Below are 50,900 nucleotides of genomic sequence, written 5' to 3' on the forward strand. Positions count from 1 at the left end.
AACGCTGCAGAAAGAAGAAGGCAAGCGTTGGAGACGATAAAAGAAAAGAGATAAAAAAAAAAGAAATGATGGAGCTCAGTCAACTTATATTGCTCCGGATCAGTTTGCCTCAACAGAGGAACGAAATGAATCCTCTCAGACGTAATATTCAATTTCTTATACCAAGTTCTTTTCGTTTTTTGCTTACTTTTGCTAGAACCTTTTGTAATTGCTCTAGATTCAATTAATAATATTTATTTATCTTGGTTAGACTACCAACTGTAAATCTGGGAAGTGAACCACTCTTGCAGACTCAAGGAAGCTGTGCACCGTCTGTAATTGCCCAAGACAATACCAGGTTCGTTGCACTCTTTACTTTCGATTCGATGGTTTCTAAAAATGAATTTGATGTGTTTCTAGACCTCTGCTTTTAATCTTGGTTTCTAATTTTAATTTGTATCTTTTTTTTAGGAAAAATACCTCAGAATCCACGGTAAAATATTTTAGAAAAAAGAAAATTCATCCAAGAAAGACTTTAAAAAGTCTAGCAGTGTAAGTTAAAAATATTTATGTTACTCTATCATATTTAGGTAATTAAATTTTGTTTAATTAATCTCACAGAAAATGTGTTTAAATGTCATTAGCGCTACACCCAATTCTGAGCTACAAATCATTCCGGTTCAACAAGAAACTCATTCTGAACCTTTGAAAATGTGAGCTTTTCAATGTGCGGATTCCTGTTTCTTAGAACAAATTCTAATTATTCAACATTAACTTCTTCCTTGTTTACATTCATTAGAAAAAATCCTCTTGTATTGTCTCTTCCAAGTTCTTTCCAGGAAGAGTTGATCAATGATGAATTTATCTATGTCACTCCCGAAAGTCAAACACAACAAACCTCTGATAAACAGTAAGTTTATAAATATTTATTCACCACATGAATCTTGTTCAGTTCTATGGGCTTGGTAATTTTAAATCATTACTGAAATATTTGCTGTTTAATGCAACAGTCCTACAAAAGAAGAAGAAGAAGAAGAAGAAGAAGAAGAAGAAGAAGAAGAAGACAACAACAACAACAACAACAACAACAACAACCTGAATTGTAAGTTTTACCATTATTTACCACATTGCTTAATTTAGGTTCAGTGGATTTGGTTATTTTAAATCACTTGATAGATAGTGGGTTCAAAATTTAGGGTTATTTTAAATCACTTCAACATCTATTAATGCAGCAGCCCTTTGGAACCACAACACCAGCCCAACAAAGAAGCAACAGTGCAGCAATCGGAAGAAGAAGTAGATGTTAATGTGTAAGTTTCACTGCTTATACAAATTCCAATAATTTCACTTCACTAAATGTTTTAATTGTAAATTTTATCTCTTCTGTTTCTTACAGCTGCCCTCTGGAACCTAAAAAGCAGGCTGTCGAGATATCTTCACCGAGCAAAACAGAGCCAAAACCTGCGTTGTCTCTTACGAGTTCTGTTATTGAAGAATTATTGAAAGATGACTATTTCTATGAAATTTCTGATGATGAGTAAGTTGCACTTAAAAGTTCCTTTTATTAATTTTAATGGGTTATTTTTGAACTGTTATCTGTTTAATGCAGCAGCCCTGTCGAAGAAGAACAGCAACCTAGCCAAAAGGAAGATGATATGCCTTCCTTTAACCTTGGGATAAGTCCACTAGCATCTCAACCAACTGATCCCTCTGAGCCGTCTGTTTCACAGCTTGAAGTCCTGGCAGAGGCGGTGGTATATACTGGAGTGATGGCAACATTAAAGTTTGCTGAAGCAACAACTTCCGAGCTACCCTTGCCAACTGCTGCAGTTTTAAAAACTCCGGAAAAAAAATCTCAAAAGAGTTGATCGAAAAGTGTTATCATTGGATGACACATGTAAAAAAGACAAAAGATAGTAGCAACGAATATGATGCAATATTTGTCTTGAAACATGAGGCGCTTTATGAGGGGTTAAGAGAATATTTCATGTCTCTAATTCCCGAAGAACAAGTGCACGCCTCGGTAATTTTTTTCCCAATTGCTTTAACAACAATAATTTTTCTAAACACTATTATACAGTATATCTCATAACTTTTCTTCGTGTAGGTTGTCAGTATACATAGCATGATTCTCAACCAAATCAAAGTTCGGCGGTATCAGGAACAAATATACATTGTGCCGCTAGATATTGTGGTAAACTAAATTTCTTATTCACGGCTAATTCCTGTTCGGTTCAGTCAGAATGTTAATATTGGTTCACCTAATTTTTATGTGTTCTGTTGAGTTCTTTTGCATGAAGAAAACTTTTTTCTTCATGAATGAATATTTTTCACGTCATATTCAGCATATGAATTGTATTCGGTTCGGTAGAAATTTGATTTAACTGATCTTCGTTTTGCATAATTTTATGTTGGGAAGACATGGCGTGGAGTACATTGATAAAATGACAAACAAGGCATACCAGTTTGATATTGAGCAGTATGCCCACCACAGCCATTTTCTTGACAAAAGAAAACTTGTTTCGCATCTATTTGTAAGTTGTAATTTCTAAAAATTCTTTAATAATTCTCTCATTTGTTATTTGTTTCCACTGAAATATTCTATCATTTATCCACAATTCAGCTATTTTTGCCAATTTGCAACGGAGCTCATTGATGGTTATGGATTGTTGATGTCAAGAAAAAGAAATTCTATGTGCTTGACCTTATCAATAAACCGAAAAAATATATACCTGAATCAAGAGTGATGCTGAACAAAATTGTTGTAAGTTATTTTTCTTGTAAATTATTCAAATAATTTAGTACATGAAATGAGTTTGATTTACTGTTGATGCTTTTTTTTTTAATTTTTGTGTCCCTTTTAGGGATTAATAATTTATCAGATGAGGGTTTACGCTGGGGTGGAACCCTTAATGGAAGATGAGCTAGGAAAAGAAGCAGAGTATATCCAACTGAATGGTCAACGTACAGAGTAAGAATCGTTCTCTTCTATAGTGCTATATTTAATGTATTTTATTTTGTATACTATTAATCATATTATACTCAATTCTTGCTTAGCTATGATTGTGGAATATACGTCATGAAATTGCTCGAAACAATCGATCCATGAAAGATCAAGAGAGGGAAGAGATATAAATATAGAGCTTGGACACATGTAAGTACTTTCTAAATTAATAAACTTCTTTCTTTTCTTATTTCAGTTAGATTTATTTGTTATGTAACTAATTCCTTTCAATTGAAATGTAGGAAGAAATTGATGACTTCAGGTACCAATATGGTCCAAATCTTCTGTTGCATGAAATGAACAAAATCAGAGAGCAAGTGATTTGAGAATCTGAAGCAATAAGACTGCCAAAGCCATCTGCTACCCTCTCCAGCCCTTATTGTAAATTCACATATGGGGATTTAGATAGTAAATAGGATATACTATGATTCATTAGTTGTATTTGACAATATTTTGTTTAACTTGTTTAAAAAAGCAAACAATGCTTCTTTCAATGTATATATGTGAATATTAATGTAAATGCTAATCTATGTATCTAATCTTAATATCAATACTTTTTTTAATGTATTCAATGTACTCATCGTGTTAATTTATAAATCTCTTGGAACTGTCTGGCTGCTGTTTTATTCCAGGTTCTCAGTGATTGCAATTAGTGTATTTACCAATACATTAGCAACACCAAAAAACACAGTGAACCGAAATTAATACACTAGCCGAACCGAAAACTGCAAAGACACTGAACCCTGAAGCCTAAACCGCTAAAACCTTAAACCCCTAAACCCTTAAAACCCTAAACCCCTAAACCCCTAAACCCTAATCCCTAATCCCTGAACCCTAAATTCTAAACCCTAATCCCTAAACCTTGAACCCTGAACCCATAAACCCTAAACCCTGAACACTGAACCCTGAACCCCTAAAACCCTAAACCCTAAAACCCTGAACCCTAAATCCTGAACCCTAAATCCTGAACCCTGAAGCCTGAACCTTGAACTCTAAACCCTGAACCCTAAACCCTAAACCCTAAACCCTAATCTCTAAACCCTGAACCATGAACACTGAATCTTGAACCCATAAACCATAAACCCTGAACACTGAACCCTAAACTCTGAACCCCTAAAACCCTAAACCCTAAACCCTGAACCTTGAACCCGGAACCCTGAACCCTAAGCCTGAACCCAGAACCCTGAATCCTAAACTCTAAACCTAAACCGTGAACACTGAACCCTGAATCCTGAACTCATAAATCCTAAACCCTGAACACTGAACACTAAACCCCTAAAACTTTAAACCCAAAACCATAAACCCTGAAAATCTATCCAACAAAGAGTTTTAAAACTTCAATGAGGAGCGGATAATTTATACACTTTTTGGCATTATTTTTAGTATGTTTTTAGTAGAATCTAGTTACTTTTAGGGATGTTTTCATTAGTTCTTATGTTAAATTCACATTTCTGGACTTTACTATGAGTTTGTGTATTTTTCTGTGATTTCAGGTATTTTCTGGCTGAAATTGAGGGACTTGAGCAAAAATCAGATTCAGAGGTTGAAGAAGGACTGCTGATGCTGTTGGATTCTGACCTCCCTACACTCAAAGTGGATTTTCTGGAGCTACAAAACTCAAAATGGCGCGATTCCAATTGCGTTGGAAAGTAGACATCCAGGGCTTTCCAGCAATATATAATAGTCCATACTTTGGTCGAGTTTAGACAACGTAAAAGGGCGTTGAACGCCAGTTCTACGCTGCTGTCTGGAGTTAAACGCCAGAAACACGTCACAAGCCAGAGTTGAATGCCAGAAATACGTTACAAACTGGCGTTCAACTCCAAGATTGACCTCTACACGTGTAACATTCAAGCTCAGCCCAAGCATACACCAAGTGGGCCCCGGAAGTGGATTTATGCATCAATTACTTACTTCTGTAAACCCTAATAACTAGTTTAGTATAAATAGGACTTTTTACTATTGTATTAGACATCTTTGATCAGTTTTATGCTATCTTAGAATTTCATGGGGGCTGGCCATTCGGCCATGCCTGAACCATTATCACTTATGTATTTTCATACGGTAGAGTTTCTGTACTCCATAGATTAAGGTGTGGAGCTCTGCTGTTCCTCAAAGATTAATGCAAAGTACTACTGTTTTTCTATTCAATTCAACTTATTCCGCTTCTAAGATATTCATTCGCACTTCAACCTGAATGTGATGAACGTGACAATCATCATCATTCCCTATGGACGCGTGCCTGACAACCACTTCCGTTCTACCGTAGATTGAATGAGTATCTCTTGGATCTCTTAATCAGAATCTTCGTGGTATAAGCTAGATTGATGGCGGCATTCATGAGAGTCCGGAAAGTCTAAACCTCGTCTGTGGTATTCCGAGTAGGACTCTGGGATTGAATGACTGTGACGAACTTCAAACTCGCGAGTGCTGGGCGTAGTGACAGACGCAAAAGGAGGGTGAATCCTATTCCAGTATGATCGAGAACCTCAGATGATTAGCCATGCTGTGACAGAGCATTTGGACCATTTTCACAAGAGGATGGGATGCAGCTATTGACAAGGGTGATGCCTCCAGACGATTAGCCATGCAGTGACAGCGCATCGGACCATTTTCCAGAGAGGATAAAAAGTAGCCATTGACAACGGTGATGTCCTTACATAAAGCCAGCCATGGAAAGGAGTAAGATTGATTGGATGAAGACAGCAGGAAAGCAGAGGTTCAGAGGAACGAATGCATCTCTATACGCTTATCTGAAATTCTAATCAATGAATTACATAAGTATTTCTATCCTTATTTTATGTTTACTTATTATTTAATTTCGAAAACTCCATAACCTTTTGATATCAGCCTGACTGAGATTTACAAGGTGACCATAGCTTGCTTCATACCAACAATCTCCGTGGGATCGACCCTTACTCACGTAAGGTTTATTACTTGGACGACCCAGTGCACTTGCTGGTTAGTTGTATCGAAGTTGTGAATGAAAAACAATTTATTAAGACGTGCGTACAGAGTTTCTGGCGCCGTTGCCTGAGATCACAATTTCGTGCACCAAGTTTTTGGCGCCGTTGCCGGGGATTGTTCGAGTTTGAACAACTGATGGTTCATCTTGTTGCTCAGATTAGGTAATTTTCTTTTTGTTTTATTTTCAAAAATTTTTCAAAAACCTTTCAAAAATTTCTCATATGTTTTCGAAAAATAAATAAATAAATAAATCTTTTCAAAAATATATTTTTCTTCAGAATTTTTAAGAATGAATTCTAGAGTTTCATGAAGCATGTTGAAGCCTGGCTGGCTGTAAAGCCATGTCTAATTCTTTTGGATAGGGGCTTCCAACCATAAGCATAGAGGCAAGTTAATTGGAATGTCAGCCGTGGCATGTCTGAGTTACATACTAAAGCTTGGCTGACTATTAAGCCATGCCTAACCCTCAGATTGGAGCTTTAGACTAAGAATACAAGATTCCTGGAATTCATATAAAAAAATTTTGAAATCCTTATTTTCTTTTTCCTATATGTTTTTTTTCGAAAAAAATATACAAAAATCCAAAAAAATAAAAAAAATCATAAAAATAAAAAATATTTCATGTTTCTTGTTTGAGTCTTGAGTCAAGTTGAAAGTTTGGTGTCAATTGTATATTCATCTTGCATTTTTCGAAAAATTCATGCATTCATAGTGTTCTTCATGATCTTCAAGTTGTTCTTGGTAAGTCTTCTTGTTTGATCTTGATGTTTTCATGTTTTATGTCTTTTCTTGTTTTTCATATGCATTCTTGCATTCATATTGTCTATACATGAAAAATTTTTTAAGTATGGTGTCTTGCATGTTTTCTTTGCATTAAAAATTTTTCAAAAAAATATGTTCTTGATGTTCATCATGATCTTCAAAGTGTTCTTGGTGTTCATCTTGACATTCATAGCATTCTTGCATGCATTCATTGTTTTGATCTAAAAATTTTCATGCATTGCATCATTTTCATGTTTTTCTCTCTCATCATAAAAATTCAAAAATAAAAAAATATCTTCCCCTTTTTCTCTCTTAAAATTTCGAAAATTTAGATTTGACTTTTTCAAAACTTTTTTAAAATCTAGTTGTTTTTATGAGTCAAATAAAATTTTCAATTTAAAAATCTTACCTTTTTCAAAATCTTTTTCAAAAATCAAATCTTTTTCATTTTTCTTATTTATTTTCGAAAATTTTAAAAATATTTTTCAAAAATCTTTTTCTTATCTTTATCTCCTAATTTTTGAAAATAACATCATCAATTAATGTTTTGATTCAAAAATTTCAAGTTTGTTACTTGCTTGTTAAGAAAGATTCAAACTTTGAGTTCTAGAATCATATCTTGTGATTTCTTGTGAATCAAGTCATTAATTGTGATTTTAAAAATCAAATCTTTTTCAAAACTAATTTCAATCATATCTTTTCAAAAATATCTCTTTATCTTATCTTTTTCAAAATTTGATTTTAAAATATCCTTTCTAACTTCTTATCTTCTTATCTTTTCAAAATTGATTTTCAAATTTGTTTCAACTAACTAACTAACTTTTTGTTTGTTTCTTATCTTTTTCAAAACTACCTAACTAACTCTCTCTCTCTAATTTTCGAAAATATCTTCCCTCTTTTTCAAAATTTCTTTTTAATTAACTAATTATTTTAATTTTTGATTTTAATTTTTGAAAAATTACTAACCTTTTTCAAAAACTATTTTCGAAAATCACTAACTCTTTTTCAAAAATAATTTTCGAAAATTCTCCTTCTCTCTCATCTCCTTCTATTTATTTATTTATCTACTAACACCTCTCTTCATCCCACATCTCTGCTCTCCTTACCCTTGTGTTTCTTTCTTTACATTACATTCTTTTCTTCTTCTACTCACACAGGAGAACCTCTATACCTATGGTAAAAAGGACCCCTATTATTATTATTTTTCTGTCCCTCTTTTTCATATGAGCAGGAGCAAAGACAAGAACATTCTTGTTGAAGCAGATCCAGAACCTGAAAGGACTCTGAAGAGGAAACTAAGAGAAGCTAAATTACAACAATCCAGCAAGCACCTTTCAGAAATTTTCGAACAAGAAGAGGAGATGGCAGCCGAAAATAATAATAATACAAGGAGGATGCTTGGTGACTTTACTGCACCTAATTCCAATTTACATGGAAGAAGCATCTCCATTCCTGCCATTGGAGCAAACAATTTTGAGCTGAAACCTCAATTAGTTTCTCTGATGCAGCAGAACTACAAGTTTCATGGACTTCCATCTGAAGATCCTTTTCAGTTCTTAACTGAATTCTTGCAGATATGTGATACTGTTAAGACTAATGGAGTAGATCCTGAAGTCTACAGGCTCATGCTTTTCCCTTTTGCTGTGAGAGACAGAGCTAGAATATGGTTGGACTCTCAACCTAAGGATAGCCTAAACTCTTGGGATAAGCTGGTCAAGGCTTTCTTAGCCAAGTTCTTTCCTCCTCAAAAGCTGAGTAAGCTTAGAGTGGATGTTCAGACCTTCAGACAGAAAGAAGGTGAATCTCTCTATGAAGCTTGGGAGAGATACAAAGAACTGACCAAAAAGTGTCCTGACATGCTTTCAGAATGGACCATCCTGGACATATTCTATGATGGTCTGTCTGAATTAGCTAAAATGTCATTGGATACCTCTGCAGGTGGATCCATTCACTTAAAGAAAACGCCTGCAGAAGCTCAAGAACTCATTGACATGATTGCTAATAACCAGTTCATGTACACTTCTGAGAGGAATCCTGTGAGTAATGGGACGCCTATGAAGAAGGGAGTTCTTGAAATTGATACTCTGAATGCCATATTGGCTCAGAATAAAATATTGACTCAGCAAGTCAATATGATTTCTCAGAGTCTGAATGGAATGCAAGCTGCATCCAACAGTACTCAAGAGGCATCTTCTGAAGAAGAAGCTTATGATCCTGAAAACTCTGCAATAGCAGAGGTGAATTACATGGGTGAACCTTATGGAAACACCTATAATCCCTCATGGAGAAATCACCCAAATCTCTCATGGAAGGATCAACAAAAGCCTCAACAAGGCTTTAATAATGGTGGAAGAAATAGATTTAACAATAGTAAACCTTTTCCATCATCCACTCAGCAACAGACAGAGAACTCTGAACAAAATACCTCTAATTTAGCAAACTTAGTCTCTGATCTATCTAAGGCCACTGTAAGTTTCATGAATGAAACAAGGTCCTCCATTAGAAATTTGGAGGCACAAGTGGGCCAGCTGAGTAAAAGGATCACTGAAATCCCTCCTAGTACTCTCCCAAGCAATACAGAAGAAAATCCAAAAGGAGAGTGCAAGGCCATTGACATAGTCAACACGGCCGAACCTGGAGAGGAAGGGGAGGACATAAATCCCAGTGAGGAAGACCTCCTAGGACGTCCAGTGATCAATAAGAAGTTTTCCTTTGAGGAACCAAAGGAATCTGAGACTCATCTAGAGACCATAGAGATTCCATTGAACCTCCTTATTCCCTTCATGAGCTCTGACGAGTATTCATCTTCTGAAGAGAATGAGGATGTTACTGAAGAGCAAGTTACCAAGTACCTTGGTGCAATCATGAAGCTGAATGCTAAATTATTTGGTATTGAGACTTGGGAAGATGAACCTCCCTTGTTCACCAATGAACTAAGTGATCTGGATCAACTGACATTGCCTCAGAAGAAACAAGATCCTGAAAAGTTCCTAATACCTTGTACCATAGGCACCATGATCTTTGAAAAAGCTCTGTGTGATCTTGGTTCAGGGATAAACCTCATGCCCCTCTCTGTAATAGAGAAACTAGGAATCTTTGGGGTGCAAGCTACTAAAATCTCATTAGAGATGGCAGACAATTCAAGAAAACATGCTTATGGACAAGTAGAGGATGTGTTAGTAAAGGTTGAAGGCCTTTACATCCCTGCTGATTTCATAATCCTTGATACTGGGAAGGATGAGGATGAATCCATCATCCTTGGAAGACCTTTCCTAGCCACAGCAAGAGCTGTGATTGATGTTGACAGAGGTGAATTAGTCCTTCAATTGAATGAGGACTCCCTTGTGTTTACAACTCAAGGTTACCCTTCTGTAAACATGGAAAAGAGGCACAGTAAGCTTCTCTCAAAACAGAGTCAACCAGAGCCCCCACAGTCAAACTCTAAGTTTGGTGTTGGGAAGTCTCAACAATGCTCTGAACATCTGTGAGGCTCCATGAGAGCCCACTGTCAAGCTATTGACATTAAAGAAGCGCTTGTTGGGAGGCAACCCAATTTTTATTTATCTAATTTTATTTTTCTTGTTCTTTCATGTTTTATTAGGTTCATGATCATGTGGAGTCACAAAATAAATATAAAAATTAAAAACGGAATCAAAAACAGCAGAAGAAAAATCACACCCAGGAGGAAGACCTTACTGGCGTTCAACGCCAGAACAGAGCATGGTTCTGGCGCTGAACGCCCAAAATGGGCAGCATCTGGGCGTTTGAACGCCAGAATTGCACCCCGGAGAAGAGCTGGCGCTGAACGCCCAGAACAAGCACCAATCTGGCGCTGAACGCCCAGAGTTGTGTGCAAGGGCATTTTGCATGCCTAATTTGGTGCAAGGTTGTAAATCTTTGAACACCTCAGGATCTATGGACCCCACAGGATCACCTCAGGATCTGTGGACCCCACAGGATCCCCACTTACCTCCACTCACTTCTTCTCACCCCTCTTTCACACAATCCCATAAACACTCTTCCCCAAAACTCTTCACTAATCACCTCAATCTCTCTTCCCTATAACCACTTCACCACTCACATCCATCCACTCTTCCCCATAAACCTACCTCATAAACCCCACATACCTTCAAAATTCAAAATCAATTTCCCACCCAAAACCCACCCTTATGGCCGAACCTTACCCCCCTCCCTTTCCTATATAAAGCCCTCCATTCTTCTTCATTTTCACATAACACAACCCTCTCTTCCCCTTCTTGGCCGAATACACCCCTCCCCCTCTCCTCCATATTTTCTTCTTCTTCTTCATCTATTCTTTCTTCTCTTGCTCGAGGGCGAGCAATATTCTAAGTTTGGTGTGGTAAAAGCATAAGCTTTTTGTTTTTCCATTACCATTGATGGCACCCAAGACCGGAGAATCCTCTAGAAAAGGGAAAGGGAAGACAAAAGCTTCCACCTCCGAGTCATGGGAGATGGAAAGATTCATCTCCAAAGCTCATCAAGACCACTTCTATGATGTTGTGGCCAAGAAGAAGGTGATCCCCGAGGTCCCTTTCAAGCTCAAGAAGAATGAGTATCCGGAGATCTGACATGAAATCCAAAGAAGAGGTTGGGAAGTTCTAACAAACCCCATCCAACAAGTCGGCATCCTAATGGTTCAAGAGTTCTATGCCAATGCATGGATCACTAGGAACCATGATCAAAGTAAGAACCCAAACCCAAAGAATTATATTACAATGGTTCGGGGGAAATACTTAGATTTTAGTCCGGAAAATGTGAGGTTGGCGTTTAACTTGCATATGATGCAAGGAGATGCACGCCCCTACACTAGAAGGGTCAACTTTAATCAAAGGTTGGACCAAGTCCTCATGGACATATGTGTGAAAAGAGCTCAATGGAAGATTGACTCTAAAGGCAAGCCGGTTCAATTAAGAAGATTGGACCTCAAGCCTGTGGCTAGAGGATGGTTGGAGTTCATCCAACGCTCCATCATCCCCACTAGCAACCGATCTGAAGTTACTGTGGATCGGGCCATCATGATTCATAGCATCATGATTGGAGAGGAAGTAGAAGTTCATGAAGTCATCTCCCTTGAATTCTACAAAATAGCCGAAAAGCCCTCTCCTGGGGCAAGGCTAGCTTTTCCTCATCTTATTTGCCATCTATGTTACTCAGCTGGAGCTTTCATAGAAGGAGACATTCCCATTAAGGAAGAGAAGCCCATCACTAAGCAAAGGATGGAGCAAGCAAGAGAGCTCATTCATGGATCTCAAGAGACGCATGAAGCTCATCACCATGAGATCCCGGAGATGCCTCAAATGCATTTTCCTCCACAAAACTATTGGGAGCAAATCAACACCTCCCTAGGAGAATTAAGTTCCAACATGGGACAATTAAGGGTGGAACATCAAGAGCACTCCATCATCCTTCATGAAATAAGAGAAGATCAAAAAGCAATGAGGGAGGAGCAACAAAGACGAGGAAGAGACATAGAAGAGCTCAAGGACATCATTGGTTCCTTAAGAAGGAAATGCCACCATCACTAAGGTGGACTCATTCCTTGTTCTTACATTCTCTGTTTTTCATTTTCTCTATGTTAAGTGCTTATCCACGTTTGTGTCTTCATTACATGATCATTAGTATTTAGTAACTTTGTCTTAAAGTTATGAATGTCCTATGAATCCATCACCTCTCTTAAATGAAAACTGTTTTAATTCAAAAGAACAAGAAGTACATGAGTTTTGAATTTATCCTTGAACTTATTTTAATTATATTGATGTGGTGACAATGCTTCTTGTTTTCTGAATGAATGCCTGAACAGTGCATATGTCTTTTGAAGTTGTTGTTTAAGAATGTTAAATATGTTGGCTCTTGAAAGAATGATGATAAGGAGACATGTTATTTGATAATCTGAAAAATCATAAAAATGACTCTTGAAGCAAGAAAAATCAGCAAAGAACAAAGCTTGCAGAAAAAAAAAAGAAAAAAAAATAGGCGAAAAAAATAAAAATAAAAAGCAAGCAGAAAAAGCCAAAAGCTCTTAAAACCAAGAGGCAAGAGCAAAAAGCCAATAACCCTTAAAACTAAAAGGCAAGGGTAAATAAAAAGGATCCCAAGGCTTTGAGCATCAGTGGATAGGAGGGCCTAAAGGAATAAAATCCTGGCCTAAGCGGCTAAACCAAGCTGTCCCTAACCATGTGCTTGTGGCGTGAAGGTGTCAAGTGAAAACTTGAGACTGAGCGGTTAAAGTCAAGGTCCAAAGCAAAAGAAGAGTGTGCTTAAGAACCCTGGACACCTCTAATTGGGGACTTTAGCAAAGCTGAGTCACAATCTGAAAAGGTTCACCCAATTATGTGTCTGTGGCATTTATGTATCCGGTGGTAATACTGGAAAATAAAGTGCTTAGGGCCACGGCCAAGACTCATAAAATAGCTGTGTTCAAGAATCATCATACTGAACTAGGAGAATCAATAACACTATTTGAACTCTGAGTTCCTATAGATGCTATTCATTCTGAACTTCAATGGATAAAGTGAGATGCCAAAACTATTCAAGAGGCAAAAAGCTACAAGTCCCGCTCATTTGATTGGAACTATGTTTCATTGATAGTTTGGAATTTATAGTATATTCTCTTCTTTTTATCCTATTTAATTTTCAGTTGCTTGGGGACAAGCAACAATTTAAGTTTGGTGTTGTGATGAGCGGATAATTTATACGCTTTTTGGCATTGTTTTTAGTATGTTTTTAGTAGAATCTAGTTACTTTTAGGGATGTTTTCATTAGTTCTTATGTTAAATTCACATTTCTGGATTTTACTATGAGTTTGTGTGTTTTTCTGTGATTTCAGGTATTTTCTGGCTGAAATTGAGGGACTTGAGCAAAAATCAGATTCAGAGGTTGAAGAAGGACTGTTGATGCTGTTGGATTCTGACCTCCCTGCACTCAAAGTGGATTTTCTGGAGCTACAAAACTCAAAATGGCGCGCTTCCAATTGCGTTGGAAAGTAGACATCCAGGGCTTTCCAGCAATATATAATAATCTATACTTTGGCCGAGTTTAGATGACGTAAAAGGGCGTTGAACGCCAGTTCTACGCTGCTGTCTGGAGTTAAACGCCAGAAACACGTCACAAGCCAGAGTTGAACGCCAGAAATACGTTACAAACTGGCGTTCAACTCCAAGATTGACCTCTACACGTGTAACATTCAAGCTCAGCCCAAGCATACACCAAGTGGGCCCCGGAAGTGGATTTATGCATCAATTACTTACTTCTGTAAACCCTAATAACTAGTTTAGTATAAATAGGACTTTTTACTATTGTATTAGACATCTTTGATCAGTTTTATGCTATCTTAGAATTTCATGGGGGCTGGCCATTCGGCCATGCCTGAACCATTATCACTTATGTATTTTCATACGGTAGAGTTTCTGTACTCCATAGATTAAGGTGTGGAGCTCTGCTGTTCCTCAAAGATTAATGCAAAGTACTACTGTTTTTCTATTCAATTCAACTTATTCCGCTTCTAAGATATTCATTCGCACTTCAACCTGAATGTGATGAACGTGACAATCATCATCATTCCCTATGGACGCGTGCCTGACAACCACTTCCGTTCTACCGTAGATTGAATGAGTATCTCTTGGATCTCTTAATCAGAATCTTCGTGGTATAAGCTAGATTGATGGCGGCATTCATGAGAGTCCGGAAAGTCTAAACCTTGTCTGTGGTATTCCGAGTAGGACTTTGGGATTGAATGACTGTGACGAACTTCAAACTCGCGAGTGCTGGGCGTAGTGACAGACGCAAAAGGAGGGTGAATCCTTTTCCATTATGATCGAGAACCTCAGATGATTAGCCATGCTGTGACAGAGCATTTGGACCATTTTCACAAGAGGATGGGATGCAGCTATTGACAAGGGTGATGCCTCCAGACGATTAGCCATGCAGTGATAGCGCATCGGACCATTTTCCAGAGAGGATAAAAAGTAGCCATTGACAACGGTGATGTCCTTACATAAAGCCAGCCATGGAAAGGAGTAAGATTGATTGGATGAAGACAGCAGGAAAGCAGAGGTTCAGAGGAACGAATGCATCTCTATACGCTTATCTGAAATTCTAACCAATGAATTACATAAGTATTTCTATCTTTATTTTATGTTTACTTGTTATTTAATTTCGAAAACTCCATAACCTTTTGATATCAGCCTGACTGAGATTTACAAGGTGACCATAGCTTGCTTCATACCAACAATCTCCGTGGGATTGACCCTTACTCACGTAAGGTTTATTACTTGGACGACCCAGTGCACTTGCTGGTTAGTTGTATCGAAGTTGTGAATGAAAAATGATTTATTAAGACGTGCATACAGAGTTTCTGGCGCCGTTGCCTGAGATCACAATTTCGTGCACCATCCAACAATGTAAGTTAAAAATATTTATGTTACTCTTTTAGATGTTTTTAATAATTTTTGTTTAATTAGACGGAAAATGTAACTTAGCACTACACTTGATTCCTGTTTCTCAAAAAAAAAAAAATTCTAATTATTCAAATTAGAAATTAATACACTAGACGAATTGAAAAACTGCATATATCAATATAGAATTTCACAAAAAAAGTGACTATTCATTAAACACTAACAACAGTAAAAAATTAACTCTGCTATAACCATGGTGAACCGAAATTTACTCATGGGTGAACAAAAATTTACATTAATAAAAAATATAACTTGTACAATCCTCTCTTTGATAATTCATATCTGGTGTATTGTAAAGAGTGGAGCTTGACTGAATCGATGATGCGGAGTCTAAAAGGTTCAACTACAAAAGACATAATTAATTGTATATTAGCAAAATGAACAATTGAATTTTTAACTAATCAAAAGCAAGTCAATTTTACCTCGCTTGGAGCTGTCTTTTTCTTTTTCTTCATGGCATTTGATATCTTTTTTTCCAGGTTTGATCCAAGTCTGTTCTTGGGCCAACCTCTTGTTTTGACACGTGGTGGGCTTTGAAGGTCATTCATATTGCTTAATGTCACTTCTTCGTGCGTTAACAAACTTTTTCCTTTGCTTCTCTCTTGATATTCTTCCATCTCTTTCATGACCTTGTCAAATGCTCGGTGTAGAATTCTGGTCAACTTTTTAGACTCGGATGCAAATTCACATATATTGTGCGACCGAAACACCAATTTGTCAAATCTCTTACTTTTCGGCTCCAGTAGAGGTTCATCTTGGCTGCTCTTGATGTGTGTATACCTCCTCTTTATGTTCTTGCTCCAGCGTTCTAATATGTATTTCGGTGCCACATTATCCACTCGCTCAAAGCTTAGGACGCTTAGGGAATGGCGGCACAATATGCCCCTAGACTCAAATAGCAAGCAATGGCACTTTACATCTCGTGATACTGCATCGTAGGTGACGACAAACTTGTTGAATGTGGAGTTGGAAACCTGCTCTATGACTTTATATCTTGTGAAACCTAGGGTGGAATGCATTAATCTTGTGATACAGTTCACTTTACCTCTGAATTGTGCTTGAACTTCCCTGAACTTCTCATGGGTATATACATGCTGAAACTGTGCCTCTATTGCTGATTTTGTTGCGTACGGTATCACGGTATGAAAATTTGCAGCATCAAATTCTCTCTTTGCTTGCTCTCTGCTTGCTAGGCAATTGTCGTATTGCTTTACGAATTGTCTCAAGGAGCTATTCCGTGTGATGAATGTAAAACCCGATTATTTAATAAATGATTAACTCATAAATTAAAATTTATTCTAAAAAATTAAAAATGTGATTTTCATGGTTTAATATGATAGAGAAAATTAAAATGAGAATTTTGACACTAATTTTAAAGAATTTAGCCCAAAATTGGGCCAAACGGGTCGAACCGAACCCAAACCGGGCCCGTGGGTCCCACCCACTCACTTAATTAAATGAACTCAGCTCATTCCTCTCTCCCATTTCATGCCATTCACACTGCTGGTGCACAGCAAGAGGGGAAGAATCCCAATTCCCAAACTCAAACCTTCATCTAATCTTCAATCCTTGATAACTTTTGATCCGGAGTTTCAATCGCCGCAACGTTTGCGGCCACGCGACCGTGTCGCCATACTCTACAAAGCCCAAAACCTTATTTCAGAGGTAAGTCATGAATTGATTTCAGTTTCTCAGCCCTTGATTTCAAAAATATTAAGATAAAGTGTTGAGATTTTGGGCTCTTTGATGTTATAGGATCCAAATAGCTTGAAGGAAAGGCTTTGTCTTGCCTCTTTGATTCTTGGGTAAGGTAAGAGATCTCAAACCCTAATAAAATTTCTGAATTTAGGCATTTGGGTATTGAGTTGTTGTGTTTGGATGTGATAATTGTGGTTTAGGTAGTGTGTATGTGAATATTGAAGCTTAATTGAGGTATTGGAAAGCTTGGAGTGGGCATGTGGTGCTAGAAATGTGACATTGGAGGTGTCGGAGCCTTGAAAATTGAGAAAAAAGTAAAATTAGAAGTGTTCCGAGTTGAGCGGGGAATCGGCCAAGGTATGATTTTAGTTTCCTATATCTACAATGTAATGTGATTGTGAAAACTTAGGCTAGTGACCCATAGGATAGGTTTGGATTGATATGGTTGTTGAATTTGGTTGGATGATGATGTATGTGAATTTGGATGAGTAACATTGTCAATGTTGTTAAATAATGTTGATTATTGAGTATGAATGAGGTTGATGTTGAAGATTGATAGTGATAGAATGATTATTGATGAGTTAGTTGGATGAGATGGGGTTTAGTGTGAAATCATGGGTGATTGAGTATGAGAATTTGATGATGTATGTTGTGAATTGTGAACTTGGATTGTTGAGTTAAAGTTGATGAAATGGAGAATTGCTATATTGTAGAATGAATATGGAAGTTGGAAATGTGGTAGAGGTTGAAATGGTTTGGTTTTGGTTGAAATTTTGGTAAGTTGAGAATTTGGTGAACTTTTGTAAAATTGAATTTTTGATGAACTTCAACGGATCATATCTTGAGCTACTGTTTTTGAAATTTAATGCATTTTATATCAAATGAAAGATACTTTAACAAGCTTTAAAATGGTTTAAATTTTGTGGAAATATGAATTCTGTAGAAAGAGATATGATCATTGAAGGTTGGGATCTGAAATCTGAATTCTGTGAATGCTGCAGAATTTGTGATTTCTGGTTTGTGTGCGCACGCACACCCTGTGGATTTTTATCCTGTGCACACACACAGCCTTGTGCATATGCACACACAGGGATATGGCTGCTGCTGGGAGTGTTACCACACTTTGTGCACGTACACAACTAACGAAGTCTTGCAAGTTGTGCGTGCGCACAGCCTTGTGCGCACGTGATGAGCGGATAATTTATACGCTTTTTGGCATTGGTTTTAGGTAGTTTTTAGTATGTTCTAGTCACTTTTTAGTATATTTTTATTAGTTTTTATGCAAAAATTCACATTTCTGGACTTTACTATGAGTTTGTGTATTTTTCTGTGATTTCAGGTATTTTCTGGCTGAAATTAAAGGACCTGAGCAAAAATCTGATTCAGAGGCTGAGAAAGGACTACAGATGCTGTTGGATTCTAGCATCCCTGCACTCGAAGTGGATTTTCTGGAGTTACAAAAGCCCAATTGGTGCGCTCTCAATTGGGTTAGAAAGTAGACATCCTAGGCTTTCCAGAAATATATAATAGTTCATACTTTGCCCGAGATTTGATGGCCCAAACTGGCGTCCAAACGCCAGCCAGAGACCCTTTTCTGGTGTAAAACGCTAGAACTGGCACCAAAGCTGGAGTTAAACGCCCAAACTGGTATCCAAGCTGGCGTTTAACTCCAAGAAGGGCCTATGCACATGAAAGCTTCAAGGCTCAGTCCAAACACTCACCAAGTGTGTCCCGGAAGTGGATTTCTGCACTTAGACTTATTCTCTGTAAACTTAGGTTACTAGTTTAGTATAAATAGAACTTTTTACTATTGTAAAAGGACCTTTTTGGCTTTTCTTCAACATTTAGAAATCATATTAGGCCATTTGGGAGGCTGGCCATTCGGCCATGCCTAGACTTCTCTCTTATGTATTTTCCAACGGTGGAGTTTCTACACCTCACAGATTAAAGTGAGGAGCTCTGCTGTTCCTCATGAATTAATGCAATTACTACTGTTTCTCTTTCAATTCACGCCTACTTCTTCTCCAAGATATACTCTTGTACTTAATTCAGTTAAGTCAAAATGAAGGGGTGACCCGTGACAATCACCCAATCTTCGTTACTCTCTTAGCCAAGATCCGCGTGCCTGACAACCACAAAGCGGTCTACATGATGTTCAACGTAGTCATTGGACGACAGCCGGAGTATATTCTCTTAGGTCTCTGATCCACCGATTTGCATCGCCTCTCCTGATAACAGAGCATCCGAATCCGTGATTAGGATCTTCGTGGTATAGGCTAGAACCAATAGACAGCATTCCTGAGATCTGGGAAGTCTAAACCTTGTCTATGGTATTCCGAGTAGGATCTGGGAAGGGATGACTGTGAAGAAGCTTCAAACTCGCGAATGTTGGGCGCAGTGATAGTGTGCAAAAGGATAAATGTATCCTATTCCGACACAAGTGAGAACCGACAGATGATTATCCCTGCGGTAGCTGTGCCTGGTATTTTTCATCTGAGACGAGAAATCTGACAGTTGACTAGCCGTATAGAAACCGTAGCCGGACCATTTTCACTGAGAGGATCCTACAACTTGCCATGGAAGGGAGTACGCATGATTGGATGAAGACAATAGGAAAGCAGAGGTTCAGAGGCAACAAAGCATCTCCAAACGCTTATCTGAAATTCCCACCAAGGAATTACATAAGTATCTTTATCCTATTTTATATTTTATTTATCTTTTAATTATCAAAACCTCATAACCATTTGAATCCGCCTGACTGAGATTTACAAGATGACCATAGCTTGCTTCAAGCCGACAATCTCTGTGGGATCGACCCTTACTCACGTAAGGTATTACTTGGACGACCCAGTGCACTTGCTGGTTAGTTGTATCGGAGTTGTGAAAAGTGTGAATCACAATTTCATACACCAAGTTTTTGGCGCTGTTGCCAGGGATTGTTCGAGTTTGGACAACTGACGGTTCATCTTGTTGCTTAGATTAGGTAATTTTCTTTTATGTTTAAGTCCTTTATTTTCTTTTCAAAAAATTTTCAAAAAATTATAAATTTTTTTTAGGATGAATTCTAGAGTTTCAAGATGATATGTTGAAGCCTGGCTGGCTATTAAGCCATGTCTAATTCTTTTGGACTGAGGCTTCCACTTATCATTGCAGGAGCCTGTTGATTCCCATCAATTTGGCTATTGTATGTCTTCCTATGCTAAAGCTTGGCTGGCTATTAAGCCATGTCTAATTCTTTGGACCAGAGCTTTAGACTAACATTGCATGATTCCTTGAATTTTGATTAAAAATTTTGAATTTCTTATTTTTCTTTTTCCAAAATAATTTTCAAAAAAATACAAAAAAAAAAATAATAAATTAATAAAATCAGAAAAACCAAAAAAAAATTATGTTTCTTGTTTGAATCTAGTGCCAAATTCTAAGTTTGGTGTTTTGTGTATCTTTCTTTTAAAAAAAATTGTCAAAATGTTCTTGGTGTTCATCTTGACATTCAAGGTGTTCTCGCATATTTTCTTTGTTTTAATCCAAAATCACAAAGAAAAAGAGCTCACTGGCGTTGAAACGCCAGTAAGAGGCATTTTGGGCGTTAAACGCCAGTAAACATATCATTCTGGGCGTTAAACGCCAGAAAGGATAGCATTCTGGGCGTTTAATGCCAGAACTGGCAGCATTCTGGGTGTTTAGAAAAATGCCCAGTAAGGAAGGATTACTGGCGTTTAACGCCAGCCAGGGTACCTGGCTGGGCGTTAAACGCCCAAAATGGCCACCAAGAGGGCGTTAAACGCCAGAATGGATACCATTCTGGGCGTTTAACGCTAGGATGACACAAGGGAGGTAATTTTGTTTCAAACTCAATATTTTTTAAATTTTCATATTTTAATTCATGATTTTCAAAATCTTATCTTTTTTCATATCCTCTTTTATCAATCATATCTTTTAAAAAAAATCAAATCTTTTTTTTTATTTTTCTTTTAATAACTTCGAAAATCCTTGCTAACAATTAATGTTTTGATTCAAAAATTTTAAATTTGTTACTTTCTTGTTAAGAAAGGTTCAATATTTGAATTTTAGAATCATATCTTTTAAGTGAAGTCATTAATTCTAATTTTAAAAGCAAATCTTTTTAATTTCCTTTTCAAATCCTTTTTCAAAATAAATTTCAATAATATCTTTTTAGAATTATATCTTTTTAAAATTTAATTTCAAAATCTTTTTCTAACTTCTAATCTTTTCAAAATTACCTAACCACTTTTCCACTTCTAATTTTCGAGAATAACTCACTACTTTTTCAAAATTTCTTTTTCAAATTTTTGAATACTCTCTCTTTCATTTCTTTCTATTTATTCTATTTAATCACTAACACTTCTCTTCTACTCATAATTCGAATCCCCTCTCTTCTCTATGTGTTCGAATTTTTCTCCTTCTACCTCATTCCTCTATTCTTCTTTGCCCCTGACACATTAAGGAATCTCTATACTGTGACATAGAGGATTCCATTACTCCCTTTGTCTCTTATTTTTCATATGAGCAAGAGCAAGGATAAGAACATTCTTGTTGAAACTGATCCTGAACCTGAAAGGACTCTGAAGAAGAAGCTAAGAGAAGCTAAAGCACAACACTTCAGAGAAAACTTTGCAGAAAATCTCGAAAAAAAAGTAGACATGGCCGAACCCAACAACAATGCAAGGAAGATGCTTGGTAATTATACTACACCAACTTCCAACTTCTATGGAAGAAGCATCTCAATTCCTGCCATTGGAGCAAACAATTTTGAGCTAAAGCCTCAATTAGTCTCTCTAATGCAGCAGAACTGCAAGTTTCATGGACTTCCATCAGAAGATCCTTATCAGTTCTTAACTGAATTCTTGCATATCTGTGACACTGTTAAGACCAATGGGGTTGATCTTGAGGTCTACAAACTTATGCTTTTCCCCTTTGCTGTAAGAGACAGAGCTAGGACATGGTTGGACTCACAACCTAGAGATAGCCTGAACTCTTGGGACAAGCTAGTCACGACCTTCTTGGCCAAATTCTTTCCACCTCAAAAGCTGAGCAAGGTGAGAGTGGATGTCCAAACCTTCAGACAGAAAGAAGGTGAATCTCTCTATGAAGCTTGGGAAAGATACAAACAATTGACCAGAAAGTGTTCTTCTGACATGCTTTCAGAATGGAGCATCTTGGATATATTCTATGATGGTCTGTCTGAATTATCTAAGATGTTATTGGACAACTCGGCTGGTGGATCTCTTCATCTGAAGAGAACCCCTGCAGAAGCTCAGAAACTCATTGAAGTGGTTGCAAATAACCAGTTCATGTACACTTCTGAAAGAAATCCTGTAAATAATGGGATGACTCAGAAGAAAGGAGTTATTGAGATTGATACTCTGAACGCCATATTGGCTCAGAATAAAATATTAACACAACAAGTCAATATGATTTCTTAGAATCTGACTGGATTGCAAGCTGCATCCGGCAGTGCCAAAGAAGCCTCCTCTGAGGGAGAACCCTATGGAAATACCTATAACCCTTCATGGAGAAATCACCCAAAATTTTCATGGAAGGATCAACAGAAGCCTCAACAAAGCTTCAACAACAATAATGGTGGAAGAAATAGGTTTGGCAATAGCAAACCTTTTTCATAATCTTCTCAGCAACAGACAGAGAATTCTGAGCAGAGCCTCTCTAGCTTAGCAATCATAGTCTCTGATCTAACTAAGACCACTCACAGTTTCATAAATGAAACAAGGTCCTCCATTAGAAATTTGGAGGCACAAGTGGGTCAACTGAGTAAAAGAGTTACTGAAACTCCTCCTAGTACTCTCCCAAGCAATACATAAGATAATCCAAAAAGAGAGTGCAAGGCCATAACTACATCCAAAATGGCCAAACCTGGAGAGAGTGAAAAGATAGTGATTTCCAGTGAGGAAGACCTCAAGGGACGGCCACTGACCAATAAGGAGTTCCCTAATGAAGAACCAAACAAATCTGAGGCTCATACAGAGGCTATAGAGATTCCACTGAACCTATTAATGTCATTCATGAGCTCTAATGAGTATTCTTCCTCTGAAGAGGATGGAGATATTACTGAAGAGTAAGTTGCTAGGTATCTAGGAGCAATCATGAAGCTGAATGCAAAGATATTTGGTAATGAGACTTGGGAGGATGAACCTCCATTGCTCATCAATGAACTAAATACCTTGGTTCAGCAGACATTGCCTAAGAAGAAACCGAATCCCGGAAGGTTCTTAATATCTTGCACCATTGGCACCATGACCTTTGAGAAGGCTCTATGTGACCTAGGGTCAGGAATCAACCTCATGCCACTCTCTGTAATGGAGAAACTAGGAATCTTTGAGGTACAAGTTGCAAGAATCTCACTAGAGATGGCAGACAAATCAATGAAAAAGGCTTATGGACTAGTAGAGGATGTCTTAGTGAAGGTTGAAGGCCTTTACATCCTTGCTGACTTCATAATCCTAGACACTGGGAAGGATGAGGATGAATCCATCATCCTTGGAAGACCATTCCTAGCCACAGCAAAGGCTGTGATTGATATGGACAGAGGAGAGTTAGTTCTTCAATTGGATGAGGACTACCTTGTATTTAAGGCTCAAGGATCTCCCTCTGTAACCATGTAGAGGAAGCGTGAAAAGTTTCTCTCAATACAGAGTCAAGCAAAGCTCCCACATTCAAACTCTAAGTTTAGTGTTGGGAGGCCACCATTAAGCTCTGAGTCTCTGTGAAGCTCTGAAAGAGCTCACTATCAAGCTATTGACATTAAAGAAGTGCTTATTGGGAGGCAACCTGATGAGCGGATAATTTATACGCTTTTTGGTATTGTTTTTAGGTAGATTTTAGTATGCTTTAATTAGTTTTTAGTATATTTTTATTATTTTTTAAGCAAAATTCACATTTCTAGACTTTACTATGAGTTTGTGTGTTTTTCTATGATTTCAGATAATTTCTGGCTGAAATTGAGGGACCTGAGCAAAAATCTAATCAGAGGTTGAAAAAGGACTGTAGATGTTGTTGGATTCTGACCTCCCTGCACTCGAAATGGATTTTCTGGTGCTACAGAAACCCAAATGGCGCGCTCTTAATTGCGTTGGAAAGTAGACATCCAGGGCTTTCCAGCAATATATAATAGTCCATACTTTGTCCGAGTTTAGATGACACAAAATGGCGTTCAACGCCAGATCTCTGCTTTATTCTGGAGTAAAACGCTAGAAACACGTCACAAGTTAGAGTTAAACGCCAAAAACACGTTACAACCTGGCGTTTAACTCCAAAAGAAGTCTCTACACGTGAAAGCTCAAGGCTCAGCCCAAGCACACACCAAAGTGGGCCCCGAAAGTGGATTTCTGCACTTAAACTTATTTCTGTAAACCCTAGTAACTAGTTTAGTATAAATAGAACTTTTTACTATTGTATTTTTATCTTCTGGATCGTCTTTGATTCTGGGATCAGGTCTTTGGATTGATCTTTGATCAGTTGTATGCGATCTTAGACTTTCAAGGGGGCTGGCCATTCGGCCATGCCTGGACCATTATCACTTATGTATTTTCAACGGTGGAGTTCTACACACCATAGATTAAGGTGTGGAGCTCTGCTGTACCTCGAGAATCAATGCAAAGTACTACTGTTTTTCTATTCAATTCACGCTTATTCTTATTCTAAGATATCCATTCGCACCCAAGAACCTGATGAATGTGATGATTATGTGACACTCATCACCATTCTCACTTATGAACGCGTGCCTGACAACCACTTCCATTCTACATGAAAACAAGCTTGAATGAGTATCTCTTGGATTCCTGGTCCATGCGTATGGTTGCCTCTCCTGACAACAAAGCCTTCCATTCTGTGAGATCAGAGTCTTCGTGGTATAAGCTAGAATTAATAGGCAGTATTCTTGAGATCCGGAAAGTCTAAATCTTGTCTATGGTATTCCGAGTAGGATCTGGGATGGGATGACTGTGTTGAGCTTCAAATTCCTGAAGGTTGGGCGTAGTGACAGACGCAAAAGGATCAATGGATCCTATTCCAACACGATTGAGAACCGACAGATAATTAGCCGTGCGGTGACAGCGCACCTGGACCATTTTCACTGAGAGGACGGACGGTAGCCATTGACAACGGTGATCCCCTAACATACAGCTTGCCATGGAAAGGAGTATGAATGATTGGAAAGACATTAGGAAAGCAGAGATTCAGAAGGAACACAGCATCTTTATACGCTTATCTGAAATTCCCATCAATGAATTACATAAGTATCTATATCTTTATTTTATGTTTTATTTATCTTTATATATTCAAAAACTCTATAACCATTTGAATCCGCTTGACTGAGATTTACAAGATGACCATAGCTTGCTTCAAGCCAACAATCTCCGTGGGATCGACCCTTACTCACGTAAGGTATTACTTGGATGACCCAGTGCACTTGCTGGTCAGTTACATGGAGTTGTGACAAAGTGAGAATTATAATGTGAGCACCAAGTTTTTGGAGCCGTTGCAAGAGGATCACAATTCCGTGTACCAAATTTTTGGCACCGTTGTCGGGGATTGTTTGAGTTTGGAGCCAGGGATTGTTCGAAATTTCGACAACAACACCAAGTTTTTGGCGCCGTTGCCTGGGATTGTTCGAGTTTGGACAACTGATGGTTCATCTTGTTGCTCAGATTAGGTAACTTTCTTTTTGTTTTCTTTTCAAAAATACTTTTTCAAAACTCTCCCTCTGTTTTCGAAAATCCTTCAAAATTTTTAAGAATGAATTCTAGAGTTTCATGATAACGTGTTGAAGCCTGGCTGGCTGTAAAGCCATGTCTAAATTCTTTTGGACTGAGGCTTCCTCTTCACATGCTTGAACTATGTATGCTAGAGTTTGGCTGGCCATTGGCCATGTCTAGTGTTTTGGACCAAAGCTTTCATTCAAAGCTTGGTTGGCTATTAAGCCATGTCTAATTCCTGGACCGGAGCTTTAGACTAACATTGCAAGGATTCCTGGAGTTCTTATTAAAAATTTTGAATTTCTTTGCTTTCTTTTTCAAAATAATTTTCGAAAAAAAATACAAAAAAATTTATAAAATCATAAAAACCAAAAATATTTTGTGTTTTTTGTTTGAGTCTAGAGTCAATTTTTAAGTTTGGTGTCAATTGCATGTTTCTATTTTTCTTGCATTTTTCGAAAATACACGCATTATGTTCTTCATGATCTTCAAGTTGTTCTTGATGAATTTCCTTGTTTGATCTTCATATTTTCTTGTTTTGTGTTGCATCTTGTTTTTCATATGCATTCTTGCATTCATAGTGTCTAAACATGAAAGATTTCTAAGTTTGATGTCTTACATGTTTTCTTTTCTTGAAAATTTTTCAAAAATAAGTTTTTGATGTTCATCATGATCTTCAAAGCGTTCTTGGTGTTCATCTTGACATTCATAGTGTTCTTGCATGCATCATGTGTTTTAATCCTAAATTTTCATGTATTGAGTCATTTTGTTGTTTTTCTCTCTCATCATTAAATGTCAAAAAATCAAAAAAATATCTTTTTCTTATTTTACTCATAAATTTCAAAATCTTTGGGTTGACTTAGTCAAAAATTTTTAAAATTAGTTGTTTCTTGTTAGTCAAGTCAAGATTTCAATTTAAAAAAAAATTTATCTTTTCCAAATCTTTTTCAAAATCAAATATTTTTCATTTTTTTTCATTTGTTTTTCGAAAATTTTTAAAAATCTTTTTCAAAACTTTTTCAAAAATCTTTTTCCTATTTTTATTTCATATTTTCGAAATTAATACTAATAATTAATATTTTGATTCAAAAATTTCAAGTTTGTTACTTTCTTGTTAAGAAAGATTCAAACTTTAAATTCTAGAATCATATCTTGTGATTTCTTGTGAGTCAAGTCATTAATTATGGTTTTAAAAATCAAACCTTTTTAATTTATCTTTCAAATCTTTTTCAAAATAGATTTCAATCATATATTTTCAAACATATCTTTTTCAAATTATATCTTTTTCAAAATTTAATTTCAAAATCTTTTTCTAACTTCTTATCTTTTTGAAAATTAATTTCAAAATCTTTTTTTTTTCAAAACCACCTAACCACTTTTTCATTCCTAATTTTCGAAAATTACTAACCCCTTTTTCAAAATTAATTTCGAAATTTTATCTCTCTCATCTCTTTCTATTTATTTTATTTATTTACTAACACTTCTTCTCTACTTACCAAAAATTCGAACCCTCTTCTCTTCTCTCTCTGTGTTCGGACTTTTTCTTCTTCTCTTCTACTCACATAAAGGAATCTCTATACTCTGACATAGAGGATTTCCATTATTTTTTGTTCCCCTCTTTTTCATATGAGCAGGAGCAAGGATAAGAACATTCTTGTTGAGGCAGATCCTGAACCTGAAAGGACTCTGAAGAGGAAGCTAAAAGCAGCTAAAGCACAATACTCTGAAGAGGACCTAACAGAAATTTTCGAAAAGGAAGCAGAGAAAACAATAATGACCGAACCTAATACCAACAATAACAATGCAAGGAGGATGCTTGGTGATTATACTACACCTACTTCCAATTTTTATGGAAGAAGTATCTCAATCCCTGCCATTGGAGCAAACAACTTTGAGCTTAAGCCTCAATTAGTTTCTCTAATGCAACAGAATTGCAAGTTTCATGGACTTCCATTGGAAGATCCTCATCAGTTCTTGGCTGAATTCTTGCAAATCTGTGATACGGTCAAGACCAATGGGGTTGATTCCGAGGTCTATAGACTCATGCTTTTCCCTTTTACTGTAAGAGACAGAGCTAGAACTTGGTTGAATTCATAACTTAGAGATAGCCTGAACTCTTGGGATAAGCTGGTCACGGCTTTCTTAGCCAAGTTCTTTCCTCCTCAAAAGCTGAGCAAGCTTAGAGTGGATGTTCAAACCTTCAGGCAGAAAGAAGGTGAATCCCTTTATGAAGCTTGGGAAAGATACAAACAGTTGACCAAAAAGTGTCCTTCTGACATGCTTTCAGAATGGAGCATCCTGGATATATTCGATGATGGTTTGTCTGAATTGTCTAAAATGTCATTGAACCATTCTCCAGGTGGATCCATTCATCTGAAGAAAATGCCTGCAGAAGCTCAAGAACTCATTGAAATAGTTGCAAACAACCAGTTCATGTATACTTCTAAAAGAAATCCTGTGAAAAATGGGACAATTCAGAAGAAAGGAGTTCTTGAGGTGGATACTCTGAATGCCATACTGACTCAGAATAAAATATTGACTCAGCAAGTCAATATGATTTCTCAGAGTCTGAATGGATTGCAAAATGCATCCAACAGTACTAAAGAAGAATCTTCTGAAGAAGAAGCTTATGATCCTGAGAACCCAGCAATGGAAGAGGTGAATTACATGGGTGAAGCCTATGAAAACACCTATAAACCTTCATGGAGAAATCATCCGAATTTTTCTTGGAAGGATCAACAGAAGCCTCAACAAGGCTTCAATAATAATAATGGTGGAAGAAACAGGTTTGGCAATAGAAAACCTTTTCCATAATCTTCTTAGCAACAGACAGAGAATTCTGAGCAGAAATCTTCTAGCTTAGCAAATATAGTCTCTGACCTCTCTAAGGCAACCCTAAGTTTCATGAATGAAAAAAAGTCCTCCATAAGAAATTTAGAGGCACAAGTGAGCCAACTGAGTAAGAAAGTCACTGAAACTCCTCCTAGTACTCTCCCAAGCAATACAGAAGAGAATCCAAAAAGAGAGTACAAGGCCATTGATATAACCAAAATGGCCGAATCCATATAGGAGGGGGAGGACGTGAATCCCAGTGAGGAAGATCTCATGGGACGTCCTCTAAACAAAAAGGAGTTCTCTATTGAGGACCTAAAGGAATCTGAGGCTCATACAGAGGCCATAGAGATTCCATTAAACTTTCTTTTACCATACATGAGCTCTGATGAGTTTTCTTCCTCTGAAGAGGACGAAAACATTACTGAAGAGCAAGCTGCTCAATATTTAAGAGCAATCATGAAGCTGAATGCCAAGTTCATTAGTAATGAGACTTGGGAAGATGAACCTCCCTTTCTCATTAATGAACTAAAAACATGGGTTCAGCAAACTTTACCTCAAAAGAAACAGGACCCTGGTAAATTCTTAATACCTTGTACCATAGGCACCATGACTTTTGAGAAAGCTCTGTGTGACCTGGGGTTAGGGATAAACCTTATGCCACTCTTTGTAATGGAGAAACTAGGCATTTTTGAGGTGCAAGCTGCAAGAATCTCATTAGAGATGGCAGACAAATCAATGAAAAAGGCTTATGGACTAGTAGAGGACGTGCTAGTAAAGGTTGAAGGCCTTTACATCCCTGCTGATTTCATAATCCTAGACACTAGGAAGGATGAGGATGAATTCATCATCCTTGGAAGACCCTTCCTAGCCACAACAAAAGCTGTGATTGATGTTGACAGAGGAGAACTAGTCCTTCAATTGAATGAGGACTACCTTGTGTTTAAAGCTCAAGGTTATCCTTCTGTAAACATGGAAAAGAGGCACGAGAAGCTTCTCTCAATACAGAGTCAAACAAAGCCCGCAAAATCAAACTTTAAGTTTGGTGTTGGGAGGCCACAACCAAACTCTAAGTTTGGTGTTGAGAAGCCCCCACAATCAAATTCTAAGTTTGGTGTTGGGAGGCCATCATCATGCTCTGAACATCTGTGAGGCTCCATGAGAGCTTATTGTCAAGCTATTGACATTAAAGAAGTGCTTGTTGGGAGGCAACCCAATTTTTATTTATTTATGTTTTTCCTATTGTTATTTTATGTCTTCTTAGGTTCATGATCATGTGAAGTCACAAAAACAACTGCAAAAATTGAATAAAAATAAAAACAGCATTAAAAATAGCACACCCTGGAGGATAAGCTCACTGGCGTTTAAACGCCAGTAAGAAACATCAAACTGGCATTTAACGCCAGAAAGAAGCATCAAGCTGGCGTTAAACGCCAGAAACAAGCAGCAAGCTGGCGTTTAACGCCAGAAACAGGCTGCAAGCTGGCGTTAAATGCCAGAAACAAGCATAGAACTGACGTTTAACGCCAGAAACACGCAGGAGTCTGGCATTAAATGCCAGGATTGCACTCTAAGGGCGTTTACACGCTTAAATGGTGCAGGGATGATAAATCCTTGACACCTCAGGATCTATGGACCCCACAGGATCCCCACCTACCTCAACTCACCTTCTCTCTTCTTCACACAATCCAATAACACTCATCCCCACCTACCTTCAAATTCAAAATCCTTTACCTCCCAAACCCAACCCCTAATGACCGAAACCTAACCCTCTCCCCTCTCTTATATAAACCCTTTATTACTCATTCTTTTTCACACATCACAACCTCTACTACTACTCCTTGGCCGAAACCTATACCTCCATCCATCTCCTCTATTTTCTTCTTCTTCTTCTTCTCATATTCTTTCTTCTTTTGCTCGAGGACGAGCAAACTTTTAAGTTTGGTGTGGTAAAAGCATAGCTTTTTTATTTTTCCATAACCATTAATGGCATCTAAGGCCAGAGAAACCTCAAGGAAGAGGAAAAGAAAGGCAATTGCTCCCACTTCTGAGCCATGGAAGATGGAGAGATTCATCTCAAAAGCCCATCAAGACCACTTCTATGAAGTTGTGGCCAAGAAAAAGGTGATTCCTGAGGTCCCTTTTAAGCTCAAAAAGGGCGAATATCCGGAGATCCGACAAGAGATTAGAAGAAGAGGATGGGAAGTTCTCTCCAATCCTATTCAACAAGTCGGAATCTTAATCGTTCAAGAGTTCTATGTAAACGTATGGATCACTAGGAACCATGATCAAAGCATGAACCCAAACCCAAAGAATTGGCTTACAATGGTTCGGGGGAAATGCCTAGATTTTAGTCCGGAAAATGTGAGATTGGCGTTCAACTTGCCTATGATGCAAGAAGACGTACGCCCCTACACTAGAAGGGTCAACTTTGATCAAAGGTTGGACCAAGTCCTCATGGACATATGTGTAGAAGGAGCTCAATGGAAAAGAGACTCAAGAGGCAAGCCAGTTCAATTGAGAAGACCAGACCTTAAGCCTGTGGCTAGAGGATGGTTGGAGTTCATCCAACGCTCCATAATTCCTACTAGCAACTGATCCGAAGTAACTGTGGATCGGGCCATCATGATCCATAGCATCATGATTGGAGAGGAAGTAGAAGTTCATGAGATCATACCTCTAGAACTCTACAAGGTGGCGGACAAGCCCTCTACTTTGGCAAGGTTAGCTTTTCCTCACCTCATTTGTCACCTTTGCAATTCGGTTGGGATTGTCATAGAGGGAGACATCCTCATTGAAAAGGACAAGCCCATCACTAAGAAGAGGATAGAGCAAACAAGAGAGCCCACTCATGGATCTCAACATGAGCATGAGGAAGTCCCTCATCAAGAGATCCCTGAGATGCCTCAAGGGATGCAATTTCCTCCAAACAACAATTGGGAAACAACTCAACACTTCTCTAGAAAGATTGAGTTACAACATGAACCAATTAAGGGTGGAACACCAAGAGCACTCCATCATTCTCCAAGAGATTAGAGAAGATCAAAGAGCTCTGAGGGAGGAGCAACAAAGGCAAGGAAGAGACATAGAGGAGCTCAAGAACACCATTGGTTCCTCAAGAATAAGACGCCACCCTCACTAAGGTGGACGCATTCCTTAACTTCCTTGTTCTTATTTTTCTGTTTTTCGGTTTTGTACCTTATGTTTGTCTATGTTTTGTGTCTTTACTACATGATCATTAAGTTTCTAGTAACTATGTCTTAAAGCTATGAATAATTCCATGAATCCTTCATCTCTCTTAAATGAAAAATGTTCTAAAGAAACAAAAGAACAAAAAGTACATGAGTTTCGATTTCATCCTTGAAATTAGTTTAATTATATTGATGTGGTGACAATACTTTTTGTTTTCTGAATGAATGCTTGAACAGTGCATATTTTTTATATTGAATTTTATGAATGTTAAAAATGTTGGCTCTTGATCGAATGATGAACAAGAGAAATGTTATTGATAATCTGAAAAATCATAAAATTGATTTTTGAAGCAAGAAAAAGCAGTGAATAAAAAGCTTGCGGAAAAAAATGCGAAAAAGAAAAAGAAAGAAAAAGAAAAAGCAAGCAGAAAAAGCCAATAGCCCTTAAAACCAAAAGGCAAGGGTAAAAAGGATCCAAGGCTTTGAGCATTAATGGATAGGAGGGCCCAAGGAAATAAATCCAGGCCTAAGCGGCTAAATCAAGCTGTCCCTAACCATGTGCTTGTGGCATGCAGGTCCAAGTGAAAAGCTTGAGACTGAGTGGTTAAAGTCGTGATCCAAAGCAAAAAAAAAAGAGTGTGCTTAAAAACTTTGGACACCTCTAACTAGGGACTTTAGCAAAGTTGAGTCACAATCTGAAAAGGTTCACCCAGTCATGTGTCTGTGGCATTTATGTATCCGGTGGTAATACTGGAAAACAAAGTGCTTAGGGCCACGGCCAAGACTCAAAAAAGTAGCTGTGTTCAAGAATCAACATACTTAACTAGGAGAATCAATAACACTATCTGAATTCTAAGTTCCTATAGATGGAAATCATTATGAAATTCAAAGGATAAAGTGGGATGCCAAAACTGTTCAGAAGCAAAAAGCTACTAGTCCCGCTCATCCAATTAGAACTAAGCTTCATTGATATTTTAAAATTTATAGTATATTCTCTTCTTTTTATCCTATTTGATTTTTAGTTGCTTGGGGATAAGCAACAATTTAAGTTTGGTGTTGTGATGAGCGATATACGCTTTTTGGCATTGTTTTTAGGTAGTTTTTAGTATGTTTTAATTAGTTTTTAGTATATTTTTTAGTTTTTAAGCAAAATAAACATTTCTGGACTTTACTTTGAGTTTGTATATTTTTCTGTGATTTCAGATAATTTTTGGCTGAAATTGAGGGACCTGAGAAAAAATCTGATCAGAGGCTGAAAAAGGACTGCAGATGCTGTTGGATTCTGACCTCCCTGCACTCGAAATAGATTTTCTGGAGCTACAGGAACCCAAATGGTGCGCTCTCAATTGTGTTAGAAATTAGACATCCAGGGCTTTCCAGCAATATATAATAGTTCATACTTTGTCCGAGTTTAGACGACGCAAAATGGCGTTCAACGCCAGCTCTTTGCTTTATTCTGGAGTAAAACGCCAGAAATACGTCACAAGTTAGAGTTAAACGCCAAAAACACGTTGCAACCTGGCATTTAACTCCAAAAGAAGTCTTTACACGTGAAAGCTCAAGGCTCAGCCCAAGCATACACCAAAGTGGGCCCCAGAAGTGGATTTCTGCACTTAAACTTATTTCTGTAAACCCTAGTAACTAGTTAGTATAAATAGAACTTTTTACTATTGTATTTTTATCTTCTAGATCGTCTTTGATCCTGGGATCAGGTCTTTGGATTGATCTTTGATCAGTTGTATGCGATCTTAGACTTTCATGGGGCTGGCCATTCGGCCATGCCTGGACCATTATCACTTATGTATTTTCAACGGTGGTGTTTCTACACACCATAGATTAAGGTGTGGAGCTCTGCTGTACCTCGAGAATTAATGCAAAGTACTACTATTTTTCTATACAATTCACGCTTATTCTTATTCTAAGATATCCATTCGCACCCAAGAACCTGATGAATGTGATGATTATGTGACACTCATCACCATTCTCACTTATGAACGCGTGCCTGACAACCACTTCCATTCTACATGAAAACAAGCTTGAATGAGTATCTCTTGGATTCCTGGTCCATGCGTATGGTTGCCTCTCCTGACAACAGAGCCTTCCATTCTGTGAGATCAGAGTCTTCGTGGTATAAGCTAGAATTAATAGGCAGCATTCTTGAGATCCAGAAAGTCTAAATCTTGTCTGTGGTATTCCGAGTAGGATCTGGGATGGGATGACTGTGTCGAGCTTCAAACTCCTGAAGGTTGGGCGTAGTGATAGACGCAAAAGGATCAATGGATCCTATTCCAACACGATTGAGAACCGACAGATGATTAGCCGTGCGGTGACAGCGCACCTGGACCATTTTCACTAAGAGGACGGACGGTAGCCATTGACAACGGTGATCTCCCAACATACAGCTTGCCATGGAAAGGAGTATGAATTATTGGATGAAGACATTAGGAAAACAAAGATTCAGAAGGAACACAGCATCTTCATACGCTTATCTGAAATTTCCATCAATGAATTACATAAGTATCTCTATCTTGATTTTATGTTTTATTTATCTTTATATATTCAAAAACTCTATAATCATTTGAATCCGCCTGACTGAGATTTACAAGATGACCATAGCTTGCTTCAAGCCAACAATCTCCGTGGGATCGACCCTTACTCACATAAGGTATTACTTGGACGACCCGGTGCACTTGCTGGTCAGTTACATGGAGTTGTGACAAAGTGAGAATCATAATGTGAGCACCAAGTTTTTGGAGCCGTTGCAAGAGGATCATATATCCATGTACCACAACCCAATTTTATTTATCTATGTTAGTTTATTTTTTTTCTTTAGGAAGATGATCATGTGAAGTCACAAAAACAACTGCAAAAATTAAAGCAAAATAAAAAACCGCATAAAAAACAGCACATCCTAGAGGACGAGCTTACTGGCGTTTAAACGTTAGTAAGGATAGCCAAATGGGTGTTTAACGCCCAGCCTGGCACCATTCTGGGTGTTAAATGCCAGAACTGGTAGGCAAACTGGCGTAAACACTAGAAAAAGGTGTCTGGAGTTTGGCTGGTGTTAAACGCCAGTAAGGACAGCAGAATGGGCATTTAACGCCCAGTCTGGCACTATACTGGGCGTTAAACGCCAGAACTAGCAGGCAGACTGGTGTTTAACACTGGAAATGGGCAGCAACCTGGCGTTTAACGCCAGGAATGGCACATAGAGGGCATTTAAACGCCAGGGAGGTGCAGGGATGAGAAGTCCTTGACACCTCAGGATCTGTGGACCCCACAGGATCCCCACTACCCCCACCTCACACTCTCTTCTCTTTACACATTTCTATAATACTCTTCTCCAAACACCATTCACCTATCAAATCCTACCCTCTTCCCCATATTCTCTTCACCACTCACATCCATCCACTAATTCCCAAAAACCCATCATAAAATCCCACCTACCTCACCATTCAAATTCAAACCATTCCCCCCCAAACCCACCCAATCCCACACGGACCCCCTCTCTCCCTTACCCTATAAATACCACTCCTTACTCCTTCCATTTCACACATCTCAAACACTCTTCACCCCCTTGGCCGAACCTTTCACACGCCCTAATCTCCTCATTTTCTTCTTCTTCTACTCTCTTCTTTCTTCTTTTGCTCGAGGACGAGCAAACCTTTTAAGTTTGGTGTGGGAAAAAGCTCTGCTTTTTAATTTTCCATAACCATCAATGGCACCTAAGACCGGAGAAACCTCTAGAAAGAGGAAAGGGAAGGCAAGTGCTTCCACCTCCGAGTCATGGGAGATGGAGAGATTCATCTCAAAGGTCTATCAAGACCACTTCTATGAAGTTGTGGCCAAGAAAAAGGTGATCCCCGAGGTCCCCTTCATGCTCAAAAAGAGTGAATATCCGGAGATCCGACATGAGATTCAGAGAAGAGGATGGGAAGCTCTCAACAATCCCATTCAACAAGTCGGAATTTTAATGGTCCAAGAGTTCTATGCTAATGCATGGATTACTAGGAACCATGATCAAAGTATGAACCCGGACCCAAAGAATTGGCTCACAATGGTTCGGGGGGAAATACTTAGATTTTAGTCCGGAAAATGTGAGGTTGGCGTTCAACTTGCCAATAATGAAAGGAGACTCTCATCCTTTCACTAGAAGAGTCAACTTTGATCAAAGGTTGGACCAAGTCCTCAAGGACATCTGTGTGGAATGAGCCCAATGAAAGAGAGACTCCAAAGGCAAGCCGGTTCAACTAAGGAGGCATGACCTTAAACCCGTGGCTAGAGGATGGTTAGAGGTCATCCAACGCTCCATAATTCCTACTAGCAACCGGTCCGAAGTAACTGTGGATTGGGCTATCATGATCCATAGTATCATGATTGGAGAGAAAGTGAAAGTTCATGAAATCATACCTCTAGAACTATACAAGGTGGCTGACAAGCCCTCCACTTTGGCAAGGTTAGCCTTTCCTCATCTCATTTGTCACCTATGCAATTCGGCCGAAATTGTCATAGAGAAAGACATCCTCATTGAAGAGGACAAGCCCATCACCAAAAAGAGGATAGAGCAAACAAGAGAGCCCACTCATGGACTTCAACAAGAGCATGAGGAAGTCCCTCATCAAGAGATCCCTGAGATACCTCAAGGGATGCAATTCCCTCCACACAACTATTGGGAGAAACTCAACACTTCTTTAGGAGATTTGAGTTCCAACATGGAGCAACTAAGAATGGAGCACCAAGAGCACTCCATCATTCTCCATGAGATTAGAGAAGATCAAATAGCCATGAGAGAGGAGAAACAAAGGCAAGGAAGAGACATAGAGGAGCTCAAGAATGCCATTGGTTCTTCAAGAGGAAGAAGACGCCACCATCACTAAGGTGGACCCGTTTCTTAATCTCCTTGTCTATTTGCTTTTCTATTTTTCGATTTTTATGCTTTATATTTGACCATGTTTTTGTCTTCATTACATGATCATTAGTGTGTAGTACTATGTCTTAAAGCTATGAATAATTCCATGAATCCTTCACCTTTCTTAAATGAAAAATGTTTCTATTGCAAAAGAACAAGAAGTACATGAGTTTCAAATTTTATCTTGAAAATAGTTCAATTATTTTGATGTGGTGACAATACTTTTTGTTTTCTGAATGAATGCTTGAACAGTGCATGTTTTTGATAGTGAAGTTTATGAATGTTAAAATTGTTGGCTCTTGAAAGAATGATGAAAAAAGAGAAATGTTATTGATAATCTGAAAAATCATAAAATTGATTCTTGAAGCAAGAAAAAGCAGTGAAAAACACAAAGCTTGCGAAAAAAAATGGCAAAAAAAATGAAGAAAAAGCAAGCAGAAAAAGCCAATAGCTCTTTAAACCAAAAGGCAAGAGCAAAAAGCCAATAACTCTTTAAACTAAAAGGCAAGGGTAAAAAGGATCCAAGGATTTGAGTATTAATTGATAGGAGGGTCCAAAGGAATAAAATCCTAGCCTAAGCGGCTAAATCAAACTGTCCCTAACCATGTGCTTGTGGCATGCAGGTCCAAGTGAAAAGCTTGAGACTGAGTGGTTAAAGTCGTGATCCAAAGCAAAAAGAGTGTGCTTAAGAACTCTGGGCACCTCTAACTGGGGACTCTAGCAAAGCTGAGTCACAATCTGAAAAGGTTCACCCAGTTATGTATCTGTGGCATTTATGTATCCGGTGGTAATACTGGAAAACAAAATGATGAGGGTCACGGCCAAGATACATAAAGTAGTTGTGTTCAAGAATCAATATACTAAAATAGGAAAATCAATAACACTATCCAAATTCTGAGTTCCTATGGATGCCAATCATTCTGAACTTCAAAGGATAAAGTGAGATGCCAAAACTGTTCAGAAGCAAAAAGCTACTAGTCCCGCTCATCTAATTGGGACTAAGTTTCACTGATATTTTGGAATTTATTGTATATTCTCTTCTTTTTATCCTATTCTATTTTCAGTTGCTTGGGGATAAGCAACAATTTAAGTTTGGTGTTGTGATGAGCGGATAATATATACATTTTTTGGCATTATTTTTAGGTAGTTTTTAGTATGTTCTAGTCACTTTTTAGTATATTTTTATTAGTTTTTATGCAAAAATTCACCTTTCTGGACTTTACTATGAGTTTGTGTGTTTTTCTATGATTTCAGGTATTTTCTGGCTGAAATTGAGGGACCTGAGCAAAAATCTGATTCAGAGGCTGAGAAAGGACTGCAGATGCTGTTGGATTCTGACCTCCCTGCACTCAAAGTGGATTTTCTAGAGCTATAGAAGCCTAATTGGTGCTCTCTCAATTGAGTTGGAAAGTAGACATCTTGGGATTTTCAGAAATATATAATAGTCCATACTTTGTTAGAGATTTGATGGCCTAAACTGGCATCCAAACGCCAGTCAGAGACCCTTTTCTGGTGTAAAACGCCAGAACTGGCACCAAAGCTGGAGTTAAACGCCCAAACTGGCATCCAAGCTGGCGTTTAACTCCAAGAAGGGCCTATGCACGTGAAAGCTTCAAGGCTCAGACCAAACACTCACCAAGTGGGCCCCAGAAGTAGATTTTTGCACTTAGACTTATTCTCTGTAAACCTAGGTTACTAGTTTAGTATAAATAGAATTTTTTACTATTATAAAATGACCTTTTTGGCTTTTCTTCAACATTTAGAAATCATATTAGGCCATTTGGGAGGCTGGCCATTTGGCCATCCCTAGACTTCTCTCTTATGTATTTTCCAATGGTGGAGTTTCTACACCTCACAGATTAAGGTGTGGAGCTCTGCTGTTCCTCATGAATTAATGCAATTACTACTGTTTCTCTTTCAATTCATGCCTACTTCTTCTCCAAGATATACTCTTGTACTTAATTTAGTTAAGTCTGAATGAAGGGGTTATCCGTGACAATCACCCAATCTTCGTTACTCGCTTAGCCTATATCCGCGTGCCTGACAACCACAAAACGGTCTACATGATGTTCAACGTAGTCATTAGACGACAGCTGGAGTATATTCTCTTGGGTCTCTGATCCACAGATTTGCATCGCCTCTCCTGACAACAGAGCATCCAAATCCATGATTAGGATCTTCGTGGTATAGGCTAGAACCAATAGACAGCATTCCTGAGATCTGGAAAGTCTAAACCTTGTCTGTGGTATTTCGAGTAGGATCTGGGAAGGGATGACTGTGAAGAAGCTTCAAACTCGCGAATGTTGGGTGCAGTGACAGTGTGCAAAAGGATAAATGTATCCTATTTCGACACAAGTAAGAACCGATAGATGATTAGCCCTGCGGTAGCTGTGCCTGGTATTTTTCATCCGAGACGAGAAATCCGACAATTGACTAGCCGTACAGAAACCGTAGCCGGACCATTTTCACTGAGAGGATGTTACAGCTTGCCATGGAAGGGAGTACGCATGATTGGATGAAGACAATAGGAAAGCAGAGGTTCAGAGGCAACAAAGCATCTCCAAACGCTTATCTGAAATTCCCACCAAGGAATTACATAAGTATCTTTATCCTATTTTATGTTTTATTTATCTTTTAATTATCAAAACCTCATAACCATTTGAATCCGCCTGACTGAGATTTACAAGATGACCATAGCTTGCTTCAAGCCGACAATCTCCGTGGGATTGACCCTTACTCACGTAAGGTATTACTTGGACGACCCAGTGCACTTGTTGGTTAGTTGTATCGGAGTTGTGAAAAGTGTGAATCACAATTCCGTACACCAGCACGCACACGTTGGGAAGCATGTTCTATTGAGGGCATTCACACGCCTTGTGCGAGCGAACAGAATTGCAAAGATTTTACTCCTGTGTGTACGCACACCTCTATGTGTACGCACACATCTTGAAATTCTTCTAGGCGTGCGCATGCACTCCTCTGTGCGTACGCACACTGCCCTGTTTTCTTATATAAACCTTGTTTTTAAATTTTTCACTTTCCCAGCAAGCTTGTAATCTTCCGTGACCCTGTTTTCAGCAAATATGACTTTTGTGTTTTTAAAACTAAATTTCAAACTTCTAAGCCTCTATTTTCATCCGTTTAGTCCTAGATCTGTATAGTATGCCTAGTAATGAGAGGAAGCTAGGAAAGGTGGTAGCTTAAGAGTGAAGTAAGGAGAGGGTTAATGATGAATTATGATTAATTATGATTGTATGAGTTGCTGAGGGTGATGATGGAAGTGTGGTGTATGCCGTGAGCCGAAGGACATTATTTAATAATGATTATTGGCTGGTTATAGATTATGTTATGAGCCGGATGGCTATGATAAAAAATTGTGATTTATGGCTGGAAATGAAAATGTGAATGTGAATGATTGTTTTATCTTGAGCTCTCTTTCTGGAAAGTGCGACCCCAGAGAGATGGTGGAAGGTGAGGATCCCCTTCTTTGTTCCTTCTGGCATTGTAAAATCGCCCCCAGCGAGATGGTAGGAGGTTAGGATCCCCTCCTTGGTTCCTCCTGGGCATATGAGAATGTACCTCCTAGGTAGATGCAAGGGTTATAGTTTCGCCCCACTTGCTCGAGGTTGGTTAGTATAGAGGCTCCCCGGATGAACGCAAATGTTGTGGTTTCTTCCCACTTGTCCCGGGTTATGATGAGTGATGATACGGTCATAATGAATAATTATGGGATGTTATGAGTGGATGTGAAATAATTATCTGAGATACTAGTTTTCCTGGATGAAAGCAGTGACTAGCCACCACGTGCTCCAAGTTGAGACTCGATACTCTGCTGACCCTATGTCGCAAGGGTGGCTGGACACTGTGAAAGTTTCGGATGAGCTCGCCCCCGTGGATAAACACCAATGTGGGTGTTGTATGATTATGATTATGATTATGTTTATGATTGAGAATTACTCGAGTTGGGAATGTGCGATAGAAGGACAGTCCAATGGTTAGCTTCCAGGACTTGTCGGGTTGGCTTTATAACCAACAGATGAGACTCATCAGCCACTAGGACAGGCATGAGTCATATGCATCTATATGTCTTGTTTGGATTGCCTAAGTGATTGCATAACTAAATGCTACTTGATTATCTACTATATTTGAATCCTATTTGTGATTTCTCTGTTTGTAATAATTGTGGTTATTGCATTTGGTTCCATTGGTGGTTGGGAGGTTTGGAGGAGTCAGAAAGGGGAGTTTTAGATAGCTCTGAAGACCCTTAGCTAGTTGTCTATTTTAATTTTATGGTTTAATTATGTTTTAAGCTTTAATTATCTGTTGGAAGTTCTAGGATTGCCTTCGGTTTTCCCTGGCCATTATATGTTAGATATGTGGGCACTGTTACCATGCTGAGAACCTCCGGTTCTCACCCATGCGGGTTTTGTGGTTTTCAGATGCAGGGCAGGTGGCACCTTGCTGAGGCATGCTGGAAGCTTCTGATGTTGCAAAGATCTTTATCTTTCGGGTTTATTTTGGTTATTTGTATTTGTTTAGATACTTATTATCTCCATCTATTATATATATATATATGCTGTATTAATTCCTCTTAGAGGTGATTTTGGAGATTCAGGATTTTGTAACTCTGCATTTTGGGTTTTCTTTTGGGTTTTTCCTATATATCTATATATGTATAACTATGTGCTCGGACCGGTTTATCTTTGCGAGCCGAGTTTTGAGTTTTGTTACATGTGTTTTGGAACTCTTAGTATATAATTTCATTAGCTTGCTCTATCCTGCTTACGTTACCGTACACGGAGTGTTGTGCTTTTCAATTTAACAATTTTGCGTTATCCCTTTCTTCAAAGGCTCCTAGTTATAAACCTTTTACACTATATTATATATTAAATTTTTACTTTTAGAGGTCGTAGCACTTCGCCATCTCTGTTTTACATCCTAAGTGTAAAGCTCTGTGTGGTAGGGTGAACAATGAACTTGTTAAAAAATGAATGCATTCTCTCGCTCCTTTGTGTGCTTCTCATCTCGGCCCAGAAGTGGTGATCCAAGTAAACTGGAATCCATATATGCCGATCCTTGTACAGCTCTGTAAAACAAACCGAACCCATAAGGTGTGGTGAACCGAAAACAATGCATGCTTTGGGAAAAAAAGATTTGTGCATGAAAATAATTTGAATTGAAACCTCAATTACCTGAAAGCCACTTCTTGCCTCCGAGGCCATACTTTGTGAGGAAATCCTTCCAGTTTTTGTCAAATATGTCTTTTGTGTACGAGTTCCAAAGAACATGGCTCATCTCTTGTTCAATATCAATGTGTCCCTTGTGGCTGTTTAGTTTGCTTGGGATCTTCTTCATGATGTGCCAGATACACCAGCGGTGAATTGTTGTTGGCATGCATAGCTCAATTGCCCTTTGAATCGATGTGCATTGATCGGTAAGAATGCCTTTTGGTGCCTTCCCTCCCATGCAACGTAGCCAACACTCAAATTTCCATTTGAATGATTGAATGTCCTCATTATTCATCAGCGCACATCCAAGAAGTGTCGACTGGTCGTGATGATTCACGCCAACAAAAGAACCTAAAACTAGGGCTGGCAATGGGTAGGGTAGGGTAGGTTTGGACTCTACCCTAACCCTACCCGCGGGTTGAAAACTTTCTTAAAACTCTATCCTACCCTACCCGTGGGTTGAGAATCTCTCAACCCTAACCCTACCCGCACCCTAAAGTTCTAAACCCTACCTTACCCGCAGAAAAATAAAAAATGTTCAAGCTATAAAGGTAGGGTAGGTGTTCATGCATCGGTTCGAGCTATAAAGGACCGGGTTGGCCGACCTCTCGGAAGGTTGGCCCATGACCGACCTCTTAAAGTTGGCCCATTACCGACCTCTTCTCAAAAGAGGTCGGCCAAATCCCCAGAGGAGCCCAAAGCAGGCCCAAACGAAGGGACACAGTCCAAATCTAAAGGCAGCCCAAGACTAGAAAGATAAAGGCGGTTCCCCTTAAAGATAAGATGACTTCACTCAAAGATAACTATCTTATCTCAAGAGAAGATCACTCCACACCATTATAAATACACTGGAGCACCTAGGTATAACTCATACTCTAATTCTACTAAAAACCTGCCTAAAGCACGTGCAAACTTAAGCATTGGAGTCTCTTGTAGGTACCACCACCCTCCGGTGACGAAGGATCAGCAGCACCGCCAAGTCCAACAAGTCAGACGCAACAGCTTCGGCCACCAGAACCAACAAGTCAGACACGACAGCTCCGGCCACCAGATCCAACAAGTCGGACAGGACAGCTCCGACCAGTACAGTAGATCTCGTTCGAGATCGACCTACAGTTTCAGGTAACCCTCAGAACATTGGCGCCGTTGCCAGGGAACCTGGAAGTCATCCCATCACCATGGCAGACGACCATGACAACGACCATAACTTTGGTTTGGTGGACAGAATGCCAAACAAAAACACGGACGCCACCTCCAGACACACCTCAAAACGGGGGAGATAAGCAACCCCCAAACACAAAAATTTTGGAAGCTATCCGTGAGCAACAGAATTGCCTTAAACAGTTGGAACAAGAAACTGAGCATCAACGGGAAGCCGAAAGAGACCTTCGGAGAGAAACAAGACGACATTGAAAGCTAGAGGACAAACTCTTAAAAGCTCGAAGCCGATCTCAAAACCAAGACCGCTCGATCCAGTCATAAAGATAGCCCCCACAAAGATCAAAACCCATTCAACAAAGAGATCATGAAAGCTAAAATCCCAAAGGACTTCAAAGCTCCCGACATGACCCCGTACGACGGCACATCGGATCCAAGCCATCACCTCAACAATTTTAGAAGCAAAATATATCTCACTGACGCCTCGGACGCCATTCGATGCAAAGCCTTCCTGACTACCCAAACAAAGATAGCAATATAGTAGTTCGACAGTTTACCTCCAAGATCCATCACAAGTTTTGACGACCTTGCTAAAAAGTTCCTCGCTAGGTTCTCCATCCAGAAGGATAAAGCCAAACACGCTCCAAGCTTGCTGGGAATTAAACAAGGAGATCGGAAAAGCCTTTGCAGCTACATGGAAAAGCATGCCTTGACATACAAAGTCTTCCAACAAGAAGCGGCCATCATGGGACTCATCAATGGCCTAAGAGAAGGACCTTTCAGCCACTCAATATCCAAGAAGTACCCAACATCTCTAAACGAGGTTCAAGAAAGGGCGGAAAAATATATCAATCTGGAGGAGAACTCTCGATTGGGAGATAGCTCAAAAACAGATTCTCCTAACCCACCACAGGACAAGGATAAAGAATCCAGGAAGAAAGAAGACCAACTTATCTCATATTATACCTCGCAGTGGGAAGTCGGGCAATAGCCTCCGCACTAGTCAGAGAAGACGAAGGTGGGCAACAACCCGTCTACTTCATCATCAAGGCTCTACAAGAGGCCGAACTAAACAATCAAAAGATAGAAAAGTTCGCCTATGCCCTCATACTCACTTCTCAACGACTCCGCCCATACTTTCAAGCTCACACTATCAGAGTTTGTAACAACTAGCCCATAAAAGGCATCCTACAGAAAATAGACTTAGCTGGAAGAATCCTACAATGGGCAGTCGAGTTATCTGAATTTGATATTCGATATAAAGCTCGGACAGCCATCAAATCATAGTATATGGCCGACTTCATTGCAGAGTACACTGACACCCCGGGAACTCCCACAAAATGGAATCTCTATGTGGACGACTCTTCAAACAAAACCGGGAATGGCGCAGGTGTAATTATAGAAAGTGATCAGGGAATCCAAATCGAGCTAAATAACCAAGCTGAATACGAGGCACTACTGGCTGGTTTAAGGCTAGCTAAGGAGGTAGGAGTTCAAAAGCTTACCGTGTTTAGTAATTCACAAGTAGTAACCTCACAAATAGAAAGGAGCGACCAAGCTAAGGATCTGTTCCGAGGGTTATCTGAAACTGTAGGTCGATCTCGGACGAGATCTTCTGTGTTGGTCGGCGCTGACGTGTCTGACTTGTGGATGGTGGCCGGAGCTGTTGCATCCGACTTGTTGGACTGGGGGTGCTGCTGATCCTTCGTCACTGGAGGGTGGTAGTTCCTACAAGGGACTCCGATGCTTAATTTAGCAAGGGTATTAAGCAGGTTTTTAGTAGAATCAGAGTATGAGTTATACCTGGGTGCTCCAGTGTATTTATAATGGTGTGAATTGATCTTCTCTTTGGGATAAGATAGTTATCTTATCTTATCTTTTGAGTGAAGTCATCTTATCTTTAAGGGAACCACCCTTATCTTTCTAGGCTTGGGCTGCCTTTAGATTTGGGTCGCGTTCCTCTGTTTGGGCCTTCTTGGGCCTCTATAGCATTTTAGCCAACCTCTTTTATAAAGAGGTCGGGTAATCCTGGTCTGGACAGGTCAGTCGACTTATCTTCAGTTAGCCCGGGTCGTACAGCTCCGACCCAGGGTATGAACAATGCCCCTGCTTGAGTTCAATCTTTCCTTTGAGGTCGTGTCTTTTTTATACCTTTGACCCCTTTTTGGTGAAGTCGAGCTCGAGCATTGTCGATTCCGTTTTGTAGAGCTGCTTGAATGTGGAGCATTTTTTCTCACTCCTTTTAATCAGAACGCGTGTTTTGCGTTTTTCCTTGGGAACGTGCGAAGTTTAAATGCTCCATTAACTTTTTGCCGTTTCCTTTTTACTTCCCTCTTCGTATCTTCATTTTGAAATTTTCAAAGCTTTCGTCTCAATTTTTCTCTCTTTCTCTTCTTTGACTGTTACTACTTCGTTTCTTTTGTTCGAAAGGTGATTTGTCTGGTGCGGCTTCGTCGTTGCTTCAATCTTTCAGCTTTTATCGTCTCCTCCTTACTACAGGTGGGTCTTCTTCCTTTTGTATGACCTTTTGTCGTTTGACGTATTTAGGGCTTTGAGTGTTGTTACTGTTTCTGATTGTATCTTCTGATTGAAGCTTTTGGGATAGTGAACTACTTGTTTTGAAAAAAAAAGGTTGCATCTTTGCTGATTTCCCCTTTAGCATGTTTGATGTCGATAGTTTCCCTTGTTGATAATTTGTGAAAAGATGGTAACTTTTGATTCCTTTTGTGATTTTATCCTTCGGAGTGTTGCTGTTTGAGGGAGGTCATTTTTTGCCAGAGTAAGATTTGATCTTCTTTATGTTTTTTTTTGTGGAATGGTGCTAAGGTTTTGGGTTTTGTCAATTTTGGTCCTGTACTGCTTCCAAAAGATTCCCCTGGACCTTTGGTGTGAGTCCTGGGGTTTTCTTTCGCTGCTATATCTGTTTTCTTAACATTTGCATGCCTTAGTCTGAGTTGTATCTATTTTTGTCCGAGTTGCTCTCTTTAACTTGCTCGAGCTGTTTGATTAGTAACTCATTTTCCTTTTTCTTAATGTAGGACTAGTTGACCCATGTCTTCTCGAAAAAATATTGTCGAGACGTCCTCCAAAGTCCCTGAGGGCATGTCAGACTGGCTAGACTCCCTCATTTTGATGTGTGTTTCTGTGGTTAATGCTGAGTACTGTGTGGAGCTTAGGAAACATCACAGGATTTGTAGTAATCGGGAGCAAGAGAAGGATTATGAGTTTGTAGCGCCTGATCCTGATGAGAGGGTTTGTTTTTCTTCTTCGGTCTAGGGGGAACGTCCCTTCTTTTATGCTTATGACTATTTTTTCAGCCAAATGAACATTACCTTTCCCTTTACTTCTGTTGAGACCAACTTGTTGTGGTCATGCAATGTATCTCGATCCCAACTTCACCCAAATTCGTGGGGCTTCATTAAAATCTTTCAATTACTGTGTCAGGAGTTGGATGTCCGACCTTCTCAAACTCTCTTTCTTTTTCTTTTTGTCTTGACAAAACTCGGGGTGGCTAAGAAGAAGGCTTCTTGGATTTCTTTCCGAGCTACTGAGGGGAAGAAAGTTTTTGCCATGTATGATGAATCTTTTAGAGATTTTAAGAACTATTTCTTCAAGGTCCGAGCTGTTGAAGGAGCTCGACCCTTCTTTTTGGATGAAAATGACGAGCCCGCTTTCCCCTTAGATTGGCAAAAGAATGTAGTTGTGTCTAGATATACTTGGGAGATGTTGGTTGAGGTTGAGCAGGCTCTAGTACATGTGTTGGAGGAAAACTGGGGGGAGCCTCTCCATCTTGACACTAAGAGGTTTTTAGGGGATCTCTCCCTTTTGCGAGCCGAATTAGGGAGTAGTCGATTTGCTGTGTTTGCTTTACCTTGTAGATATATTCCTTTCTTTCTAATTGGGACTTAACTTTGCTGGTTTTCTTTTTCCAGAGATGGCGAAGACCTCGGATGCTATGAAGGCTTTTAAAAAAGCCTAGAAAGCTACAACTGCAAAAAACATCTCGGCCAGAGCTGCTGGGGAGGGATCTTCTCAGGTTCCTCCTAAGAAACTAACCTCCAGTGATTCTGGGCCGAGGAGAGTGATCCCTACTCCTCAGGTTCGTCTTGCTCCTTCTGATCCCCCTGTGTCGACCTCTGGTGCTACCTCTTCTCCATCTGTTGGTCCTCCACCCAAGAAGCAAAAGACTGTTGAGCCCTTTGACCTTGATGCCCCTGACTTCGATGCCGTGGGGTTTATTGACAACCAAATAGTCCCTTATAGCCGACTTCCAATGAATGACGTGTCCATTCTTCACCACCTGGATTTCATCACCCGGAGTAGTGTTAAGATGGCACACATTGGTGCAGCCCTCTTTTGAATTGCTCAGGATATCCCGGTTCATGCAACAAAGACTTTTTTGGAGGAGGCCAAGTCTGAGATTGACAGGATTAAAGGTTTGAAGGATGAGTTGGATGCCAAAGTGGCCAAATTAGAGATTGATTTGGAGAATGAGAGGGCTCGGGCTACTGCGGCTGTGGCTTCTATAAATCTGGCTGAGGAAATGGCGCAGAAGCATAAGGAGAGCTACGTCCGGGTTTATGGTGAGCTGCTGGAGGCCAGGGAGAGTTTGGATTCTGTCCAAGGTGATTATACTGAGCTCCAAGGCCATCTCGTGGGCAGTGTGACTGATGCCTACGAAACCTTGAAGGCTCAGGTCCGAGTTCTAGCTCCCCGAGCTCGACCCGAGTCTTTTTAGTTTGGATAATATCATGGAGAATGGTAAGATCGTCCCTGCCCCGGATGAAGATGATAATGAAGATCCTCCTCCCCAGCCGCTAGTTAAAGGCTCTGCTGCTCCAACTTCCTTAACTCCTGCTGCCGAGGTTAGCCAGCCCGAGTCCGACCCAGATGTGCAGATTTTAAGCCGTCCAGATGGGACTGTGGATGCTGTCCCTATCTCAACCCGTCCTCCTACTCCGCCCCAAGACGTTGCTACCGGGGAAACTGTGAACTCTTCATGATTGGTTATAACTTTTTCGGCCCAATTTGTGGGCTTTTAACTTCTGATTTTTGTAACTGGTGGTTTGTTTGACTTTGGATACTTTAGTTGCTTTTCTTTAGCAACTCTTATTTAGAAAAACAAATGGTCTCTTAAGCTCTTGAGGTCGACTTTCGAGTGGCCTCTTGAGTATTTTATTATGGTAGCTTTGCTTCTTCCTGATATGCTTGTTTGCAGCTTTTGTTGGCATTTCTCGGAATCTTTAGAGTGTTGGGATCTTGCTGTCTGACCTCTTTTGATGGCCTTTGTGCTTATTTATTTCTTGCTTGGTCGAAATAGCCTTTGAGGCTTATTTTGTTCGACTTATTCTTTGTAGTATTCTCATAGAACACTTGTAGGTTGATTTTGGTGAGGTCATGGCCTTTTGAGTCGAACTGTGTCCCTTCTAGCGTACGTCTTCTGTTAGTTAATTTTTCTCGACGAACCTTGAGTTATTTCTAGTAATCCCTTTTTTTTAATTGGACCTCGCCGGGTCTCTTTTTATGGGTTTACTTTTTATAACTCTGTTGCTTTAATCAGCTTGGGCCGACTTCTTCACGTCGGTCCCCTATAAGTTATTTCTAGTAATCCATTTTTAGTTGGACCTTACTAGGTCTCTTTTTATGGATTACTTTTTATAACTTTGTAGCTTGAATCGGCTTGGGCCGACTTCTTTATGTCGGTCCCTTCTAAGTTATTTCTAATAATCCATTTTTAGTTGGACCTTGCCAAGTCTCTTTTAATGGATTACTTTTTATAACTTTTGTAGCTTTGACTAGTTTAGGCTAACTTTTTTCTGTCGGTCTCTTCTAAGTTATTTCTAGTAATCCATTTTTAGTTGGACCTCGTCAGGTCTCTTCCTATGGATTACTTTTTTATAACTTCTTGCATTATTCTATTTTTATCGCTTTTTCATCTTTCCAATTTTGTAGAAATTGGGTAGTGAGTTTGATCCTCGCTTGGCCAACCTTTGATGAATTTGGTTTTCATCTTTGTCGACCTTATCGTGATCGGACAGTGAATTTGGTTTTTCACTTTTGCCGATCTGTAGCTTTATAATCGGGCGATGAATTTTTGCGTTTCAGATTAATGCGTCTTGATAAAGAGACTTTGTAGAAGATCTGAAAAAATTTATTCAAAATAGAAAATAGGCAAATATACATGTGTGGGTGCTTACCCTTCTTAAGTCAGGTAACTTTGCAGATCTTGGCTTGGTGCCTCGTTAAAAAACCTTTTTTCGGAAAAAGAGTGCACCTTCTGACCTAAGATCTTTTTATTACCTCCTAAATATAATATCTTTTTAGGTTGCAGGCGTGCCATGACCTTGGTAGCTCTCACCCCTCGAGTTTGGACACTTTGTAGTAGCCTTTTCCCAGTACCTCTGTGATCCGGTAGGGTCCTTTCCAGTTAGCCGCTAGCTTCCCCTCTCCAGGTCGACTTGTTCCAATATCATTTCAGATTAGGATGAGGTCATTGTTAGCGGAGCTTCGCTGTACTACCTTTCGATTATATCTTGAGGCCATTCGACGCTTTAACGCCTCTTCCCTGATCCGAGCTCTTTCTCAAACTTCTGGAAGTAGGTCAAGCTCTTCCTTTTGAAGTTGAGGGTTGGCCTTTTCATTGTAGATGATCGTTTTGGGTGACCCTTCTTCAATTTCTACCGGGATCATTGCCTCAATTCCATAAGCCAATCCGAAAGGTGATTCCTTTGTGGTAGAATGTGGAGTTGTTCGATATGCCCATAGGACTTGTGGGAGTTCCTCCGTCCAGGCTCCCTTTGCGTCCTATAGTCTCCGATTTAACCCAGCTAGCATGACTTTATTGGCAGCTTCTGCTTGTCCATTAGCCTGAGGGTGTTTTACGGATGTGAATTGGTGTTTTAGTTTCAAGTCGGCTACCAACTTTCTAAAGCCTGCATCTGTGAATTGAGTGCCATTGTTTGTGGTAATGGAGTGAGGAACCCCAAACTTTGTGACAATGTTCCTGTATAGGAACTTCCGACTTCTTTGAGCAGTGGCATTAGCTAGGGGTTCTGCCTCAATCTACTTTGTGAAATAATCTACCTCTACAATAAGGAATTTGACCTGTCCCGACCCTTGGGGGAAGGGCCCGAGGAGGTCGAGTCCCTATTTTGCAAATGGCCAAGGTGATGTTACACTGATGAGTTCCTCTGGTGGGGCGATGTGGAAGTTAGCGTGTTTCTGACATGGTGGACATGTCTTGATGAAATCAGTGGCTTCTTTTTGTAAGGTCGGCCAATAGAATCCGGCTCGGAGTACCTTTTTGGCGAGAGCTCGTGCTCCGAGATGGTTGCCACATGTTCTACTGTGTATTTCTTCTAACACCTCTTCTGTGTTAGAGGTCGGCACACATTTTAGTAGAGGTGTTGAAAGTCCTCTCTTGTATAGGATGTTGTTTATGATAGTGTAGTGCTGTGCCTCCCGCTTTAACCTCTTTGCCTCCTTCTTGTCTGTAGGGAGTATTTCCGACTTAAGGTAGTTGATTATGGGGGTCATCCAACCTTGGTCCTGGCCTGATATTGCTAGGACCTCTTCTTCCTCTAAAATTGATGGGCTCTGTAGTATTTCTTGGATGAGACTTCTATTATTGTCCCCTGGTTTGGTGCTGGCTAGTTTTGAGAGTGCGTCAGCTCGAGCATTCTGTTCTCGAGGTATGTGGCGGACCTCATATTTCTCGAATTGTCCGAGCTGTTCTCTGGTTTTGTCCAGGTACTTTTTTATGATAGGATCCTTGGCTTGGTAGGTCCTTTCTATTTGTGAAGTAACTACTTGTGAGTCGCTGAAGATGATAAGCTTTTGAGCTCCAACCTCCCCAGCCAATAGCGCCTCATACTCAGCCTGGTTATTGGAAGTAGGGAACTCAAACTTCAAGAAAAGTTTGATTTGGGTTCCCTAATCGCTTTCTATTATCACACCTGCTCCACTCCCG

At 39.3% G+C, this 50,900-nt stretch overlaps 1 protein-coding gene and 1 non-coding gene across 2 annotated transcripts; both read right to left on the reverse strand.

Moving 5' to 3' along the window:
- Nucleotides 1-8,469: 8,469 nt before the first annotated feature.
- Nucleotides 8,470-8,574, reverse strand: LOC148547247 (small nucleolar RNA R71). The gene has a single exon (XR_015897349.1). It is a non-coding gene; the product is annotated as a small nucleolar RNA R71 (small nucleolar RNA).
- A 6,703-nt stretch (nucleotides 8,575-15,277) lies between these two features.
- On the reverse strand, nucleotides 15,278-42,011 carry LOC148547248 (protein FAR-RED IMPAIRED RESPONSE 1-like). Its single transcript, XM_088495357.1, has 4 exons — nucleotides 41,738-42,011; nucleotides 15,609-16,375; nucleotides 15,445-15,529; nucleotides 15,278-15,294 (listed from the first exon to the last, which is right to left on the reverse strand). Exons 1-4 carry the CDS (start codon nucleotides 42,009-42,011, stop codon nucleotides 15,278-15,280), a joined length of 1,143 nt encoding a protein of 380 aa, XP_088351483.1.
- Nucleotides 42,012-50,900: the final 8,889 nt, after the last annotated feature.

The sequence above is a fragment of the Arachis ipaensis genome, chromosome B8 (genome assembly GCF_059453495.1).
Source record: "Arachis ipaensis isolate K30076 ecotype BB chromosome B8, ASM5945349v1, whole genome shotgun sequence".
NCBI lineage: Eukaryota > Viridiplantae > Streptophyta > Magnoliopsida > Fabales > Fabaceae > Arachis > Arachis ipaensis.

Coding starts and splice junctions, on each gene's coding strand:
- LOC148547248 (XM_088495357.1), bottom strand. CDS start 42,011: ATGGGAGGGAAGGCACCAAAAGGCATTCTTACCGATCAATGCACATCG. Junction 16,376..41,737: donor AGGCAAGAAGTGGCTTTCAG/GTAATTGAGGTT, acceptor ACAATTGCCTAG/CAAGCAGAGAGCAAGCAAAG. Junction 15,530..15,608: donor AAAAGACAGCTCCAAGCGAG/GTAAAATTGACT, acceptor TGTCTTTTGTAG/TTGAACCTTTTAGACTCCGC.